The following is a 65,382-nucleotide window of genomic DNA, read 5'->3' on the forward strand; positions in this document are numbered from 1 at the left end:
CAAATATAGTAATTGTGCTCCATCAAAAGATGGATACAGGAGTGGAACCGCATAATTTCCAAAGTTTTGTCTTAATTATTTTTTTTCTGAGGAAATTATCGAAAACACTCTTTTCCATCTTCTTTGGCAAGCAGCCCAATGAAGTAATAGTGAAGGTTTTGAGAGCAATGGCAGCGGGGCTCACACCATGGCTGACCCAGCTCAGCTGTAAGAGGGGACAAAGTTGGGTGACAAGACAAGGGCCCTGAAACTTTCCCCGCTTCACCTCTGACAGGACTTCACATTTTCAGAGCACTCCGCCACACGGGCTGGGGAGCTCACCCCTCGCCTCCCTCTGCGCCTGGCAGGCACAAATCCAGCAGCCCCAGCTTCGAGACCCGTTTTGAGGACGGCGAGAGAACCGCCCCAGTCCCAGTCCCAGTCCCAGTCCCAGTCCCAGTCCCAGTCCCAGTCCCCCCTCTCCACCCGCCGCCATTTTGTCCCGGCCTCCCCGTCGCCACCAGGGGGCGCCGCGGCCCCTCGAAATGGCGGCGGGGGGGCGACGGTGGTGAGGGGGGCGCAGGGGGGCTCGGCGCGGGGCGCGGCGCTCATTGGCTGGGGCCGGGCGGGCCGGGCGCGCGGCGCCGCTTCTTAAAGGGCGACGCGGGGCGGCGGGCGCGCGGCGCGGTGCGGGGCGGGTGCTGCCGGCGGGGTGCGGGCGAGATGAGCGAGGTGGGTGAGCGGCCGGCGGGGGGGGGGGGGGGTCGGGTATGGGGTACGTCTGCCGGGGGGGCTGAAATCCACAGCTTCTGTTAAACCTTCTTCTAATGAACCTCCACAGGTGTCTGTGCGCCTTCAAGGCACGAATCAGTGCAATACTTCATGCTTTGAAGGAGCATGTGCACCGCTGGGTGATAACTTAACAAAAAACCCTATACTTTAAAGATGTATTTATGGCTTTGCACAGGGACAGGGTGTGTAATGAGTTGTGTGGGCTCGCGGAGGAAAAATGCCCTGCTTGTAGTTGATGCAAACTTTGTAAATATTGTCCTGGGGAGGGTTATAAGTAAGGGGAAAAAATGCAAACAGTGCCAAGCATGAAAGGATCGCTGTGTGCTTGTAAATAAATAAGCTGAGAAATATCTTTTTTTTTTTTTCAGTGGAAGCATTCTTGGGACAAACAAGTATTTTTTTCTTAAAAGTGTATTCAGGCAGGATGGCTAGTGACAGTCAGTGGATCAAATGCCTGGTGGAAGCAGCTAGCAGAATTCCAAATGCTCTAGTGCACCTTTTTGGGGGATCAGGAGAGAGATCTACAATTACACCTTATCCAGCACCTATTTCTAGGGGCTAGCTCCTGTCATAGAAGACCTGCTGCTGCTTTAACAAATGGATATTCCTTTCTTAGCAACCTGCAGAAAGCAAAAGCAATGCCAAGTAAGTTCAGGCTGTAGTTACTGTGCAGATGTTATACTTGGTGTATTTTTTAGGTAAGCGACTTGAAGAGTAAACCTGAGGCAGATGGAGAGCAGTGTAGCAGCATGGTCTCTGGCTAAGAGATTTGTGAGGAGCAGCTTACCTTTTGGTTTGCAGGTCAGGCTAAATGGAGAACACGGAGGAAATCCTCACCGTGTTTTTCTGCTGCTCCCAGAGATCAGACAGTCCAGGTGTAATGCAGCACGCTGTCTGTGACCTCTCCTTGCTCCTGCCTGCATTTGAATCAGCTGGATAGAGTTCATGCAGTAGGCTTTTAATGTAACTATACTTTTGCCACTCACATTGGCTACTGCTTTAAGATAGGATTTGGGGGGAAAGAAATTCTGAAGAGGAATGGTAGGGTGATGCTGCTGTGCTTACTGCAACTGTGCAAGGCACTGTTAGGTTATAGTCCTGTGCCCAGCTGTATTTGCTCAGTAATTACCCCTTGATAGTTTGAATTATATTGCTCGCTTTGTGTGCGGTAAGTCCCAATAAACATCAAGATCACTGTTAATACCAGCACAGGGGTTCTCTATTCATAATGTGTTTCCCAGTGCCTAACAGAACAGTATTCCCAGCACACCTCCAGAGCCAGAAATGATGTCTCTCTGGTGCAGCACTAAGCCCTATACAGATGACACTTAAGAGTGCAGTCAGTGTCTTCAGTCCTATCGTCACTGTCATTCAACAGATAACATTAGAGTGTTTATTGCCCACAGCTCCAGTGAAGAAAAGCTTCCTTGCTGTTACTTGCCTGCCAGCTGTTACTCAAAAGACCATTCTGTTTCCAACGGGCAGGGGAAAGCAACTGGACCTGTCCAAACCACTTCAGTATGAAAGACTGCTTAAATACAGAGGCAAAAAAAGATCAGCAGAAAGCAAGCTCCTTAGACATCTGTTTGCTGTATTTTGATGGGGGTTTTGGTGGATTTTGCTTGTAATGCTGTAACTGAAAAATATTTTGATTTTTCTCTGTCCTAATCTGCCAGAAAATCTGAGGACAGTGATTAAAAAAGGCTCCTCTAGAGCCATGGAAAGATTACTTGAAAGTGGTACTGAGATGGTGAGAAGGCTTTTGCTTATGTTAATAATTGTTAGGATTTGAGTGGAACTTAAAATGCGGTTGTAGAAGCCTCTGAAGGGAGCTTTCAGATCCCTTGGAAGTTACTTGCTGAGACTTTGCATGGATTCTTATTTTACTGCCTCCAGCTAAATTAACTTATTTCCTGTTTATGGACGGTGATTACCAGTCTCCTGATGGAGAAAGCTGAAGAGAAAGCAGCTGTTAATCTGACTATAGTACTTTATTTTTTAGCAGCTAACTCCTTTCAGAACAGATAAAGAATTTTCTTCTGCAGAAAAAAAAAAACATTCACTTCATCTGCAGTTTGTTTGAATGTTTAAGATGCTCTGACTGCTGGGCAAAGCTCTGGCACTGTAAATAGTTACAGGGAAGCTGAGGTATAAGGGCTTACCTAGTAGTATTGTGCAAGTGTCCAAACAAATTTAGTACTAGATGCATCTTGGTTTGAGCTGGAGATGGTTCACTTAGCTGCATGGGAGCTTCTCAAACTTCATTAAGTACTGAAATGCATTTTTAGGTGTTGAAGTAACTTGGAAAATCTGTCCTCAAATAACTGAGGAGCCTTTTCTCTAGGTCTGTAGGTGTTTTCCTTCATCTTTAATGAGCCTAGAGAGAACGGCAATGCTGTAAAATGTCAGCTACTGTCAGTGAGCATCTAGGAGACAGGTGCAGCACTTCCATTGAAGATCTCTGGTCACCTAGGATGAACTGGGGGAAGTGATCTTGGGTACTGGGTTCATAGAAGAATGCCAAATAACTATTCACAACCACCAGTGAGTCTCTATACTCAACAGTGGCATAAGCTTGATTCACCTCAATGAATCCTGTCATCTTGTCAGAGACTTAACTGATGCTCTGGGTATGATGCCTGGTCATGATGAGAGTGCCGCTCACAAGAAGCATTTTTACAACTTCACACAAACATTTTTACAACATTCATTGCCACACCTACCTCCTGTGTTGAATGACTCTGGCTTTTGGAGTCAGATCTGGACCTGGGAAGGAGCACATGCAAGTGGTAGGGTATTAACAGCCCTGGATGCTGTTCCCGTGGTTCAGGGATGAAGCACATGTGTAATGAGACTGGATGAATTTGTTTCCTCTTGTTAAAGTGTTGTTTCCTAACAATTGAAGAGTTAGTGGTATTTTTGGGGCAGGGGTGGAGTTCAGCTTCAATGTGTAATCTATGTGCCTAGCTTCAGGAGACCCATTCAGGAAAAATACCTAATCAACGCGTGCCCCAGGCTCCTGTGGCTTAGGGGAAGAACATGCCTTGGAAAAGCCTTACACAACCTGACTGACATGTTCTACTGATTACCAGGGTGCTGACGTGCCCGCCTAAGGCAGGGTTTGAGACAGCAACTCTGTGTGTCTGGGGAGCAGTCTAGCTAGCAGAGAGCAGCAAGAATATTCCATCTTGTCTTCTGCAGCAGGTGCCAAGCAATGGGGCACGTATAATTCACTGGGCACATGTAATTCATAAGTCACCAGAAGAGAGCTATGGGGGTCTCACTCTGTAGAGTGCTTAGGTCTCTTAGCTGGGGACTTGATCTGTGCGTAAATGCTTTTTTGTCACACTTTGAATACAGACAACCCCAGCCTGTGCATCTCCCTTGATGTGCGGCAAACTTCACGTTGTCTTACATTCCCTCTGGGCTCTTGAATTCTGCACCAACTGCTGTGTTGTGCCCACCTCCTAAAGGATCACAAAGGGGGTGTGTGTGGTTGTGTGACGTGCGATGGGGATGTGCAGGGTATTTCTGGCTCATCAGCTGTCAGTTCAGATCTCATGGGATGTGCCTAATGGCTCACATCTGCAGCCCGAAGCACTTAATTTGTGTGTTTTGGTGCTCAGATCACCTTCAGGTAGGTACCCAGACAGTCTAATCGGCAAAGATGGAGGCATCACTGGAAACGTGATGTGCCATTACACAGGGGTCAAAGACTTCTCAGAAATCTGAGCTTCACCCACCTTTGGGGTGGGAGGAGACACTTGCCACCAAGGCAGTCTCTGTGTCTGTCTTCAAAACTGGTGGTGTGGGCATGTCCCTAGCTTGGCAAAGCACCATAAGGTGTCTGCTTCCTTCCAGGTTGAGGGAGAACCTGGAGGATGTTTCCATCCCTCCAGACAAGTACTCTCGCCAAGAGGCTGTTACAGAAGGAGAGGAGTGTGGCCAAGAATGAAATGCTAGGCAGATGTGGAGGTTTCTGCCTGGAACTGTAGCTGGATCAGGTAGTTAAGTGGGAAAACTGTGTCGCCTTCATGGATTGCTCTCCTGAATGTGGCTTAATATATTCCTGAAACAGAGGAAAACTTGTGGGGTCTTGGGTTATGGGACCAGATCTGTTTAAACACTGAAGTGAGGATTTTAACACCAATCCTGGATAGCAGTAAATCAAAAAACTGGTGTTTGTAGGGGGACAAGATGCAATGTTAGTTCAAAGCAGCTATTTTCCTCTGAGGTGCTTGCAGTCCTGGGGGGTGTCTGAGCAAGCCAGACTTCTATTGTATGTGCGGGAAGATGACACCCTTCTGTATGCATTTTTTTTTTTTCAGATACTGTGGAGACCCCCAGCTGTTAAACTGCCAGCTTTGCTGAGGGTATAACCACAGCAGCTACACAGCTGCACAGCTCTGAAGTGCAGCAAGAGCACGGCAGGGTTGAGGAGGAAACTCTGCAGCTGTTGTAGGATGGGGGTGGGATAGGGAAGGCGCATGAACATCAGTTTTTAATTTTAGCTCAAATCTATTTATTAGCTGGGTGGTAAATTGCAGCTCGAAAGAGGAGGAAGAAGGGAGAACAATAAGTTTTTATCTGTCACTTTGCCCACTCCTTCCATCAGAGTGGATTCAGTGGGATAAGGCATTTTCTAAAATAGCACTTAGAAATGAGGTTGGAAGTTAATCTCCTTAATTTGGTGAAGCTGGCAGATGCACTCTTTAGAAAGAATCATGTTAGTATTCTTGCAATGTGTGTAATGCCAACAGATTAAAACAATGCTCTAATAAAGGACAGTTAGCTTTGGAAGTATATTTCAGATCATATTTCCTTGTAAGAGTAACTTAAAAACTGCTGCACTTGTACAATGGGAAAGCTCCATGAATGAACTTGTACAATGGGAAAGCTCCATCTTCAAGCTTCCAGCATGAAGATTAATAGAATATTGTTCCAGGCTGCAAAAGCATATTACTTTCTAGTCAGATGTCCCTAAATCTAATATATTGGCTAGCTTACAAGAATCATCTTCCAACAGTTTCTACGCTGGATCATGCTCATGACGACCCGTGTCATATGGTAGTAGGCCACCACTGTTCCTGCTGAAGTTAACTGCTATCAAAGCTTGCTGGATATTTCATTATTGACTTTAATAAAATATTTCATTTCCAGGCCAATGTTTGCTATTGTCTGCCTTGCTTTTTTTTTCTCTTAGAGATGACTTGGAAGATGTCTCAGTGTTTACAGGTTTTCTCTATAACTGCACTACAAAAGAACTTGTAATAGAGTGGCTAGACCTAGACACAGGGTATGTAAATCATGAGACACCCACTTCTTGGCTGAAGAGGACTGGGAGAAGGCTGTGTGCATCATAGGAAAGCTATGCCTTCCTTCATCCTGTCAGTTGCAACAGAGCCTTAAAATCACAGAGCCATGTAGCACTTAAAAGGATCCTACGCCTTGCAGAGGATAATGAAGACGAGTAACAGTCTCTTTTCTCTAAGAAAAGGTGTTCTGTGTTTTTCCTCAGTTGTTTGGACACTGGTTTAACAAAAATAGACATGCTAAATAAACAGAAAGCAGGTAAAATAACCAACATCCTTCTTCCCTTCTACTTTTAATAGTGACAATTATTCATTATTTCTGTTACAGAAACGGATGCAAGAGAGATCATAGTCTACTTGTCTCTTGTTAGAAAAATGAATGGCAGTCTTCATGGAGTAAGCTCAGAGCAAGCAACTACAGAAGAGCTGCAATTACAAAACTTGTTTTTAATGACAGGATTTGGGGGGCTCACAATTCATCCCCACTCCATGTCTCTAGCCTGGTCTCAGGGTGGTCTCCAGGTGGGGAAGCTGTACAAGTGTCACCTAGGCCAAGTTCAGCTGGTGCTTTCTCATCTGCTCTGTTCATACCCCATGGCATACAGCCTCACTTATGCGCCAACATGGAACTTGGAGGAAGAAGCACAACTTTAGTCAGAAGTGAAAATTGTCTGCTTACATGCCTTGAATGCTAGTTAGAGCTGAATTGTCTTTCCTCTTGAAAAGTACTGTTTTACAGACACTGAGCGTTCCTACGTTACCGCCTTAGTATGCAGTGCATGAAACGTGACCCTGAGCAGAGGTGTAGCTGATACTGTGAGTACAGCAACAGCAGGCAGAATGATGGTAGGGATCTTTTGTTAAAGCTGAAAGTAAAAAACAAAGGGTGAGGAAATGCTGTTAAAGGTGGTGTCCTTCTGACTTCAGAGATTCCCAGATTAGAGACAGCAAACTGGTGAGGAGGGTTGTACTAGGTCATCAGATGGGAGAGCTGCAGATTCTCTTGTGTGGGGAGAGTGCTAGCTATGGCAAAGCGTGTGCAAGCAATTGTATATTTAGTGTCACAAACAGGGTCTTGGTGTCCAAGTGCCTGGTGGAGAGGAGGTGCAAGCTGCTTTGTTACCAGCCTTATTTGCTGCCCTTTGGCTGGCAGGTTTGATTCTAGCTGCACTGTGGAGCTAGCTGCCCAATAGCGCCAGCAGGACCAGGAAAATGCAGTAACAGAACCAGATAAACAGGAAACAAATGTTCAGGCTATAATGGCCTAAACTCAAAGGCTGTGTGCTGCTGTGCACTTGAGCAGGGGAAGGTCATGTGTTGGATCACCACACAACACGGCTGTCCTAAAAATGGAGAAGAGCAAAGATCTGCAGGGATCCTGGCTAGTTGTATGCTGGTGTAGATGCATTCGTAGGGATTTTAGCTATCTTCTGTCATCACCAGAAAAGGTGCAGTTCAGAAATGCCCAAGTAGATGCTGACCAGACCTATCCGTGGAAACAGGACAACTCTCAGTGCAGTGTTGTGCTTAAGTTTGTTAATCTTGCCAACAGTTAGTAGACTCTTTCCAAGTGAATTGGTGAGACAGCTGAAATGCTCCTGTTAAATCAGTCTATCTAGCAGGAACTAGTAGGTTTGTATATGAGAAGCAGTATTTGATAGAAAGTGCTTTAGTTTTGTAGGGGATGGAAGAGTAGTTTGAGGGAAATTAGGGACCTGCACAGCTTCAAAACCCCTGGAGAGAGCACTGGAAAGCAGACAGTACCTGCTGCTCGTGCCTGGGGATGCTTTTCATCTGCATCTACCCCCTGAGACATCCAAAATAAGTTTTCCAAGACAGCAGATATCATGGCCGTTAATCTGCCTTGACGGTGCTTTGTTCTCTACAAATCTAACACTAGAGGGATTACCAAGCGCTGAGATTGTAGTTGGTGGCATTCTGACTACAGAAGATAAATTTCAAGGAAAAGAGTATCGAGGTCATGGTAACTCCCAAATTGGTGCAAGTGTATTATGGGTGTAAAGTAGATGACACAAAGCTGAATAGATCTGAAGGCATCTCTTGATTCCTTGAGGATTTTCGTGAGATTGGACCTTTTCCTAATAACCCGCAGGACATGAAGGAAGACCAGTGATTTGTGAGGATCTTTTTATAGTTATGGTAATACTTTCCCACAAAAAGTTTGCCATTAGTGGATTAGTGTTTCCAAGCCAGAGGTATTCAGCTGATTCATGTCTGACCAGACCTACTACCCACATCCTGCTTTACATGCACATCTCTACAAAGAAGTGGTGTGTGTTTCAGCAAAGCCCTCAGTAGGCTCTAGGGTGATGTTGTGCTGAAGAGAGGAAAGAGTGCCCTCTTCTACTAGAGGGTGGGAGAGCTGGGGTTTGGATGTGCAAGGTAAGCTTATCTTTAGAAGGGGCTCACCACTAAATCAGACAAGGTGAGAGTAGATGTCAGGAGGTAGCTGCAACGCTATCTTGTGAGGGAGAGAGGCTGGCCTGAGATAAGCCAAAATGTGTAACACCTACCTAAATATGAAAACGTGACAGTGCTCAAGTCCAAGTTTCGGGTGGAGCAGTAGGGGACAGGTACAGACACAGAAAAATAATTCTTATAAAGATCACAAGCATGCCTTTCATCTGATTTCTCATGCTTTTTATCCTCTAGTTCTAATGGTATAAGTAATGAGATTACTGCTGTCTCTACCTTCCCACTGCAGAAAATATGCTTCTCTTTTAAATCCCTATGATTAAACTATTTTTAGTTTAAGATACTGAATATTCTGCATACTGAATTTTTAAGCAGAATTTCAACACTAGTTGAAATACCCTGTACAATGTCTTTTATTGGAGCTTGAGATACTGTGTGATGTTCAGGAAAGAAATCTGAGCAACACTGAAAGCCAATTCCTTGAATTCCTAACATGTATTAGTGAAATGTGAGGTGAAGGGAGATAGAAGATGGAAACTGCTACAAATTAGGCTAGGCAGACAGCTTTCTGGAAATGGTGGAAAAATAAAACATGAAGCTTCATAGCTACTTCATACATATCACTACTCCACTCAGATCTGACAGATAACTCAGCAACAGAAAAGAGAGCAAGCACATTGTTGGCTTGGCACACTTTTGAAACACGTGCCAGCACACGTGTGCTGCAGTTTAAGCAGGTCAGCCAAATGCCTAAGGCAGGCCAACTTCATGCCGATTTTAATTGTCCAGTCAGACGTGGCTAGCTATCACTTCAGTTCATTTCCCAAGCTATGGGACAGCGCTGGCATCCAAGCCAAGCCAAAGGAAGCTCTCATGTAAGGTTGCAGGAATATTTGCAGTGATTTCTGAGTGCTGCCTTGTATTCCTGGCTTTGGCTAAAAGCTCGGTGTGCTTGGTGGACATTCTGGAGCTCAGCTTGTGACACAGACCTGCAAATGCAAAAAAATAGTTAGCTAAGGATCTAGCATTAATGGTGTGAATTGCAAAAAAAAAATATATATATATATATCTTGCAAATCTGAATCCTAACTATCTTTTGTGGTCCTGTCATGTAAGACTTAAATAAATAGATGTTTTTGTCAGACTGCAGCACGTCAGACAGCACAAAGCTGGATCTAAATGAGTGTTGTAATCTGCTTTCTGTGTGAAACTTCTCTAAGGAATGTATTTTCTATCTAGTCACAGGATGGGTCTGTTAGGATATTAACACAATGAATGCATGGCTTTATTTCCTGGAGGAGCACATTGAAGTCCTCTTTTTAATGTCTTTGCATGATGGGTTGTCATGTCTATGTGTTAGTAAGGTGAATATGTCTAGTTGGATAACATTGTTCTTCCACTTCATATGCAAGGCACAAAGTGCAGATGGGACCTTGGTACATAATGGGAGACTGATGATGGAGTGACAGATAACTATTTGGAGTGCAGAAAATGCAAATTTTCATTGAACTTGCATTGGAAGTCACGGTACTGTAGAGGGGGAGTGTTTGAAACAATGTGGCGGGGAAGCTTTTGGTGAATCTGTTTGGCCAGATTTGAAAAAGTGGATTTGAGCCAGCAATGTGCGCTTGCAGCCCAGAAAGCCAACTGTATCCTGGGCTGCATCAAAAGCAGCGTGGCCAGCAGGGCGAGGGAGGTGATTCTGCCCCTCTGCTCTGCTCTTCTGAGACCCCACCTGGAGCAGGTGGGTACATTTGGGGCCCCAGCACAAGAAGGACATGGACGTGTTGGAGCAAGTCCATAGGAGGGCCATGAGGATGCTCAGAGGGCTGGAGCACCTCTCCTATGAAGCCAGGCTGAGGGAGTTGGGGTTGTTCAGCCTGGAGAAGAGAAGGCTCCAGGGAGACCTTACAGCAGCCTTCCGGTACCTAAAGGGGGCCTACAGGAAAGCTGGGGAGGGACTCTTTGTCAGGGAGTGCAGTGATAAGACAAGGGGTAATGGCTTTAAAGTAGAAGAGGGTAGGTTTGCATTAGATATTAGGAAGAAATTCTTCACTCAGAGAGAGGGAGGTGAGGCACTGGACCAGGTTGCCCAGAGAAGCTGTGGATGCCCCATCCCTGGAGGTGTTCAAGGCCAGGCTGGATGGGGCTTTGGGCAGCCCGGTCTGGTGGGAGGTGTCCCTGCCCATGGCAGGGGGGTGGAACTAGACAATCCTTAAGGTCCCTTCCTGCCCAAATCATCCTGTGGTTCTGTGATTTCCCCTGGACTCATTCCAAGGCTAGGGCACTACAGGAACTGGAGAACATTTAGTCCTAGAGCAGATAAACTTGGTGAGTCTGTGCTAGCTCCAGGGAGCTTGGGAACTACCTACAGCTACACTGAAAATTGCTTTCTTAATTTCTCTGCTGCTATTAATAATGAAGCTGATAGTATCATCGATTTCACTGAGCAGATGCAGGGTCATGGGAACTTCTGATATGTGGAAATCCCGATTTTCCAGACAGCTCTTGGACAGAGCTAGTGATCTAGCTTTTTTTCTGCTTTCTGTGGATGAACATGTATGATTGCTGTCCCTGACGCTTGGCAATCAAAGTGACCTTGTGCATCACCCTGTTCATTCTCCTTCTTAGTGTGGTGGGTTTATTTCTAATCGCTTGGCTGCTGTTTAGACTCGCAGTGCCAAGGCAGCTTTGTTCTGAGCCGTATCACACTCGGAACAAAGCAGCTCCCCCAAAGTCTCAGCGGGCCGGTTTCAATATGGGTTTCAACAATGCGGGACAAATCCTCCATCGAGCGCGGCCCAATTTCAAGGCTGCTTCAGCTGCCAATTCAGGGTTCCCCGTGCAGGGATCCCCTGGTGGCACAGGGCCAAAGATAACAGGTCTGCATCATCTCTCTGCGCAGCTGGCCCCTGGGCCGGGTGCGCTGCCAAGGCTGCTGCGTGCTCTCCGTCCGTATCCAGTGATTCCCCTGCTGCTGGAACAGCCTGGCAAGGAGCTGCTGTCGTAGCTGCAAATGGCTCTGGGGATGCTTGTGGTAGCTGCCTGTGACCACGCAGGCTGCCCAGGGGGGTAAAGTGATGCATAAACGACCGTGCTGCTTCCTCTTGCTGGCGTCTTGAAAAATCAGAAGGCTTTGCCTTACGGCGGGGGCAGAAAGTTGCTTTGTATGGCAACTGGAAACTGCCGTAATTAATACCTTTTCAAAATCCAGCTGGCCAGTTCTAGCAGGCTGTAATAACATCTGTAATAAGACTGTAGTAACATCTGTTTACCTCTGAAATATATAGGGAAATGGAAAGAGAACAAATTTGGTTTGAACTGTACAGCTGGAAATAAAAAAGCCAACAGCAAAAAGACCAGAACTTCTGCAGACTGGGAAGATGCACACACAGACTGTTTTAATAATGTTAAAGTCGATATGATCAGATATGAAGCAATTTGTCAGCGCAGACTTTTGCCATTAATAACCAAGCTGTCCCTTGAAGACAGCCTCTAACTCAATTACAGCTGGGCTTGTATCTCAGTGAATTAAATTACCCTGAATTTCAGAAGGGTTTGGAAGAATGAAATATAAAGTAAATACTTGTAAAAAACAAAACAAAACAAAACAAAACACATCCATAATCAGTTATATCATGCCTGAGCAAGGAGCCTGACCCCTTAATTGGTTTAGGGCACTCTTCCTATCCAGGGATGCTAATATTAAAGAGTACCCAGGATCCCTTCTGAATCCAAACACTCGATCCCCAAGGTTCTGAATTGCTCCTAATCAAGTGCCACAGTCAGCTGCCATTATCTGTCTGCTCTGCCTGCACAGACGGCCGAGGCTTACAGCTGAGGCATGCTATTTGAACACGACTAGGCTGCCTCTGTCTGTGAGCTGTTTTGGTACTGCCTGGCTGCATGGACACAGCCCTTCAGGTACTTGTGTTGCTCTGTGTTTTGTTCCACTGCCAGGTGGAGATTTCTAGGAGGTAATGCAACATCACAGGGAGATGCAGATCCGTGTTGAGCTGACCAGTGATTAAATTTTGAGGGATCTATGCAGCAAACAAAATATTTCACATCAGGAACATTAAAATAATCTAAAATTAAAAAAAAATTAATGACTCCAAACCATTTTTTGATTAGAACACCATGGCTTCCAAATCCTTTTTATCAGTAATTTTTGATTCATCTACGGTCCAGCTCTTTAGGAAAAACCCAGCTCAGAATAAAAGTAACTGCCCAAATCCTTGTGGGATGTAAAGAGATGCTTTCCCAACAGTGCTGGAACAGATCTCCCAGAGAGGGTTTGGATTCTCTGCCCTTGGAGGCTTGCAGGACTTGGCTTGGCATAGAACTGCAGTGTTCCCCTTGGGGTGTTTGTGGGGCCAGGGACTAACGGAGGTACCTTCCAGCCCTGCTTATAAGACTGAAATTCTGCTGCCTTCCAGCTGTACTCCCTCATTTTTGAGCTAGGGCTATTACATCTTCGTTCCCTTGTGGCCAGCAGCCTAAGATTATAGTGGTTCCCACTGTGCTTTAAAGAAATAGAGAAAAAAAGGTTTCTCGAATGTTTCAAAGCAAGGTATGGTTTAGTACTCAGAAGGAAGCACTGACCTGCTCAGATTTTTGGTTCCCAGAGCCAAATTGTGGTGCTTTCTCCCCACGTTGCAGGCTGTTGCCTGTTCTGTTGGACTGAAACAGCTGTGGGTGGGAGATGTCAATTACATTACTGGAGTGATCGAAAGAGACAATTAAGCTCTATATTTATTTATTTATTTCAGCTGGACCATTTTGATGATTGTTTTCAGCACAGCTCTGCAGAAATCTTACTTTTCACTGCAATAATCGTAGTGCTGCTATTTTCTATATGACCTTGCAAACAATTGTGTCCATACAAATGAGGCCTTGGGGATGGAGAGGTGTGGCCGGATTGGGCCAGACGGGGAAGTGGGAGTTCTCAAGGCTGGTTTCCTGCTCCAAACAGCCCTTTCTAGGACTGCGGTACCAAATCTGATGCTACCAGTAGATAAGAAATAATAGGAGGAAAAAAAAATAAAAGAGACCACCTTGAAAACCTCAGTCATTTTTCATTTATACCACTCAGCTTAATCAATCTATTTTTATATAATTGAAATACTCCTCTTGGGTCACCTTGATGTTTCCTCGTTATCACTTTGCAGGGTAATTAGGATATGGGCTGTATCAGCCTTGTCCAAATGAGAGCTGAGGTAATTTTTTGGCGATTGGTGTTTGAAGGCTTATTCCACAGTTAATTTTATTCTGTTTACCCTTTGCTTAACAAAACCTAACATGAAGTTTAGAGATTTCGCAGTACTGCAGTGAGGTTCCAGCTCTTACTAAAGCAAGTAATGCTGCTGAAGTAAAGACAAGTACTTGTCCACATGTGAGTTACACCTGTAAATAAGCCTTGCAGGATCAAGCCCTATGTTTCCTGCAGAAAAGATGAGGGATTGCTTCTTATGGCTGGCATGGTAATTAACAGGATTTGGAAAATACATTCTTGCAGCTGCTTTCAAAATTAACTTCAAAGATTCCATTAATCCCTTCCTCCAAAAAAAAAAAAAAAAAAGAAAAGTGATTACAATGTGTTTGGAGAAATATCTGCTGAATAATGTTTTAATTCAAGATATGCTAATAACCTAAATATTAAGCAAGCTACCATTTTTGCTAATGATGTTGATTACGTTTGGCGTTGGTGTAAATACTCTGTTTAGAACATTATATTGAATTTGAATACAAAATCAGCAGGTTCTCACTGTGTTGATTTATAAATTGCAGCGCAGCGTTGGTGAAAGTGGGGCACAGGGAAAGTTCTCCTCTGTGCTATTAGGATCTATAAATACAGCACTGTAAGTGGGTTCCTGCATCCCAGGCAGTGATGCTCTGCCCGCCTTCTCTAGCTGCCTCCCTCTTTGCCCTGGAAGCGTGCTGGGTGCTCCTGCTCTGCTGTCCACGTACGCTTAGAAGTGCCTTTTCTGAGGGCTTTTCTCAAGCCAAAAAAACATCTCTCCGGCCCAAATTTTCGGTTCCCATTGCTTTTCTGTGCCTGGCTGTCAGTCCAGTGGTTCAAGAGGAGGGCCAGGACCTCCACCAGGATGCCTCCCTGTGCTGTCCCACGGGAGCTCTGGGTTCACCCCACATAGGCAGTGCTTAAACAACCTGCATGTCCTCCTTCCCAGGGAAATGCGGCACCCCGTGCCTCTCTAGTTATCCACAGCTGTGTTGTTAATTTCTGAGGAGTATCTTCTTTGCTAGGATGTCAGTGTGCATGTGTGTGCATGCTCGTGTGCCGTTAGTGACTACAGAAGTTATAGAAAATCATTACTGCTCAAATGCTAATTTTTAGCTGCTGCAGCTTGAATCACATCACTTCATCTCAGCCCACTTGTGGGGTTTTAATTTATAAAAAAAGTTATGGGAGATCCTTAATAAAATTAAGGACAATCAAGAGCTAGTAAAGTACAACACTGCTTGACCCATGAAGACAGCTACAGAAATAGTCAGGGTGCCAGGGATCATTTAATTTTGACAGCCGGTATTGAAAGATGGATTCTGGCACTCCTGCTCCGGCAATATTATACTGCCCTGGCAACACACGAGCCAGAAAGCAGCCTGTAGAGAATTCCCATTGTGTAAAGGGACACATGGAGAAAGTGCTAAGTGGGTTTCTACTCTTGCACAAAGAACTGAGATCCTAGGGTGAGAGCAGCCAGGAAAAAGTGGTAGTCTCCAGAAAGTCACTTCTACCAGAAACTGTTGGTCATAAAAAGGAGTGGACTGCTCTGTACTGAAGCCTGTGTTGATAAATGTTTTTCCTTTCTGTTAGGTGCACAAAAGATGATCTGTGATTTCTTGCAAAGATGTGTAAGAAGTCATCAGACTCACCCCTCATTCAGACAAAATATTGGCTGGATGTTCTGTACTTGGTGCTGTTACCTTAAACGTGGGCTTTGAAGGACGCTTTCATCTCATAAATATTCAGTACAAGGTCTGCAGTGGGGAAAAAAAAAGTGGGAGAAACTTGTTAGGGTCTCAAATAGACAAGTGAGGAGAGTTTACTTAACTTCTAGTGCAGTTTTCATAATGATATTCAAGCTTCTCTGGGATTCTTCAATTCTGCTTGTGTTTTTCGGTGATTAGCAGTTACGGATGTGAATGAACCTGTATTGCCACAGCAGTTTGTTTGGGATTTACCACCTGGCTATACCACAGACTAGTTTTGGAGACCTACAGTTGGAGAGAATGAGTGTGACAGTAGAGGTTGTGCATGGCTCTCCAGTAATACACCTCGTATTGCTCACCCAGTTGTTCAGCTTTATGCTTTTTTATATATAACACCTCCCCTCTCCTTAAAAAAAAAAAAAGCGTCGCTGCAATTTGGGCCCCATTATTAAGAGGCGAGGTATTCTCTGGGAACTTTGGTAAACAGAAATGTTTCTGTCACAACCATCTTTTTTCCTATTCTCAACTTTTTAACTTAAGCATAGTAGTATCCTTTGTCCTTATTAGCAATGATTTACTGAGATATGGTTAAGAGTGGAGACGAGTGATGTTTTTCACACCTAAATGTGCAAATGCTGAGTGCTATAGTTTCAAGCCAATATATGACCCTAAAAAGGTCGTTGAACACAACAAACCAGAAATGTCCAGTAAATAACAATGTAACCTAATTAGTTGTATGAATTCCAAATACTGCAGAGTGTATCTCTACATGTTCCAGGTCGTAGCTGCTTGATTCTTGCCCATACTTAAATTCCGGGTCTTCATCTAGTTTCTGACATACAGTAGTTCTTTGCAAGAGCTTGAAAGAACTTTGTTTTCCTTCGTTCCCGGATGAAGTCCACACCAATTGTAATAATTCAAGGTACTGTACAGGAAATATTGAGTTCTGAAAACAAGCAGGTATCAATTGCTGTTACCTCATTCTGCTGAAGACTAGGAAAATTACAAGCTGTACTTACATGGAAAACACGGGAAGTCCTTAAGCAGGTACTTAACATGACATTTTTATTTGCAGAAAGGTTACAAACTTTATAAATTTTCTATAGTGTGTTTTTCAATACTTTTTTCATTCTGATGCTAAAACAGATGAACTCATTGATTAAAGCAGAAGGCTATGAAAAAAGACACTGATTAAATAGTTAGGATACAATTTATACTTTTTACAGAGGATTCTGTACAGAGAACAGATGGTACTGATGGTAGTACAGATTAAATTCTTCCTTGCTGGCTGACCCCTGACAGACGTTTTTGTGCTGTATTGTACTAACATGTATTTCCTTCTGTCACACACCTAATGACTTTTCTGTTAGAGATGGACCTGGTAGCAAAATGAGGCTTAAAAGCTTAGGATATCCACAGATTTCACTGCTGTCCCTTTAGTCAATGAGAACAGAACATCCTAATAACATATTTCATATGTCAGTGAAATTAATTATTTTTATCCTGAGTCAAGGCTACACCGGCCATTTCTGATATTAACTTTACAAAACCTTTCCACTGTTTTTAGTCTTTTAATTTTACCCTTGCGTGCTCTTTTTACTTCGATGCAGAAATAAAATACGTCTAAAAATCTGCAGCCACCGCTTTGCTGGGATACAGCGTGCTATACCTTATCGTCTCTGCACTCAGATGAAAAAGTAGAATAATGTTATTACTGTAAAGCCCCATTTGTCAGGGCTTTCTGGCAGTTTCACCTCCCTGATCTTGGGCTTTCTGAAGCTCGTCAAAAAACAAACAGTCCTTCTCCCCCAGGAAACTTAGTAATCAACACCTGGATTCAATCCCTAATGCTGAGGTGCTATAGCCTAACTGAAAAGGTCAAGAAATTTCAAGACGAGAAGGGAATGTTATAAGATAAAAAGCAAAAATTAGGCTGGGGAGTACAGGATGGGTTAGAAGAATGAATTGAAAACCCTACTGCAGTAATTTAACTTTCTTATTGAAAAGTTCTCCTGGCCGAAAACTCAATGTTGACCTTAGTTTGTACACCTAGGGGACTAATTTGTGTAGTTGTTATACAACATTATCTAGCTGATGTGCATAGCAATGAGAATTTATCAGGAAAGTAACGCTGTTCTTCTCTTGCCGTGGCTTTTGGCATATGGTGGGAGCCCTTCTTCCTTCCTTTTCTGACAAATTGGGAGTGACTTTGATTCTGGAGACATTTTTAACGATGTGCCTTTGATGTTCTGCAAAACCGCTGAGTTAAAAATTAATATAGCCCCAAGCAGTCATAAACTATGTTTCCTCCTACGCAACACAGCAACAAAATTGTTTATCCCGTTTTAGTGGGTAATCATTATGTTTTTGCCCTCATGTTCATTTTGGCTCTAATGTTTCTTTTTTCATACCTAATGGACAGTTTCTTCAGTGTTCCTGTCCTAGTGCTTGCCTTAGAGGATCTAGAAAATTTTAGAAGCTTTGAATGAGGGAAGCTGGCTACAAGTTATAGAAAACAGAAGAATTAGACTGCTTTTAGCTTTTAAAATACGGTCTGCAACTTGGAGATTGACTGTTTAAAAACAAAACCAGAAATACAGAACAAAAACCAAAACAAAACAGAAATAAATATTGTTTTTCTTGTATTTCAGTGTTTTTAATTTGATCTCTTGGGTCTAAGGACAATATCGGTTATACCAGCTTTTGAAGGGTTTTCGTCCATTGCTTCTTGAAAATACCCCCAGCAACTCCTCCTGGTGTTCAGTCCTCCTGTGCTTTGGATGACATTAAAAAGCTAAGCCTTGTTTTGCAGCCTGTGGTGGCATCAGGAAAGATGATGAAAAGAGCAAGAGGCTCCAGGTGCTAATAATATCGGCATCTTGAAATTGTTTTTTAAAAACAGGTCTACTGAATGTACTGAAATAAAAGGCTAAAGGCTTTACAGGTGGATGACCATGCTGTATATGGCTTTTTCATAACAGTTGCAGTGTCTTGTTAACAGGAAACTGATTCTTGCTTTCAAATCTGTTGCACTCATTTGGAAAACAGTACAGTGCTTATAGATAGAAATAAATATGTACGTGGCAGAAAAGGAAAGGCTTTCAGAAGCTTGTTCAACAGACTTTCGGGCATCATTCTCCGAATGTCCAATGGCCTCCAAACAAAGGGCTGTAGTGTGCTTAGACTATTTCAAACTTACAAAACAATATTGACCTTATGCATAGAAAAAATCTTTATCGACTGAAGCTGAGATTTCATTTGTTTTCTTTATGAGAACTTTCCCCGCTCCCAGAGGGGAAATCCTGAGACACAAAATGCGTGCATCCGTATTCCAGCACTCCATAACAGCAGACCAACCCTGACAGGTATAGCCTAGGGAGGAAAGAGAAGCCTTCATAACAGCTAAGCAGCACAGCCTGAAACACTCAGGAGGACAGACAACCTGGAAAAAAGCATTTCAAAATAAATTAAAAAAAGCAATATAGTTACCATTTTTTAGATAGTAAAAATCAGTTATATTATTTTTTAGGAAGTCTTGGTAAATTCGCATGATGAAATCTGGGTTGAGATATGGATTGGAACTGAAATATTGGAATATTAATCAAACTTTAAATAAAAGCATAAATGTTAACATCTTTAGCAAAATTGTTTTCTGGGTGGATTTATTGACTTCTGGCTGTTCTTAATTTACACTTTTATAAAAATAAAATATTTATCCCTTTAGGATCCCATTCTTCGGCATTATTGGCCAAGTTTTCTCTGCTGTCTTAGGCTCTAGGGCTCCAGGAAGAAACAAAAATATATTTCCATTGCATGGGGAGACAGTAGCTGTGATGACGGACTCAGAGTTGTTTTCTGGAGGGATTCTGTCTCATTGCATAGAGTGTGAGATAAGAGGCAAAGGCAGTGGATCAGAGACACACACTGGAGTCTGCTGCAGAGAGGAAGATGAGAAACCCCACCATGGGCATGTAGATGCACGCTAGACCATATGTAGCTCTTTTCAAACCCCTCAGGAGGATAGCAAGAACTTCTTTCTCCTTCTGGCTTTCTTAATAAGAGCTAAGAGTGGACATGAAGGTTTTGTACTTATGCCCTGATTAGCTCCGTATACACAGAATACCCTGAAAATTCAGCCTCTGTGAGAGATGAAGGACAGAAACCAGATCAGTAGAGGAGGTTTTAACCAGCTATTCTAGAGTAAATACCGAAGGATAAGTATGCCTGTATGATTTTTCATAGCAGAACTAATATGACTGTCCATATTTTGACACAAACCGTTTGGTTTGCAGTGCAGCTGCAGTTGTTAACTTCCCTGATACATGAAGATGTGCTGCCTCTGAATGCAGCTGGATTTATTCCCTGTGAATTTAATATTCCTGTTTTTTCACATGGACAGCCCTAGAGGATGGATTCTGTAATCTGTTTCTGTAATACACCCAAGTATGAATAATTTTACATAAGAAATGCAAATTTTACCATACTAGTTTGCTAAAGTACCTTAATTCTACCTGCGAGATGCTGTCTCTGGGGGATGCAGCATAATTTCCATTGAGTAGCCATTCCTAAGCTAGTAAATTACAGAAGTGTAACCACACCAGTACAGTTTTGCCACTGCGAATGCCACTGTTTGGGGCCGCGCTGGTATTTGCCACATGTCACTTAGTAAAGAGACATCACAGTTTGCTTCATGGAAAGTCTTGGGGCTGTTCCTTAGACTTGGTGAACTTAAGTGGGAAGTTCCATCTCTGCTTGTGGACAAAAAGGGAAATGCAAGTCTTCTGACCAAGGTCCGATCAAAAGAAACATGGGAATGGAGGCACAGCAGAGACCTGAGGGAATGTCCTACTGCAGTTCATACCCTTGCATTTGACTACACAAACCCCATCGTTAACAGATGCTAATTGAGTACAATTCCATGCATGGTTATACAGCTGTGCCGAGGTGGTACCAAGGATTTCTGTTCTGGCTGGTAGTTTTTCAAAGCAGCATTACATGAGGGTGAGTGACTATCCAAAGTACTGAAGAAAAATCAGGCTGTAACTGCTAGTAATTCCAAGGGGAAAATACACTTCCAAGTTTGTTCTAACCACTTTTTTTTTCTTATTTTTTTTTCTCCTCTACCAGAGACAAGGAACTGGAGCTACAAATGGAAAAGACAAGACATCTGGTGAGAATGGTAAGGGTAGGCTATATTTCTTGATGGAGAGTATTGAGCCAAAATGAGTCAAAATCTGGTTTTACTATAATGACAGATGTCAGACAGCATCAGCCTTGTTTTTTCTGTTATCTTTTGCATGTGTTTGAAAAACTAGAAGGACTTACTGGGATCTTGTCCTTTGTATATTCAAGTCATGTATTTAAGAAGAGACTTGATTCTGAGCTCGTACTATGGTAAACCAAAGGACTCTGTATAAGAGAGTGCAGATGCAAATGAGGCTAGAACAAAACACTGTTTGGTATGTGAGAAAAGAACACAAGAGATTAGGTTCAATACTATGAGCAGTTGCTATGTGGATGGGGAAGGTGAGCAGAAGTAAACTAATTATGAGGACTTACATAGTTTTTGTGGTCTCATTCATCCCACCTAATTTTGGGCCCATAACTGAGCTACCAAGGTTAGAAGCCACTTCCACAGGATCATTTGAGAGTTGATAGAGAGAGGCAATGGATGGAGCTGCTCACAGGGAGGGAACATATGGCAAATAGGCTCCTAACTTCAGCATTCCATATAGTTGGGTGAATTCAGATGTGTGCTCTGCTGTTATAAGAGGTGATTTGTTGCTTTTTTTGACCTCTAACAAAGGGGCAGGTAGGGATCAATTTCTGCCCCATAAATGACACAATCAATTCTAATTGGATTTTATTTTTATTTTTTCTAAGAAAGAAGAAAATCAAACAATTTTCAGTGGAAACAATTGTTATTTAGTTGAGAACTAATCTTATTTCCTATAGGAGGCAGAAACACTTTACATACAAATGATCACTTGATTAAAATCCAATTACCATCAGAAACATTTTTCAAAGGAAAACATTTTGATCAGCTTTAATTATAGACTCAGCCGAATATGATGCAACATTAGTTTGTAGACATTCATGAACAGGATGAGGATTGAGCTATATAAATATTCTGTTTGCTTCTGTTTGATCATCTAGTTCTAATGAAGAGAAAATATGTTCTGGTAGTCTGTCTTCTCTAGTGAAAAGCAGGAAAAATGTAAGTCTCTTTTCTGAAGAGCCAAGGGTTTTCTGGGATGAGATTTCTGAGCAGTTGTTTTGAATATGCACTTTGGCCTTTGTGTTGGTCTGAACAGAACCTTTGGGCCCTCTGAGGCAACACATCCTAAAACATCAGCAGTCTTCTTTATGCTTAGTTTTCCTACTACAGAGAGGTGACTTTCCCATAAGGGTTGTTTGCATAATGCTACAGTAAGTGAAATCAGTCACCGATGTTCCCAATATGATAAAATACAAATTAAAGACTGGAAAAAAGAAATAAATATTTTGGCTTGTTATAGTGTCTTGAATTAGTGGGAACAAATGTACCCTGACAGCAGAGCCATTTGCATCCTGATGTTAACAGGAAAGGAAAGCAGCAAAATTATGCCAGCCATTTGGGCAGCATGGAAAGCATGTTTTTCTCTTACTGTTAGAGCACATTATGAACTGAGCTCATTTACTTTGAATTTCTTTACAAATAAAATCGTCCTGTTGTCACATTTAGCTAAGATTTACTGACCCTGCAGCCTTTTAGAGGCAAGTTCTTTTTTTTTTTTTCTTTTTCCTTAAGGGGAATTTTGACTGAGAATTGCTGCATTATTAATTCACAAGTATATGATTCTAGTTAGTTGTAGCATAGTTTTATGTATAGTATAGACAAGCAGATGCACACTGAATCTTGGACAAATAGATGTCTATCATTTTTTATAGTGAAGTTATAACCAAAAAAACCCTGTCACCTACTTAAAATAAAGGAGTAACAGGGGAAATGGAACAGAGTCCTCTGTTCTCCTAAATCCTTATGCTTGCATGAAAATGAAGCAGAATCAGAACTTTCAACCTGAGGTTGGATTATATATCAAAGAAGCAAAAAATGTACAGCTCTTTGTACTTCTTAGCTGCGTGTAGTTAGAACTCAAGCAAAAGTGATTTATTCCTTTGGAAATTGTGATGTGCTATAAACCTACTTGCACAACATAAATCCTCCATAACCTGTTTTTTGGTCAGAAGTCTGTGATATGTGCATGTCTTAAATTTCTATTGTGGTCATTATCATCAGGCACTTCTGATGGTCATTTCCCTATCAAAATGAAACTTTCCCTCTTGTTGAAAAGGGGGAGAGGGGAGGGAAGAAGAAGAAACCAAATGCCCTTTGATTTTAGTCTAAAATAAGGAGTCATGCTACGAAACTGTTTGCAAAGTTGAAGTGGTCTGGTGACTGTCCTTGCTTTTGATTACATGTTCAGGAAAAGCTGCTGAAAGCTAGCCCTAACAACAAATAACGATGCTCAGTTGTTTTTAGGGTTGTTGATTCACACAGTGGAGACACTGTTTGTGGAAAATTAATTTGGGGTCCATCTCTAGGCTGAGTCAAAACTGGAGAAAATAAAACCAATGACCACTACAATCAGTACCCTTCCTCTTTGAAGGTGCATATGGCATTGCTGTCACTGCAAAGCGTTTAGGGAAACTAAGTCTATGGAGACTTCTTTTATAGTAGTGGATGGTTTGGTAGACATCTATGAATGCATGTTCTTGTTTGACCTTTGTTAGGGAGCAACACTATATCCTTAGTCATATTCACTTCGTATGACCACAGCAGTGGCCTCTCTTAGTCTTGCTTCCAGCAGAGGTGTTTATCACACACAAAATGCAGGCACAGTCCCAACTTCTACTGAATTGACACTGCCTTGTTTCGGTATCCTTACTTGTTGACTTAGGGGAATGTGCAGTGGGAAAGACTGAGCTTCAGAAAAGCCAGTATCGTGCGGAGCAGTAATATGCCACAGTATATGTAAGAGTTTGTGATAACTGGAGAAGAAAATCTGTGCATGAACTGTGCTGGTTATGTTGATGAATGGAATGTACCTATACCATATAGGACCTTCATTCATCAGCAGTATTTTCCTTCAGCTGCCTTCCTGAATCCTCTTCCAGGCTGCAAGGTGGTAGCATCCCTCTTCTCTTGCAGAACACTGGGCATTAGCAGACTTCCATTGTATTTTGGATAGTATACACTAGTGTATCTTCCCGTTTTTATGCAGCAACAATCCAGTAGTTCTTGAAGATATATCTGGATTATAACTACTGAATAATCACTTGGGATGAAGCAATTTTCACTGACACTGAAGGTTAACAGCAAAACTCTCGATGACTTTTGTCTGTCCTGACCTTTTAAACAAGTTGTAGTTTGTCCTCTTACAGGTTTATGATCAAGACAAGATGATGATTCATTTCTTCCTAAGGAGGAACAACTATTGCATTACAGTGTGCTATCATGGTACATCCGTGGTTTGGAAAAGGCTAGTGAAGTCAGTGGAAAAGCTCCTGACAACTTCAATGGGCACTGTACAATGCTGAGTAGCTTTTCCATCCAATAAAGTATTATATTGCTCTAAGGAAAGTGTATATAATCTCATTCTGTTGTCAGAGTGGAAAGAACAAAAATATTATTAGGAGTAAATTATATAAACTAGCTTTCCTGGGCAAGAGCTAGTTGAAGGACTATTCTTACAAAAACACCACCCTAGTAGATCGTAATTAGCAGTAACAGTTTGCATATGGAAGCACCTATATGAAAACTTGTACATAGGAGCTATATAAGTATAGCTACCATAAACCTCACAGGGTCTTGAAGGACCTTAGTCTATCTGAAAGTTAAGTCATACTGTTGGTATGTGCCATTATGAACTTGGAATCTCTATTACATAATGCTGTTCTCTATGGTCAAAAATCCAAAGGGAACCAAGTAGCACTATCCCCGCATGCCCCTTCTGTTACAAATCTGGCTTATTCCAACAGAATCTGAATAGGATAAGATGATGTAATTTCTTTTTTGCTTACCTAGTTTGACTAATCTGGCCCATCATGTTTGCAAATGCATTTTAAACGAAAACAAGATGTTTCTACCTTCCTGTTCTTACTGCCTTGGCAATGTCACAATGTTTCTTTGTAAGTTAACATCTGTCACTTCTCATTTTGTTTTGCATTCTCCTTCATTTATCCTATGTAACTTGCAAGCTGGTATCATGCACTCTACTTTTAACAGTGTAGCACATCTAGCAGGGTAATGACTGCATCAGAACCAATTATTTTTGTCTTCAAGTTTAGAATCACCCCTTTTCCTATTAGTAGATTTCTTCTGAAACTACATAAGGCACATGGTTATTAGCTGATATTTGTGAATCATTTTCTCAGAATATTAGATCTATCATTCAGCAATATGAATATTTGCAATAAAAAATATGTTTTTTGACATGATGAATTCTAAAACTTTCTGGGTCTAAATGAAAATGAAAGGTTTTGCATTAAGTTGCATGTCAAGGTGGAGTAGGCCTATGCAGTAAAGACAAGATGGTCAGTTGTACCCAAAAATCTGAAGCCATTCTTTTCAGTTTCTACTCTGTTCTCAAGCATTTGTCCTGTGAGTACATGATCTTGGCTTTGGGTGATCAGAAAACTATAAATGAATAAACGCTCTGGATTTCTTCCTCTCCCTAGGGTATACCATGGGTTGGCTCTGTGTAGGAGTTTACTTTATGAACTCCGTTGTTTTTTTATCCTTCTCCTTTACATCTAAAATGGAGGCCTCTGAACTCACTTAAATCTGAATGCTTCTAGAAAACGTACAGTAACTGTAAAGAATTGTGTGTGTTGGGATAGAGATATCTCACTAGTAAGCTCTTCTGCTTGTGCATCTTGCAGGGCAGTCAACTGTGCATTCACCAACTTAATCTATTCAAGGAATTTGGGAAATTCTGCACTTTGTGCACAGTGCATGTAGACGAGTAAAGAAACTTGATAGGTCCAGCAGAGTAAATAATTATCTTCATAGTTATTTATGTGGAGTGCTTATATCAACAGAGCTTTAATTCCTGGCCAGAGCCCAGGATCATTATTGTAGTATGCTTTAATATAAATATTTGTTTAAGAACTCAAAATCAGTTTTCCACTAATATTCTCGGATGACCATTTAAAAATATACTGGTTTTGGGAACAGCCCTATGAATGAACTTGTGGAAAAAAGGAAGGGAACACATGAGGCTAATTTGTATAAATATTAAAATATGTTCATGGAACATGGTTTGCTATATCCAGCCAGGTCTAGAGGTCACATTCTTTAGTCACAGGGAAGGACAGTGACTGAGCTGTAGCATTGCAATGCCTTGTGTATTTTGTTTTTCCCACAGAATATGACTCGTGTGGCAAAAGACAAAATAGGTCTTGCAAGGAACTGCTCAATTTAAAACAACAAAAACAAACCCCCACCACTACCACCACCACTACCAACAAAACCTTTCCAGAGTGCTTTTCTCTCTCTTTGATACTTCACCCCCCATAGCACTAACCAGAAGTTACGAAGGGTATCACTGTATGGAACTAATACTAAATTTTCCTGGATATTATATTGAGTGTTGGGAGGAAATGGCCTTGTCCTCTTAACTCTCTTCTCTATGGTACTCCGCAAAATACTTTCGTCCTTTGAAAGCAGTGCTTCACAGAATATAATCTCCCTGCCAGCAATCCTGTCCCCCTCCCCTATTTCTTTCCATCTATGCCCTGAGCCAAATTTTGTCCTATCTTATAAAACCCACCTGGTTCCAGTGGGGATTTAGGAAGTGTGAGAGGAGAATTATTTGCTGTACCTCAGCCCCCATCTCTTAAAATAGGAAGTCTGTGTCTCAGCAACATTTCTCGATGTATATGCAACCATCAAATAATGTAACACCTTCACAGAGCCTAAATACAAAAGTGTATGAACCCTTTGCATAGTTACGTAAGTTGTATTTCATCATGTACAGATCGCTCAGGCTCAGATGAAGGTGTAAAAATCCTGTGTGAACTCAATGCCATGATCCATAGCTGAGGGCGTTTCAGATGAGTACTGGCAGAAAAAAGTTAAGTAGTTCTAGATGAATCCCATCTCAAAGGCATAGCTAAGCATGGCAGAAACACCGCAGGCAGCCTTATCCACTGAATTTCAGGCAATTTCCTGGGGATAGCCACACATAAAGTGTAGCCAGAATTAAACTAATTATGTCCCAGGTCCTCTCCTGGCCCGTGTCTCCTCCTTTGCCCAGACTCGTCTGTGTATCCAGGGGCCCAGTCATCTACTCAGGCAGCTGATGTATCTCAGCTAAAGACAGATTTAGCCTTTCATAATAAGGCTCTCAGATAGTTCACAGATCTTCCCTAGAGAAGATGCTGAAAGGAAAAGAGGGGAATTATACATGAACTTCATTTCCTCTCCTAGGTGAATTTCCATTTCTTGAGGCCAGGGATTAGTATAAGTTCTCTCCAGAGTAATGCTGTGTGCTTATTTTTCTGGAGCAGTGTTAACAAGGACGGTTCACAAAAAAATTTCATATCAGCAACTTCTGATGGTTTTCTAGCAACAAAAGCTTCAAAACAACAACTTTTTATGTGTTTTTGATAAACTAAACACCTTCCATACTGAAACTTCACCTACCCCCACGTCTGCACACACACGTTTGGCCATCTGGTCTCCTGGGGGGAATTGTCTGCTGGAATTCAAAGTAATGAATATACCTGACTGAAACTTAAATAATACTTGTGAGAGACTAGATACTATTCTCGTTCTTCTGTTGTCTGACATATCTGGTGTCACACCGTGTATTACTGCTGCACTTCAACCGGTAAGCAGGAGCTTTCATTTTTAAATGTTTCTTAAAGCATCTTAAAGCATCTTGTTAAAAGTCTCAGCAATTAACAGAGCCAGCTGTGCTGATGCAGTCTGGCCAACGTCCTGTCTTTGGACTTCCCTGGTAGTTTTCATTTTGTGTATCATTTATAACCACTCATGACTACCAAATAAGTCCATCTCCTGACACAAAGAATATGGCATTATGCACAAGCACGTCTGCGTGTATGTTGATACATAATGGTAGTTACGCAGCTTCTTTCTGCGATGTTATTTGTTTTTTAGAGATTTTTTTTCCTTATATTTTTATATTTTTTTTTCTGCTAGAAGAATTGCACTGAAGAGGAAAAGAATGGTTTCCTATCCAATGAAAGAGTACCAGGAAAGCAAATTAAATGCAGAAGTTCCCTAGGGAAGAAAAAAAAAAAGCAAACCAGCACAACCATATAAGAACTATTTCAGTTTTTTAAGCTCTTTTAAAAGACTGAAAAATATGAAATGATTTCAAAATAGATTTCTCCCTTTTTTCCCTTAGAGGCCCCTTCAGTCCCCAGCTAGCTGGCACCTTTGAGATGGAAAAACCCTCACGCTTAACACTCCTGCCGCAAGTGAATCTGTGTAGGTACTTATATGGTCCTCACCACCATAGTAACTGAGTGCCTTCCAAGTATTTAAAAATAGAGATAACAATAACAATTTCTGCCTCAGTCCATCTCTTTCTTTCCAGCTTGTTACAAGAATAGCTTGATTAATTTATGGGATCTTTGTTGTGCACACAGTGCCTACATACAAACCGGAACACTTGTGTGTGTGCCTGCTTACATGTGATGTTCTCAGACCGAGTACACTCAAAAATACAGCTGCATTTCTGAAATGTGAAGTATACACATGTACATAAGCATATACTTATGGTCACTAATACAGTCTGGTCCTTTGCACAGTGTTTACAGTGGGTAGAAATCAGTAGAGATGCAGCCATCCTGCAGCTCTAAGGTTGGAAGTAGCCCAAGGAAATAAACATGAATTATGCTCACTGGTGACTTAGTTTCAGTAGTTACTAGAGGATCTTTTTTCTATTGTGTTAGTTGTTTTGCACATACTCCAAGAAAGCTTATACAATGTCAAATAAGCCAAGTTGGGTGAGGACATGGAGGAACAGTGAAATTGTCTGAAAGAAGGGAGCCCTGACAGCACTGTGTAAGTCCCAGACCCAAGCCTCTTCAACATACTACAAGGGTCTTGGTATGTTCCTGTGTCCTCTGGTTTTGAAATATTTGCACTAACTGTGCCCTTGTCTTCTCGTACATTCAGGGTTTGGACTTTCTGACTTCCAGTTTCCTCCCTTAGCTGATGGCCACCACTTTCCTGTTTGGTAAAATTTTGTCTCGGTTCCTTTGTCATTGCCATGATGACAATGTGAGTTGGATCCTACAGCATTTAGGACCTCAGGCACACAGGGGGTGTCTAATTCTTGCATTTCGGTGGGCATTTGAGCACCTGAAAGGTGGTAGGAGCTCTAATCCTTTCTGAGAAGCTGGTGTGTAAAGATCAGGATAGGGTACTAAGGGGAAAAAAATCCCACAAAACAATGGTTGTAAATTAAGAAAAAATACTACAAAAGCTTTGGTGATGCTGGTGGTTTTTGCCTTTTAGATGACTCATAAATATGCTGGAGTTCCTGTCAAGTGTTAATGAGGAAAGGCAGAACTGAAATTATGCCTTTGACAAGTGCCATATTTCTTTTGGAAATCAGTCTGTAATTATCAGTGCTCTGTCTGACTATGCACCAGGGAGAACGAGACCTCTTTCCATGACTGGCACGTAGCTGACATGCACTGGCTTGCTTCCACAAATGAGTACTCATCTGAAACCGTGCTGTCATCAATACTCTTAAAAGAGGAACATTTAGTTCTGCTTTGCTGCTGATAGGAACCCAAATGAAGGACAGAGGTCAAGCTTGTTCCTAGATAACCCTAGGAAAACCAATAACGTTATCTCTGAAATGAATCTATCTGTACATCACCAAGGGTGGTTTGGTGTAGTATCAGTGTTAGAGTCAATGGCATATGAAGGCTGGCATATTTACACTGGAAGTCCATGGAGCTAGGCTGATGCAAGTTACAGATCTCTCTGTGTTCCCAGACTCTAACAAGAGGTGATTAAAAGGCCACAAGAGGTGGATGTAGCTCAGCAGCATGACTTTTTAATTAAGTGGAAGCAAAAAATGAAAGAGGAGCACAATCAATGCACAACAGAGATTACCAGAATTTACTGTTATGGAAACATCACTTTTCTTTTTGACTACAAATTATCTGCCTTACTTCCTATGATAGATTTTTGTTTTGTTATGTTGTTTTTCTTTTCCAGAAGACTTGGTTTTGCAAATGAAATGAAAATGCTTTTTCACTTATGAGTTCCTTGCATATGACTAGTTCAGTAAAGTATTAATAATTTTCTTCGGAAGGTTTTTAAGATTTTAATTTATAGCACACGGCTTTCTTAATACACTTAACTTGATGCTCCAAAATTAGCTTGCAATTTGGTATTATCAGGCTCCCTTATGCAAGCAGGCACTAGAATGCAGAGCAGCAGGAGTGTTACAGGCATGATTAAAGTTTGGTCCTTAGCTGAACTAGTTACCAGAACAAAGTAGTTAAGGCTACAAAAGTGAATTTGACACTACAGTGTGAACCAGTGCAACACTGCACCTCCAATCCTGGCACTCAGAGTGGATTTCAGGACGTTATATAAAATGCCTAGGAATGCAAGAGAATTTTTTCAGCCCATTATATCTAGGGTTCCTGTGCTGAATAAGAGCCATTAGAATCAATTAACAGTAAACTCTTTTCCTCTCTAGAAGTTAGGGGTTGAATTCCTCTTGCCTGGCTGTAAACATGTATGTATGAGAGACCTAAAGCTCCAGTTACTGACATCAGAGAGAAACAGATTCTTCTGTGACATTACACTATTTGAATGAGCTTCTCTGGAGAGCTGGGTGTTCAGAGATCCTAATCTCGTTTAGGTATAAAATGGTTTCTGACTTGCTCAGCCCTGTCAAGGCTGAAGAATCTGTGGATAATACTACAGAGCCTGTGTGTCTCTGGGATTAAGTGGATGCTAACCAGGGTTTTTCAGAACGTCAGTTTTGGACTTTCAGAACGTCAGTTTTGGACATGGGCTTTTAATTTCTCCTCAATCCTACCTCAAGCAATTCATCCTTATTTAGATCTTAGCTGACCTTAGCTTCTTCATGCAAGCTCTTCCAGACATTTTCTGTATGGAAATCTGGATGTGAAAACATACAAATATTTCCTGGCTTGAGATCTTTTATTAGCTAAGATACTGGATCTGAAAGCATTTGCTTTGGTCAAGCACTCTTGGTTCATTTTTCCCCAGTCTGCACAGCGTTAGGAATAGGAAGGACTGAGAAAAATACATATTTCCAAGGAGGAATTTTCAAGAAAAGAAAAAACTTAAATAGCACCAGATACGGAAAAGTCATTTCAAGAGTTGCAGTGGAAAATAGGGCAGGGTGCTCTGGCAGCTCCTGGGAGATAGTGCGGGTAGTCCAGGGACTGTAACTGAACTCTCAGCACTTCTGGGGTCTCGCAGTAACATTATTTAACAGCAGCTGATGAATGAGCACTCTAACTGCATTTTGAGTATATCATCTTTCATTCTAATTTATACCAAAGAAACCGGGAGACTGCTGGTTGACTCTAGGTAGGGAAAGCATTAATTATTTGTTAGGTATTAGTGAAACACTGGCACTCCACAGCGACCAATTTACCAGCTCCTCTAAAAGCTGCCAATAAAGAATGGACATGTACAAATGTATTCATTAGTGGAAACTAATTAAAATCCGGGCTAATAGCCAGAAAAACAATACATTATTGTAGGATTTTGGAATTCATTATGTGTCTGTACTAATCTAACAGTAACTATCCTGGCTCCACAGTTTCTAATCTTAGTTACAGATCTCATGCTGATAGCCAGACCAACAGCTAAGAAGAGTTAGCCTTTTGCATTGCTAATGACCTTTTTACTCCAAGTCATTTCTGCTTACATAGATATTTTAGAAGCTCTCCTTCCTGAGAATATATTGCAACAATTGTCTCTTTCAGACACAAAGTGTAGGACAGAGTCCCTTGTCTGAGCATCTTTAGTTTGATTGCACAGTGATGGTGCATTAACTTCTGATACACTTTGACTTTTATCTCTGTAGGTTACAGCTTAGGTTAGCCTTGATCAGCTCTTTACTTGTGTATTTTTAAGGGCTTGTCCTGTTCATTCTGCCTGCTTGATACACGTGCTGATTTCTTCAGCTATGTAAATGATTTTTACTAATAATTTTCTATTTCAGTGTTGATAGTATAATTTAATTCTCATTAAGATTGGCAGAACCTTCCATTATTATTTTTCTGACTTCATCAATTTAGAGATTTTAAATATATACTTCAGACGAAAAAGTGCTTAGATGTGAAGAGGATACTATTCCTTTCTCCCTCACCCCTCCATCCTTTCCTCCACACGCTGCAGCATGAGCCTTGTTTTAGTGACAGTCCATAAGCTGCTAATTGCATCGTGTCACTCCCATGGGAAGGGAGGCAGAGTGGAGAGGAAGGGGCACTCTCACAAATATTGCAATTACACCAGGGCCTCACCCCATTTCAGGGTGAGGGTGTAGGGCCAGGCAGTACCGACCCTGAATATTGCACCCAACGCTGCCCTGTCTGTACAGTATCACCACAGAGTGCATGAGACATGTCTCAGATTAAATTAAAAACATCAAAACTCAAAGCAAATGACAGAAGTTCTGAAACTGATACTTACCATTAAGTTCAGGTAAAGGGATGTTTACTTTAAGGCTTTGGGGCAGATGTCCCTTTAGCCACTGCAGAGAGATTCTGACTGTTTTTAAGACAGGAAGCAAAAATTAATTATGGAGAAATTTTTCAGTTGGATTCTCTGGTTTATGGCAGATGTGGTACAACTAAACAGAAGGGTAGGAGGGGAGAGATTAATATAGCTTGAAGATATGCTTACTCTTCTGGCCTTGGATTTCACCGAGTGAACACTCACGATGATGTAGAGTATCAGGTGTGGTACCTTTGAGAAAAGATGCTGATGTTGAAGCGCACATATAATAGCAGAGCTTCAGTTATGTCTGGGCTCCATCTTGGGGTATGAAGGGGATGCACGTACCCCCCATACTGGTTTACACAGCACAGATGAGAACCAGATATCCCCTTTCCCCCTCACCCCAGATAATGAGGGAAAGAAATCTAGACAGAGCCTGAGGCAGCTGGATTCAAGGCTGTTTGGCATCCTGAAGCTGCTACCTCCTGGTCTAGCAGCCAGCAGACTAATTATTAGCAGACAGTGCAGAGCACAGGTGTAGTATGATCTCATCTAATGATTTTGTTCATAAAGCAGACAGCAGGATTTTTCACTAGCAAAAATTTCTTGGTGACCTTTACAATGGATCTATTCGTAACTAAACCCTGAATATCTCTTGTGAGGTCTGCCTTTGGGTGGCAAAGATGTGTTGTGCTACTTAGCAGAAGTTGAAAAAAAACCACCACATTCCTGGCTTCTCTTATTCAAGAGGGTAGGAAGGCAGATGGAAGATGTGTGGTTTGGGACCTCTTTATCAGTGGGTGACAGATGCTGTCAGTGGAGGGCACAGACACAGGCTTTGCCAATCAGTCACGAGTCATTCTATCAATAAGCACCACTTTATCTAATCTCAGACAAACTTAAGCCCTTGGCTTAAGTTCCTTTCTCTATTGAATTCAGGAGAAAGAAAAAGCTCTGCTAGACTCCAGTGCAAAGAGCTCTGGAGATTAAGGATCCATAAACAGCACTGCCAGCACACACTGGCAGACAAGCCCAGTGGGACCAGGTGTGTGACTTGGAGCTCCTCTGCCCACATGCAGGAGGTCTGATGCACCTAGCCTGTAATGCCTATTGGACCTCTTTCAAGCCCTATGCTAGAGAAAAGCATCATAACTGTCTTTGAAGTATTTATGGTTTTCGAATAAGGGACCACATAAATAAAAAGCAAGAGACTGAGTCATAAGATGGAGTCCTCTGGGGTCTTTCAGCTAAAAGCCATCCCGTTACAGAAGAGCCTCAAAAAGAAACTAATTTTTAGCTATTCTCTCCATACCTGACATGCCACAGGCAGGCCTTGTGAGCAATGCAATCTAGAGGCTGTTCTCAGATGCAACAACATTACTATAGAATTTTGGTGTTTATTCATCCCTTTTAGATTATTGCTGCTAACGTTAGCATTTTCTTTATTACATGGTGGACTGGCTGAAGTCCAGAGTAAGTTCGAATTAGAAAACTTATTTTTTTTTCTTTTTGTCTTCTCACAGCAGAAAGTGCTGCACACAAAAATCAGTGAAGTCAGTTACATTAAGGGATACTAGTGTTTCTTTGTAGTTTCTCCTCTATACATGTTTGTGTGAACTTCTAATTCCCAATGCATTTGGTCCTAAGTTTCAGGTTTTAATGAACCTAAATGCAAGCACAACCAAAGCTGCCATTATTTTTGGAGTGGGCACGATGCGTTATCACTAAGAAGCGATTATTTTCCTCTCCAAAGTATAAATAGATCCAAATTTACTTGAAACTTGGTATGGAAAGATGGTGTAACTACCATAAATATGACTTCACACAACTCTTAGGAAATCACAGTAATTCCAAGCCTGTAAGTAGTTTTCTCCAGGATTAAATAGTACCATGCAGCATATTTAAGGGCATATCTCTTGACTGAACTTTCAGAATAGAAACTAGCATCTAATTAACCTGAGCTGAAATAGAGAGCAGCTGGGTCTGTTCTGCTGTGTGTTTGTGAGGTTTCTGGCCTAGAAGCAGGAGGCCGGGTACTGCTTCCACCATTGTTCATCACAACTTAACATTTCAGTGTAATTGCTGAGTTAGTGAGTGATCTGGCTAGAGCTGTCAGCCTCCTCTTCAAGTGTCAATTTACAACGACCTTTTGTTGTTGTAAATGATGCTGCCTGGATGTGACAAAACAGTTGTTATGCTTGACCAAGCATGCCAAAAAACAAAACAAAGAAAAACAACGTAGAAGTTCAGTTCAGTCAGTCCAAGAAAAGCAAAGGTGTTTTGTTTCCCCCTTGGCAGTGGCTTGCTTCAGAGGAAAGTCTGATCAATTTGGAAAAACAAAAATGTTCTACTAGTCAGAAGAGGTTGCATAGATTGAGGTAGGCAACAGAAAGCAGGATCAGATCCTCGGTTGGTGCAGATTGCCACAGATGTGCTGGCTTCAGTGATTCCTGCTGGTTTACACGAGGTCCTAGAGGCTTTCGCCATCCTGAAGCTTTTTACCAGTCGTTGTCTTGTGTAAGCAGATAGCTTTCTGCCAGTATGTCCCCTTATTCTCACGGGGAACATGAGTGTGCCCATGAGAGTGGGGTGAAGCCCCTGATGCAGTGGGACGTCCTGGTATGATTCCCAGCTACTGGTCCCTACTGCTAGGCAGACCATGCTGCTGTGATGGGTCAAGTTACTTATTCCTTACTTTATTCCCATCTCCATAAAAGCTGAAGTTTCCCTTTCATTTTTTATGCAAGCTGTTTCTTTTCTGGCATACTTTCTTACTGTCTCCCTGTGAGAGGGAGACTGTATTTCTGTCTCATTCCTCATTCTTTTCTCCTCGCCAGAGAATTTCTTGTCTACAGCACAGCTAGGTCAAGTGCTACTTCTTCCTCTAACTGCTTAATTTTCCCTCCCCTTATTTTGCCAGGCAAGCTTCCTGTTTGGGTCTGTGACGAGGAACATAGATTCATCAGAAGAGGGTAATTGACCAATGCTCTAATTTGGAGTCATGGTCGATCCTCACCTGAAGCCTGTTATTTCTCTTCACTCTCACAAAACATTTACTGTTTCCCAAACTAGATTTAAGCAGGGCCCAGGTGGGTAAACAGGAAAGAAATATCTGGAAGAAGAGCATCACATTTAAGGAAGAGGCAAAGCAGTCTTTAAAAGTGGAAGATCAGAAACAAGAACACTTTCAATTGTCCTCTCTTTTCTTCCTTGTCAGCTTGGGAAGGAAAGAAAGAAGGAGTAAACACTTGGTTTCCTGAGGAAAAGAGAAAAAAATATTTAATTTGTCTTCTTTACACTCAGGTCTGAAATTCAAGCAGTGTAGAAAGTAGAAAATGAGGTGGTTTTAGATAGAGCAATGGGGCAATGGGGACTAGTTCTGCGGTGTGCTATATACTGCATATACTGCATTCTGCATATGCCAACACTTGAGGTGTCAGTCAGTGACTTATGTCCTAGCCTAAATTTGTTATTGCACTGGCCCAGCTTGTGTTCTCTAATGCAGAGGAAAGGCATGAAATTTCTAGTCATTCTTCTAGATGTTGACATTGTAAGCTTATGGGCCTTGTAATCCTCAGAAACAGGGGAAGTAAAAATACATTCATACAGGTTAGAAAAACATGGGCTCGAGTGATGATCTGTGGTTCGTCAACTGTGTGTGTCAGCTAAGATGCTGGTTTTGATTGGTTTTATTGACAATCTGACATGTCTGTAAATCCAAGCAGAACTCAAAAAGTATTTGTCAAAGCTTATATTCATAAAAGGGAAAGTGATTTGTATACAAGTTTCAAATAAGCAGCAGAGTTAAGTGCTAGAGTAATCCTCAAACACAAAATGTATAAGGGAGAGCTTTGATTAACTTTTGCCTTCTGTGTAATCATTCTAAGTTGCAAACTATTTTCTATTTTTTTCTGAGGTTAAAACTTCACGGAATCATTGGCAATTCTCAAAAAAAAAAAAGCACAAGAATATTCACGTTCCGTTTTTGGCACATTTAAAGATTTTCCAGCTTTCTATAACTTTTATCTTTACTTCATTTAATTTACAACATTTTACTCACTTTATATACCCTTATTTTGTTTGTTATTTTCTGGACTGGTGGCAAGGTCTATTCATAGAACTGCTGAACTCTGCTGGTTAAAAGCTCCCTTTTCAGTTGTATATAGCCTTGCCAAAATTTTGCTAAAATTTGTCATGTTGATTGCTTGCCTCAAGCAGAATTATTTTGGAAGGGTTCAGCAAAGTCATTCCAGTTGTTTCCAGAAATGAGGCTTGAACAAAATGCTAGAATGTCTACCAATTAAAAACAATTTCTGGTGGCCTTTTTTTTGGATTGTTCTGAGCCCTTGTCGTTTTGAACAGAAACTTAAGATTTACCATCTGGGATGTGACTTTTCTATCTTCAAATGTTGCCAAGTTATAAATGCTTGGAAAGACAAGCCTTGCGTTTGATGAAGCAGTTAATTTTTTTTAATGAAAACTCAACATTACTGAGCCAAATACTACACATCAAGACAACTAAACCATTGCTGTCTTTGCAGGGCTTGAGAAAATTACATTTTAATTGCTGCTGCTTGCTTCTGTAAGCTAGACTTTGGCCAGGAACTGGAACTGTGAGCATGGTGTTCCCAAGACACCACGGTTGCTTAGGAGGAAATGTACCTTCTTCCTTGAATCCCGAGAAGACAGAAGATAGAGCAGGAAGGTCAAAGGATGTATTGATGATGGAGTTCAGTAAGTCTTGTCAGGAAATTACAGCCCCAGAATATTAGGGAGGGATTGGTACTTGTGAATGGAAACTTGGACTGGGAGGGAGGAATATGGAATGGGATGAGAGAATTGGAGGAGACCAACAGCCAGCTGGTGTGGGAAGGGGCCAGGATGGAGTTCTGAGGTTAGGGCATGCCCTAGTACAGTTGTGGGGACTAAGACTAACCAGATAAAGAAAATGCATTATTGAGATCTACTGGGAACCATAATGAGGATCTAGGCTGGGGAAGATACGGGGCTAGGCCTGAGTTATACAAGAGGTAGAACGAAAAGGGCCACCACATCTGAAGACATCAATAAGTGAGGAAGTCTCTGTCTCTGATGCCCATACCCTTCATCGTCTCATTGTTCCTTTCCTGTTAGCCACATGAAAACCAGTGGCAAAACATGCAACTCATCCCATTTGCTGCTGACTCAAGTAGAGGACAACAACCTACTGCTGCTGTCAGCTACTTCATTAAAACAAGAGGTCCGTGGGGTGGATCTAACAGTTCCAAGCAGTCATGCTGACAAGCCATGTGGGTGTCCATATGTTGCAGCAGAATATATATATATTTTCTTTAAATCTAGGAAACACATGCTCCTAAGACTATAAAGGTTGCAAAGTCAAGAATTTCAAACAGAATTTTCCGGAATTAAAGTCATCTATGCAAAATTAACTGAATTAATTGCACAGTAGTTTGTCGTTTACTAACTTTTTTGTGCTCAACTTTATAACCTTAATATTCTTTCAAGATAACACGACTTAAGCAGGAGGGAAACCTTAATTCCCTGGCCTCAGTTAGATTTTCACGTCAATTAGACTATCTGGCACTGGGTTTAATAACTGTCTAATTGCAATTGCAGCACTTGGTTAAATCAATGCCCACCCTTCCTGATAAAATTGTTTTTAAATAGCAGTTGTTAAAAGGCATCAGGTGAAAACTTAGTGAGGTGAAAAGAAACGTAGACAGAATGGGAAGCCTTCTTGTTGTCCAATCTCACCTCAGTAAACATTTTTTTTGGTGTGTTTTCTTTTTAATTTAAAACGTTTTGTATTAAAAAGCAAACTCCTCTATCACCTTCTGAGTTGCAGGGAGACTATGAATCCACAAGGATATAAAACATTTAGTATAAATTTATAGCAAAGAAGTTCTATTTGAACCTTGCTGAGGTTTATTGTGCTGGCACTTCCCAGTTCATTGCTTGGATGTTGGTTTTTTGCTGTTGATGTTGTCTGTTTTTTGTGTTTGTTTGTTTTAATTATGCTTGAGATATGGGATCATGCCTCCCTCCAATATGTAAATATTTTTATTAAAAAACAAATAAAAATCAAAGTCCCCCCCTCGAATGAATGAACATGTGCAGTGGCCACCTGCTGAAATCTGTGCACAGCTTAATGCCCCTTCCCTGTCTTGCTGCGGCTGCAGTTCCTTTCAGCACAAGGCAGAGATCTATATGCAGGGGGGACAAAAGCAGTCACAGACAGATCGCAGTTGTTGTCTCAGTCTCCTATTCCTCCACTTGAGGCCATGTATACATACTCTGTAAAGATGAATGGGGCTACGCTAAGGGTACTCTGGTAGGGTGGTCGTGCTTTAATCCTTTTAGCTGGGACTGCCAGGCAAAAGGAGGTGCTGCTGGATGAGGATGGGAAGGAGAAAAGGGAGGAGAGTCCCTCCTGGAGAAGGAGGCAGGGAATACTCCAGGTGACAGAAGTCTTTAGCTGCAGCTCTGAGGGCAGGGAAATGGCTTTGATTGTGGGCCAGTGTAGTACTTCATAGCCACTGCTTTATTGGCAGCTCAGGAATGCCCTGTGCTTTAGGCACGTACAACCTTTCCTTGTGTCCTCGGTGTACTGCGTTGGTTTGTTAAGTGGACCATCTGTCAGGAAAATGAGAACATTTTACCCTCCCTGCTCCACAGTCTACTGATATATATAAAATGATACAAATACGGGCTTACCTTCTCCTTTCACAGGGACTTTATTGGAAAACCATGCTTGCTTCTACCAACATAAAAAAAAAATAAAATGTTGGTATGATTACAATAAGCCCACTGCAACCTAGCCTTAACGATCTACACATTAGTTAGATGCTTGTCAGAACATATAGCTATGTTCTAATGCGAGAAAAAAACCCTCTACCCTTTGTCTGAAATAGCATCAAGCTCAAAAAAGGATGTTGCTGAGTCGGTGCCTGGGACCTCGAAGGTTTGGAATTTTACTTTTTTTATGGGATGGTCAAAGGAAAAAAAAAAAGTAGAAGCAGGGTTTGAAGTACTGTCTCGTGCCTTTGGTGCCCAACCTTGCTCATTAATCTCTGCTACTTTGAAAAAGCTTGGAAAATTACATTACCCTATACCATCAGTCCTCACTCAATAAATACAGACACTAAAGTCAGGAATGAGAAATCCCACAGAGCTTTGGTATTGACTTGTTAGAATTCCAGGCTTCAGCCTTGCCGTACAGGAACTGTCTATAAGTAATGAGCAAGCTGCTGAGGACAGTTTGCCCTTCTTGATTTGTTCCCCACTCTTTCAGAGAATCTGTTCATTGCCGTTTTTTACTCCCTTATGCCTAACAGTATTGTCCTATGTGCCAGTAAGGCCTTTTCTATTAGTCTATGAAAAGAAATCTGTGGAAGAACAGAGCTATGTTCTGTCTCAGAGATAACAGTCATGTTATTAGCCTTAGCATCAGTTTCTACAGTAGGAAACAAAAATAAAAACAAAACAAAAGAATGAAAAAGCCAACAATGATGTATGATATTTGTCTATTTCTTCCATTAAGGAGTGATGAAGGATTAATTCGTGTTATTTGACATTTAAAGAGCATAAATGTATCCTTCCCCTGTAAAATCCAAATTCTCAATTGAGTGCTCATCAGCTAGGATTTCAGTGCAGAAGCCGTGCCTCCTTGTCACCCACAGATGCTGCATGGGACTGAGGAGGAAAGGAGAGAGGATTTGTGTTGGGGAACTGCACAGGGAGGTGGTCCCTACGGTTTTGTGTGTTCTTGATGCAGATGACTTCATGTCAGTGATGGCCTGCCTTGGCTCAGATCAGCAATGAGAAGCGCTGCTAGCAATACCTTTAAGAAGGTACTTGTCTTCCTCAGCACATCTGACTCACCCATTTTATTTCTTCTCCTTTATGTGGTCTCATCCCTGCAATCAAGCGATGGCTGCCTTTGACACGTGCTAGGTGTTACAAAGTTCCTTGTGAGCATCTCCACTCTTCGGGAGAATGGCAGCAGCCATCACTTGGCTCATTAGCTAAATAGCAGAGCAGAGATTTGGTGTTTGCAGAAACTTGCAAATTCAATTATAGTTCTCACAGCAACTGTCATTTGTCTGCTTGTTCATATGAAGTATTCAATATTGCTTGTCATGGTGTTAACTGTAATCCCTTATTAGGGAAATATAAGGAGTCTTAATGATGTACACTTAAAAAAAAGGCTTTTGTGCATGAAATAGTCTCTCCCTAGCACACAGAAGCACATGCATGCAAAAAAAAAAAAATCCACTCTTCTTGAAATTAATGGAAATGATGGCAAGTGGTGCTGATACAGTTTTTTTTTTCTCTGTTCAACTATTTATCTGTAAAAAGAGGAATGTATGCAGACTGTTCAGTCAGCTCCTGAGGGATCATGAGAGGATCCAGATCAGTTGCATGACTGGCAGCTTCACTGGCAATCTCAGCAGAGGGAACAAATGCTTATTTTGACCCTCTGTTGAAGGTGAGCTGTTCTCTGCTCACTGTCAGTGAGATGGAAGCACACAGATGGAGCAGTATGAGAAGGCTTGCAGTACTTCTCTTTATTTTGTCTTCCTTCCTGAAGCGAATAAGGTTTCTTAGCTGCTACAGTTTCAGCATAGTACTGTTCATTAAGGTCTAAATAATTTATTTGATGAGAAGGAATTTCGTGTGAAATAGCAGGTAAGTTTGTCCATATGAATTTTGACAGTTGATGTACCTCTCAAAGTCAGGGAATGTGATCCGTTTGATTAAGTATCAATATCTACATTGGAGCTCATCACCATGAGCTCCCTTTACAGCTGATAGAGAACTAGATAACATAGGAAGAGGATTTGAGGGTGAGATCGATGCTATCCTAAAATGGATGCCTAAAGTAGGTCAGATGAATTGCACCCTCTGAGTGCCTGTTTTCTCCAGCGGGCAGTAGGTTTCTTTCTAAAGCAAGCTGCTGATGAGCTCTGATGTAAACAATTGCAAGTTAGGTTAGGCACATTCTGCTCAGGAATCGGAGAGAGCTTTTAATCTAGAATCCATTTTGTAAATGTTTGGCCTAATGAGTTTCTGCATGATGTGTAACAGGGCTTTCCAAATGGCTGCTGGGCAAGACAGCCTGCAGTACATTGACAACACCCTCCAGCATATAATTCTTTCTCATCCTCTTTCAGAGCCATATTGCCACAAGATCTCCATTTTTCTCCCCCTTATGTCTATTTCAGTGCTATCATATATTCTCCTGAGGTGCCCCTCTCTTCTTTAGAAAGTCAAGCAAACCAGCCTGCAGGGGAAATAAACATATAATGCAGCTTTCTGTGTTCAGTGGAGACATAGTAAACTCAAAGTAATGATTCTGTTCGGATAACAGCCCAAGCAAAAGAAAACAGTGGAAATTTCCTAGAACTCTCCTGCTACAGAATTGCTTTGCTTTATGGTGGAAAACTACATCTGGGTAGCAGCTTTCAGGAGCCAGAGGAATTTAAATTCTGTACCTTTAGTGAGAGAATTTCCTTACATGGCACATTGAGCAAAAGACTACTTCTGGCCGAACTGCATCAGTCCAGCACCGTACTGGTTGTGCTTGTGGATGCTGGAAGAGAAGTTACAAAGCCACCTGCTGCAGGAGTGTGTAAGGTCTACTGGTGGGTGACGGAAGTCAGCACAAGCCCAAGTCTCTTGATAAATTCACGTCTATCAGAGTATGCTGGTCTTTACTCAGACTGTGACCTTGGAGTTGCTCCAGACTAGAGTTTATATCCATCACATCTCTGGGGCTCTACTGATAGCATGTGTTTGGTTTTATGGAGGGATGACAAACTCTTTTGCTAAATACACTCCTAAAAGAATCTCTTAGAGCAAGACTGTTCAACTCTGTGAGCTGGATCAGGTACTCCACGACAATTTAGTTGTCTCCAAAGGACACCAAATACCTCCCGGGGCATTTTTAACTTTACGATATCCACTTGTACCTGCAAGACTTTGAGAATGGCCCAGGCACCCCCAAGCTGCCATGTAATGCAAGATGTTAAAAAACACTGTACATACTTGTATTAAAGCAGTGGCTTTTTCATGGTGAGGCTGTGTCAAAGTAATTATCCAACACAGAATAGTGCCTGTATTTGTGCAAATAAAAGTCACAATGTTTGGACATAATTCATTTCTTTTGCATTTAATCTCCGCAGTAAAGTAAATGCTTCTTACAGCTAATCTTATTTACAAGGCATTTCTAGATACCATGTGATAAGGCACAGAAGATACAAAGGTACTGAAATGACTCCTTCACTTAAGTGTATAATGTTGAATGGCAAAGCTCAGAGTTCCTACACCTTACACTGCCCATTGCTGAGTAAGCAGTTAAATACTTCATAATTAAAATACGACGATGAATTTTACAAGAGGAGAATCTCTTCTCACTGTGACTTTCCAAGCTCTCATGTAACAGTTTTTGTAAAAGTTACTGTGAAAACTTAAAATAGAGCTCTCATTAGTTGCTAACAGAGCTCTGCTGGTATACAATGATGCCTGGAAATTGCCCTCATTTTACACTTGGAAGATGAGCAGAGCAAAATCACTGTCTTCCTTTTCCTTCATTTTGTGCGTGAAGAGAAACACCTTCTGACTCCATAGCGTGGTTCTTTTGATTGACTCCCCTCCTTCTTCTGATTGACAGGTTTTCTTCTGTAACCTATGCCATCTTCCCCAGCTTGTCTTACTTTGGCAGTGCATGAATTTGAGCCCCTTTTTTGCTGCTTCTGTGTGGCGTATTGTGAACACTGCCATTTCTGTGAGCTTATTCCCTAGCTAAACTGCAAAGAGAGAAGGATTAAAAAAAAAGAAAAAACATTCCTGGAAAGTGCTGCCGTTACGCAATGCAAGGGAGGCAGTGTCACGTTTGAGGATGAACACCCCTCTTTTGCATTTTCCTTGCAAGGGCTCTCAGTTACTGTCGGTCTTCATGCAATTAATAGCATGTGCCAACTCATTTTGAATCGGTTCCCAAGTGGTCTAGAGCTACAAAGCCTTTTGAAGTGCTGGAGGCAACATCTCTATTAGAAAATAAAATGGGCTAGAGCCTTTTCACTGATGCCAAGTGGGGCAGCACGGCTCGTATCAACAGGGCTAGACCTGTGGCCCTGGGTAGTGTGCTGGGGTAGCCACGGCCTGGGTGGCAGCCTTGAGGAGGTTCTCCAGCCTTTGTTTTAAAACATTTGCAGCTGAGGACGCTTTTGGGGAAGGGGTGGTGGAGGGGGGAAGAATTTATCATTCTGCAATTGTAAGCGCCTACCACATTAGGGCTCCTATCTAGGACTTGGAGTGCCTGAATGCTACCATAATAGGGAAGTTGCTGATCATATATTAATCAAGCGGTTGACTAGCGAGGCAAGAGGGCGGTTTGCTTCACACGCTGCTGAAATGCAGCTCTTTCCACAGCAAAGCTGTTTAAAGACACAGTGTTGACTGACATGGGAGAATTGGAAATTGCACAGGACATTAAAACCACATCACAACGATTCACTTTTAAAACCTGACTGGGACGGGACACTGGGAATCACATTCAAGCAGAAACTCCTGTAAATTTGGGATGAATTTGTGAGGAGGATCGTGGCACTTTTTCCTTAAGGATGGGACTCGGGGCATCCCTGCTGGTGGGGCATCATTCTGCAGTGAGACAGGGTCATGGCTGTGCCATCACTTGGTCCCCAGCACCACTTCATTTTAGCTCCCAGAGATTCCCATTGGATTTGGCAGTCAGTCTAGCACTCCTCAGATGCAGATTTAGCTATTAGAGAGAGCTAATGAGATTATGCAGCTAAAATGGACATTTTAATTTGCACTGTTCCTAGCCAAACTTCCACAAAGTTTCATTTCCCCATGAGGATGTGAATTATGGCTTATATTTTCATAGCCAGAATACCTTCTAGATCCCCATTAACACTTACATACCTATCTGTGCATCAGTTATGCATTTGTAAGCCATTTTCAAAGTCTGTAAATGCTACGTAAATTATTTTGGAGATGAGGAATGATTGCTTAATATTAACATTTAAAGAAAAACAGTATTTGCTTCCATATTAACTGTTGAGCAAAATCAATTTATCTGTAGTTTGCTACGAATTACTTGAAAATACAATTTTTGTAAATTGGATTTTATTACCGTTCCTTTCTGTTTCGTTATATTTTACCCCAATATGCGTAATTTTGCTCTACTTCATTTATCTTATGTCAGAAATAATATTTCTGCTCTGCCACATTATTAGAGCTAGGAAAGAAGGATTAATCAGACACTTCAGAAGCCTCATGCTGAAATAACATTTTAAATTTATAGAAGAACAACCACTATTTTATACAGCAAAACTAATTTTTCAAACTTGAGATAACAACAATGTATTACAATAGTAAAGGTCAATTTGAAGAAGAAAGGATTATGATTTTCTAATGAAGTCATCTTCTTGATACCAAATTGTAATTTACAGTGTAATAGAAGGATGTTAATTCTTCTCTAGCTTGCTTTGAGTGACATTAAGGGGCTGGTCGGTGTGGTTCAGATAAAAATAGCTGTTACATTTAATTTGATCACTAATGATAACCTTTATTTTTCTTCATAGTGTGCTTTTGAAGTCGCAGGAGCTTGCTGAGCTCCAAGGTTTGCTCTTTGGTTGCAGAGATGATTGCTGTGTGGACACTGCACTTCTCCAGTACCTACCATCTTCAAATAACTGACTGTGAAAAATGAACACCTTTGTATAAACTCGTAACCTCCCTCACTGTTGAGTGCCTGTTTACTGATACAGAACAGAAAGCCTTTGACTTTGGAAGGTGGCCCTTGAATATCTGAGTTCATTACGAAGTGAAGAAACAGGAATGAATGTAGTGATGCCTTCCGTGTCACAAAATGCATACCTCACCCTGAGGCATTTTTAATGAGTAAGAAGGAAAATTAAGATGTTATTCCTACGCTAATTTATGTCCTTAAGAAATGTTGTAGCTGAACATGTGAGTTGGATTATCTATATGAGGCAGTCGGTGATACATGGTTGTGCAGACACGGATAGGAAGGGGAAGAAGGCAGAGTTGCATAGTGTCATGGTCACTGCTCAGAGGACTTGTCAATCAAGGGATTGTGCTTCTTGTGGCTGAGGAGGCGATGGGGCCACAGAGCTCATGTGGAAGCAGTTGCACAGAGGCCTGGTACTGTGTTGGCATTATTGCTAGCATGTTGGTAAAGCAATTAATCACAAGAAACATTGACTTTAAACTGCTCCATCAGTCTAGGAAAGTTAGACCAAAATTTCGTAGCTTTGTGTCATGACATCAGCAGCATGCATGTGAAATTTGTAATCACCAAGTGGTTTGTACCTAGGTATTAGCTCAGGAGGCAAGCAGAGCTGACTGAAAGACCAATAACATCCTGATCGTGGTTCAGTAAGGTAGTTCTAGGTGAATTGAATAATACCAGCAATATCATGGAGGTCTGTCCCTCAACTTGAATAGGTACTGTGCTAATAAACTTTCATCAGCCCACCGTGCTGTAACAGGCTCTTTGCATAAGCAAACCCCTTTGAATCATCCCATCATTGGAGGGTTGCTGAGGCAAAGACCTCACAGCAGCCTGCCTCAACAGTTGCAAGCTGTTTACACTAGGCTAGCAAGGACGTAGGACTGGTACAATGCTGAAGGATCTGGGAGATGTTTGTTCCTGTTATCACAGAGAGCAACAAGCTGTAGCGGCTGAGCTGATGATCTCAGAGAGGCCTCGATTTGACATTTTATTCAACAAAAGGAGAGGTTAAGATATAAATCAATAAAAGGAGGCAATAGCAGATTAAGGCTCTCTTCCGCATGCCAGTACTACCTTCCTTTCTTCTCCTGGGCTTGGGCAACATCCACTCCCCCAGTGTTCCCATCTGTTCAGATGCTCTGTGAAGTGAGAGCCTGCCTGGGAGCAGCCGGGTGACCAAAGCAAAGGCTCAGAGCCAACTGCTGTGTAATTTGGCCCTGGCAACTGACTGGAGAGGTTTTGTTGTTGAGAAGTAGGCTGTCTCCTTAAATCAGCCATAAGGTCAGTTTTGGTGTTATTTTTCCTCATCTTGCAGAGAAGGAAAAGACTAGGTTGAGTCCCCTAGCTCTCCCTCCCTTTTGTCCCTCTAAGAGAAGACAAGACCCCGTCTTTCTCTTCTTCACCTCTCAATTGAATATGGAGGGGAGAGAATGACCACGTCAGCTCTTGGCTTTCAAACTGGCAGTTACATGGACTAAAATGTGGCTGTCCATACACCTAAGCACCCGTGTTTTCTGTAGCTGGCTGGTTGCTTTGTGCAGTCATGTTGGAAAAAAAAAAGACTCTTCCCATCACATAAAAATAATGCTCCACATGAATGTCAATATCCATGAGATTCCTGCCCATTTTGGTCCTCTTTAATTAGGGACTGTTCTGCCTCATTGGGCAGCCTGGTGTAATAGCTTGGGATCAGGGTGGCATAAAGACTGTCACAGCTTGAATAATCTTTTGAAGAGTGGGAGGTAATGATCCTGCCTAAGGCAAAATACTGCTTCCAGCGTGTTACGGGGCACTGTGATTCTATCCCACATTTCACTTAGTCTTTTTCCAAATGCTGCAGTTTACCCGCTGAAAAATGAAGTGTTTTTATGAGTACATTCCATCTCCAGCATAGTCCCGTAATTCCTATTGGATGTGGGCCGGGTGAGCAGGGGCGGAGGATAGCACTTAAGATGTGAAATGCCACTTAGAGACTCCAGCCCATGCAATTTTTCATGCTGAATATTTTTCCAGGCAGTGACAAACAATCTTTATTTCATCTGGAGGATGGGGAAATTCTGAGTATAAAAAGTGAGTCCTCTTTTCCCCCAAATCCAGCCAACCAGCTTTCATCCATCAATGAACACTTCTAGGAAACATTAATCTCTTACCCCTTTATTCAAAGGTCACAAAAAACTTCTTCAGGCTTTTGGCCTGTAAGGAATAAGCCATGTTTTCTTTTTCCAGTGTTGTCATAGTTTGTTTTTCTTTATAGTAAAAAAGTGAAAGAAATAGCTGAAGGCATACTTGTGAATAATTACACTTGCACCACGTCTCCAGAGTTTGCTGTGTAGATTTGAACGTGTAAGATTTGATCGTTTTCCTTGTTATAGGCAGTTTGATTATCCATCCAATGTTTGCAATGGATTATGAGGCACTGTGGCAGATTACAGAGAGAGCTTTCTAATGTTTCATCTAGAAATGGAGTTAAAATAGATCTTTTTCAATTGCAACACTGTGAAATGAGCTTTCAGGGTATTAGATTTGGAAAACAGCTAATTAGATTCAGTTTCAGGCTCTCCTGCTGGGACGACTATTGCATATACAGAAGTAAAATTTGGACTGTGCAAGTTGTCTCAGTCTGTAGTCCTACAAAGTAGTATGCTGGGGCACGGGTGCTCATTACGATGGTGGGGCTCGTCAAGAAGTTCATGTTGCACTCCTTGGAGTTCATTCCACCAGAGCTCAGATTTGCCTGACATGGCACATGGCCAGAGTTATCCTACAATAAATACATGATTTTGAAAAACTCAGCAGATGATAGACTTTTCTTATGGCACCCTGTGACGAGGGCTGGGACTGTTCTTTTCACCTCCACTGTTGGTGGTGATCAGAACCCATATGGGACACTTTGTATAAAGGACTCCCTGTTTCTTACAAACTAGTCTCTACCAGTTTGTCATGTCCCGTTCATAAGAAAAGTGGAAGTCACTATCTAAAAGAGGGAATTTGGACCAAGTCTGAAGAAATCTTCCATGGAAAGCCTTGAAATAGCTAAGTGTGGTGAGAAAGGTTAGGATTTTTTTTTTTAATTATGCTAATGGAACCAAATCCCCTTAGTAAGTGGAAGGTGCAGGCTAGTGCTTATCAACCCTTTTTAATTTCTGAACCCCTCAAAATCATGACTACCTTGTGAATTGAAGACTACTGAATACAATCTTGTTCATCCTACTTTCCTCATGTGGGCCTGTGAAAGAAGACCAGAGATCCTTTGATATCCAAGTGGAATTTGCATCGAAGTAGAAAATTATCGTTTTCCTAATTTTATGTTTTCCACCCAAATGGAAAAATCTACACCTAAATTAGTCTAGAAAGTGTGGTTATCAACAAAAGTGTGTATGTGTGACAGGGAGGGGAGAGAATTCAGATCTACCTTTATGGCTTTGTAAAGGTAGCATAGATAAAGGTGGCTTGTTATCAAACAATTGTTGGCCCAAACTGGTACAAATGAAAAAAAACAACAACAACAACAACAAACAAGTCCAGCTGTAAACTCTGTGCAAGAGCTTGCCTATACTCTGGCCTGCTGGGGGTGAAAATTGTCTGGATTTGCAGATCAGTTCCAAGCTAATGATCCCTTGTGAAAGAAGAGCTAGGAGTGAGAGATGGTATATGAAAGAGGGACATTTGTATGGGCTTGCGTTCAATTCTCTGCATAAATTCCATGATTTGAACGTTCAAACTTAGCAGCCTGTATGTTTGAAATTTATAAGCGCTACTGATGGGTAAAGTTAGTGTGGCATAAGTGCAAGTATAGTAAAAAGTGTACAAAAATGCTTCGTCACTCTTACTGGTGAAGTGAGGTCATCTCTAATCTGTTCAAGTCCCATGTACAGGCAGGGTTTTCGTTGTAATTAAGTGGGTCAATTCTTAACTCCTGCTTTTATCTCTGACCATCCAGTAAAGCAGAAGCAGTGGAGTTAGTGGGGTGTGATATATTTTGAATCATTAGGCTACTTTTAGTAAAGCAACTCAAGCTAAAAGCTAAAATCTTTTTCCCGTAGCATAGACAAAGTCAAAGAAGGTACACCGCTTCATTCTCTCCCCAGATTGACAATCCATCTGTTAAAGTGTCTGTGTTTTGACAGTCATCAATAGAAACTATTTCGGGGAGAATTGCAAGACAATCCACTCCCACCAGTTATGGAATACCCCATCTAGCTATTTTCATTTTAACACGGGACTTAAAACTCTTTAAACAAATATGTCTGTGTATTTCTCTATAAATTCACTTATATTCTCTATATATTCAAATGTGGATATACACATATATGCCTATAGAAAGATAAGGATGGACATAGGGAGAAAGAAAACAGGTATGTCATATTCATTATGTCTAGATGATATACATGTTGTATTATAATGTACATTATGCATATATGTGTGATCATTTTATATATATATATATTTTTCCATACCATCTGTAAGCAAGCAATGAAAATCTTAATTAGCCATATAAATGTCTCGATCAGTGTTGATTTTTTAATCTATAAGTCTAAATCATGGTTGAAAACAAAGGGTCCTAACATTCCTATTTATTAATTGGAAGAACAGAGATACAGAAAGAATTTGTAAGGATTTGGGGTTTTGATTTCAACAAGAATGAGCCCCAAAATAAAAGGAAGTAAAATAGATCTTCAGGTATGATGAATTATTGTAGCACAGTTAATTTTGATGCAATAATGATGGTTCTGATCAGGCAAAGATTATCTCATTAAAAATTAAATTATATAGAAATTAAAAGATTAAATTCTAGAGAAAAATAATAATAAATGCCCTTTTTTGAGTCTGTAAGATCTTAAGGTAAGATTGCTGAGTCACTACTGCAACATACTGCCAAGACCAGGCTGTTATAGGACAAGAGTTGTACAAGCCAGATTTCAAGTGATACGAAACCAGTTGTGTCTACTCATCCATCCATCCAGCTTTCCCTATTGACGTTTCGAAGTGACAGAAATTTATATACTGAAAAACTTAAATTGATGCATAAACTCCACTTTTGTTTTCCACTGTTGAGACTGACTACTGTGTCTAGTGAGCTAGGGCTTAACCTAAAGATCAAAATGTTACAGCAGAAATGAAAATCATGAAGCAAAGAGATAAGTCTCATCAATTTCAAAGCTGATTAAATGATTTTTTCATTGCTAGTATATATTTTTTTGATAAAATATATCAAGAATATTTCTCTGTAAGTGATACTCTTCAGTATAAGACTAAGTTAATAGGCCCCTATTAATGGCAGAGAGATATTGACGTATGGAAAAATAAAACAGTTTTTATTATCTTATTGCTGATATCACGATGTGGCTACTGTTAGAGCTGATCATGCTATTGATATTTTTTACTCAAAAATTTCAAATGAAAAGTCTATATTTGCATGTTCTGACTGCAGATTTTTAGTTTTTCACAGAAGGATTTTTAAGTACTTTTTTTGATTTGTTTCCATATAAAATGTTGTGATTACTTATCTTAGTTCCCTTCAACCCACAAATACCAAATCAAAATAACCCCCCAAAATACCAACTAAATGTTACTATGTCATTGTGAAAATACTGCTTCCTTTTAAAATGTAATTTAAAAAATAATCTTGGTTTCTGTAGTTGCATACACAGCAATGTGGAGGAGATGGTATCTGGAAACAGGAAAATTTCCACAAAGCATGTTGCTGTGTTATCGGTATCAGTTTAGGCACTGGTACAGACGTTTCTGTTTCTTTAAGAAGCCACTTTAAGTTTCAGTTTATATCATGCCTTTAATATGAGAGTTCATTTTCCTCCTTGGTTGTGTCAACAGCTTGCAAGCACAAAGAATTCATTTCTGAATAAGGTGATAATTTTATTTCTGTACTTAAGTTGGTTGTGTTGCGTGAACACTTACACAAACCATAGAGATTCCTGGATTTAATTGCTATGGAAGTTTGTTTTAATATTAGTATGATTCCTTTTCTTCCATAAAGTCTTAGTTTTGATAACTACACTTTCCTTTATACCTTGTAATCAAAGTTATGATAAGCTCTCAAGCTATTCTTCCTCTCCAGACTGTCTCTTTCTTGTTCTGTTTTCACCTTTCTTCTTAAATATTCTTTTAGATAAAACAACATACTGAGCAAACATATCTTTTACATTAACATAGCTGCGTTTATTTGGTTATAGAAGGAGGAGCAAGGAATACTGCAAGACGCATGCTAACATCATGCAGTGTTACTAGTGGAAAATGTTACCTGTTTTCTAGTGAGAGGGAGAAAAAGAGTAGGGAATAAGTTTCATTTTAATTATACACTTGAAAGTGTTTCTCTTGATTTACATTAACAGTGCTTGGGGGTGGGCATCCCTGAGGTATTAATGTCAAGAATAAAAAAGAAAAATGGTTTAAAATAAGTGAATTGCCACACCTATTTAAAGTGGAGCTGTCTGCAGACTCTTAGCATGACATTCACTGCAGGTCTGGCATACAACAATTATATAAATGAATTCAACAAACAACTTCATAGAGAAGAGAGAAACGCAGTGGTACGATGGGGTTGGTGGAGTGAATATGTGTTCTTGCCTTGCTAGTCCAGGTAGATTAGGGTTATCTCTGCAATGAGGGCAGGAGTTTTCCCACAGCTGCACTTTTAACACATAGGTGGATGAAACAAAATTCAGCAAAGTCAGCTGGGCTGTCCATTTGGAGATTGAATGCAATTGAACAAAAAGCTGAGGACTGGGAATAAAAGAAGGCAAGGAGCCAAGGATCAAGGCTAAAAGGCAATAACAGAGCCTGGAGAGAAGTGAAGGGGAGCAGCACAGTGGCAGAAAGAGAGATTGAACATAAATGATTTAGAGGGGAAGAGCGTTACGTGCTGAAAGGGATGAGGCAGGAAACAAGTGAAAAGGATGGAAATTAGCCTTAGGAAGTAATCTCTCTTCCTCTAACACTGGAGATGGAATAGGAATAGGGTCTTTATTGGTAATGTAAAATATTTTAATGTGCTTTTGTTCTGAAGTAAAGATGGGGAAGTGAGTAACTTCTGCCTGCTAGAGGCACAGAAGGGTCCCTCAGCCCCCCACTGTTAATTAGCCAGGCAGAGAAGGACTTCCTCAGATGTCAGGGTGATGCTCGGTAACTTCTGAGCAGAGCACTGCTTGGATGTCACTCCTCAGTGCCTAACTATAAACAGGCAGTCAGAGATGCTGCTGTTTGGGGGAGAGAGGAGGATTTGATAAGCTATGTTTGCCGAAACTGGTCCCAGGGTTTTTCTGAATATACTCCCCATCATCATGTCTATGTTTGTGAAGGAGAGAGGGACAGGGTTTTTCACACGTGCTGTCCAGTGATTATCTCTGTTTGAAAAATATATTGATGTTTTGTTTTGCTTTCCTTGGGCAGATGGACAGAAGAAGGTTCAAGAAGAATTTGACATAGACATGGACGCACCAGAGACAGAGCGGGCGGCCGTGGCGATACAGTCCCAGTTCAGGAAATTCCAGAAGAAAAAAGCGGGGTCCCAGTCCTAGTAGCTACCTCACAGCTTAAATCAAAGTAATCCTGAAATGATTTATCAAGAAAATCAGAAATAACACAAAGATGCATGTACAGAAATGATCAATATTTAAAACCCCATTGGCAGATAACAAACCATGAGCTTGTGTGTGATTTCATCCCAGGTGTTTCACACCCATTATACTCTGTAACTCACCATTTTACTTGATGTTGTAATAAAAAGTTAGGGTGAAGTAATTAAAGTGTCTGCCTTCATCTGTCTTTTCACATTAATCCAGCAAGCACGGCGTTACAGATGAACCCGGCCCAGATGCCTATTTTCTTCTTCACTTAAAGCTTGGAGACATAACAGCACCGTATGTTACAAGGCTTTTGCTGAGGGACGAAAGCACGTGCCTCAGCTGTGCTTACCTCATTTGGAGAATTCCTGCTGCCAGCCAAATGTGACACTAAAATTACTTTTCTGTAATGAGCTTAAAGTAAAAAGTTGCAGACAGAAGCTAGCACGAAGAGAAGAGGTGTAGGAAGCCATAAGCTTTTATTTTTGTCTTGCAATTATGTCAATAAAGTGGCTTAAGTGAGAAAATTGTCATTTTCCTCCCTCTTTGGATGATGATGTTCAAATTGCCCAGCTTGGATGCGCATTGACTTATGGAGAAGAAAAATAAGCAAAATACAAAAAGCAAAATCCAATTCCAGAAAGCTTTGGAAGGCTTTTTTTTTTTTTTTACACTATTAGTAAAAATACAAACTGCTCCTCTAAACTGTTTTTGATGCAGCTGTTTACCCTCTACATACTCAGTAATTATTTCTATGCCATCTCTGTCTTTTCATATTATTTTCAGTATTTGATGAGTAAATCATAAGACTCCCTGTCTCTATCTATGCTACTTGTAATTTAAAGTGATTTTGTATGAGCCCCTTACTCTATCACTATGTTAGCCCAGTTTCTGATTAATAGAAAACAGCCACAACAATTTCAATTTTCTCCCTGCTGCAAAAGAGCAACAGACCAATTCCAGACTGAACCTATGTAAGGATCTTGCCTGGCTTCAGACGTGATCAGGAATTAGCTGCCTATATAGTGCACAGGGAAGGTTCAGAAAAGATTTTAAAAGTAGCTTTTACTCAGAAAAGGGAGCTATTTAGATGGAGCAACTTGGGCATGCACTGCACAGATACATCGAAAATCCCATCCTCGGCTTCATCAGCAGGTTTAGGGGTTCCAATAGGCATCTTCATCCCTGGGGAAATCAGAGACAGACATGTTTTCTAAAGGACTGGAGTTTATAGCAGTTCTTCAAGATAGCAGCATGAGCCTCACCTCTAGGCTGGTGGAGGCAGGCATACTGGCTGAGCAGTGGCAGCCTGCCTACCCTTAACTGAACAGCCTGAAGTTGAGATTGCTTCAAGTGTGAGAGGTTAAGGTATAATTCCCAGCTGTCTAGAGGCATTCATTTCCTCCTCTCCCACCTCCCACAGGCATATTCTGATCACCAGGACAGATCGTCAGGCCTCTCATATAAATTGGAAGCTACCAGTAAGGGGTGGGCATAGAGGGAAAGGAAATATCTCATGCTGGTGGCGATCACTTTCTATGAGAATCCCCCATAGCAGCGATACTGACAAGGTGTAGAGCTGTGAGTGAAAGCCAGACTGCAAGATTGCGGAGGGAAGGCCCTTAGATTTACACAGGTTAAGGCACTTATGGTGCTGGGCAACAATTTAGTGAGAAGTCAAAATGTGATGGTCAGTGTTAGGAACTCTGGTACCATGCTGGGTAGGGGGTCCCCTCAGAAATACTGGGCAGAGGAAGCCTGATGGATCCCGTGAGCAATGCAGAAGGAATACGCAGAGAGAGCATGTGAGGTATTTAATACACACAGCAAAATGGGGCAGGAATGGACAGGACTTTTAAGATCTTTGTTCAGGGATAAGACCCTAAGTGCTGCCCAGACCCTGCCTTAGGCACCTCTGTCAGACCCTGGCCATATGCCTGACTCACTGCACAACACCTGTGAAGTCAGCATTCTCCAAGCTGCAACTGAGTGCTGCCACTCCAGGAGCATATTTTAGCATCGCTGTTGCTCTGCATTTATGAATTTCACAAATAAATCTCTAACAACACTGCTGCTGTGCTCTAAGTGTAGTTTCTGGAGGCTACAGATTCTCCACTTACCTTTCACAGAGACTGCTCACCATCTAATAATCACCTCAGTGTAATAATTTAAAAATTGTAATGGGTTTGGATTGTGTTGGTGCCATTTTGTTTAAAAGAACATATGTCTGTAATAAAGGACTACATTTGCGTTCTGCATTATGTCATGTGAAATAGCATGAGCTCTGTAATGGCTACTTAATTGAATAAAAAGTATGGGTAAGCACTAAGCTTTTATATTTGATCTGACATTCTTTGGACTTAAATTTCCTACACAACAGGAATAATCATATGGCTGGGACACAACGAAAACAATTACATTATTGAAGCACAGCAACAAGGGCTGTTAGTAAATGAATTATGGCTCTTTCAGCAGCAGGGCTATTCTTTAATGTGAAGTTCAGAGCACATCGTACAAATACAGTCTTAATATACAGTGAAACATAATGAGGAAATAGTGAACTGGCATGATATTCATATTAATTGTGGCTGCCCTTGCCAGACAATTCCCTTTTTATAAAATGTTTGCATCACAGATTCAGCTCATCTTTCCAAAAGAGGAGAGCTTTCTTGCTCCCAAGTCTTGCTTTTCATCCTTTGTGCATACTGAAGGTGGCAGTTTTTAATTTCCTTTCTTGTCACTAAATCATACTTTTCAAAGACCACTCTGGGTGTTACTGAGGTGAGGAAAGGAGTTTGATTCAACCAGGAGCTCCACTAAGATGGGAAAAAGAGGACATTTACACATTCCAGGCATTAATTTGGGTCTTTAACTACCAAACACTCAACAAGCTCTCTGTTTAACTGGCACTACATAGATGGCAGTAACCAAGTCATGAAAAGCAAGATTTAAATTAGGTGGATGTCTGCACTGAAATCCCATGAGTTTCTCTAGGTAACATGAAGGATTATTCAGAGCAGTATGTGTTACAGAAAACAGGGTTATCACTCCCACCACGTACACCTACATCCTCCCCAGACACATCTGCTTCTGCTCCAAATTACCTATCAGATTGTCCCGAAAGAGAATAACCTATGGTTGAATGATCAGAACAATTGCCTGAGCATTAGAAATCCTTTGTTCACATTGTTGCCTGGACCATGAAAATAGCCTGTAGAGCTAAACAGCAAAGGAGACTATTAGAAGGAAAGAAACACTATCAGAAAGAACAAGAATGCCCAAATGAGGGGAAAGAAAAAAAAAAAAAAGGCAAAAGTTGTGATTTCTAACAAATTAAATGCAGAAAGGCAAGCCTGCGGCTTGCTGAACGTAGAGTTATAAATGAAACTTTCTTCAAGCCCTCCTCAAACTGGTAGCCTACTGAAGGACTGTGGGGATGCAGGCAAGCTGAGGTCTTGCAGAAAATAGAAATTAATCTTGCATTAACGCTCACAGCAGAGGTTCCCACAACAGGGGTCTTTTTTATAATGCATCAACCTGAGGAATTCATTGTCAAACTGAAAAGTCAGTAGGAGAGAGTTTGGAGTAAACTGACAAAATGAATAATAACAGATTGCTGGGACTGGGTGGGATCCATCCACATCTTCTACAGGAACTCAGATACACAGAAGCTGTCTTGTTTAACCCTTCACACTGATCTCAATTCTAGGGGAATAAGCAGTGGCAAATAGCAGATTTTAAGAAGAGTTCTAGGAGGATTTGTGGATTTATAAAGACTGTCTTTATTAGGTGGTTCTACAGAAGCTATGGTGTGCCATCGTATAACCATAATAGAGCAACACTGGCCTGAGAGCAGCTGTAATTCACAAATCTTTTGGTGGTTGCTGATGGAGTAACAGAGAGGTGGCTGATGACAACCCAGGTGCATCTGGATTTTCAAAAAGTTTAGAAAAGGTCTCTTAAAGAAATTAGGGAGTCTTGAAATAAATGATAAGGTCCTCTTGCAGTGAAATAACTGGTTAAGGAACAGGCGGCAAAAGGGTTTGATGGTATGCCCAGCTCTCACAGGAGTGGGGTTTTGCCACTGGAACTCCAACAGCATGGGTTGTGCAATATCCTTACAAATCCCCTGAAAAAAAGGGATGAAAAGCAAGGTGACAAATTGTGTTATCAATCCTTTCTACATGAAAAATCCCATTCCTCACTTACTAGTTTTACAGAAGGCTTGCTGAGAGGACCCATGAGGAAAGAAAGATCACGTCAGACCATTAGCCCAGGCTGTCCCTGTCCACCCCAGGGCTCTCCCACCTGCCCAGGACCCAAGATCACGCAAGGCCCCAGGGCCGTCTGCCTCTGCCCAAGTGAGGTTGCAGCAGGGTTGGGGCTCCAGCTCCCCACAGCCCTGCCCTGCCCTGCCCGGCCATGGGCCTTCGATCCACCAGAAGGTCGCAGGACCTATATAAATAAGTGGCCTTCGCCTCCCCTTCCTTGCTGCTGCGCCCTCAGTCACCCAAGCTGCATGCAGTGTGGATCAAAGCAAGCCTTGGCCAGCCTCTGTGTCTGCATTGCGGGGCAGAGACACTCCAGGAAGAGGGCAACCCATCTGAGTTGTGGGTGCTACGTCTTGTGCCCCAGTGATTGCAAAGATCATCCCAGGCAGGTCCAGGGAGTGTGTGGTGAGTTCCCTGATGGGTTCCCTGTAGGCCTGCTTATTGGAGTGGATGTCAGCACAGCTGAGTAATCTGCTTCAGCCAAGGAGCAATACTTCAGCTCGTACAACAGCCTGCTTAAAATTGTTCCAAAGACCAATGGCCACGTGCAGCCGTGCAAATATGTCAGAGAAACCATTTACAGGAGTATGAAATGAAGAGGGAAGAGAGGCAGGGAATTGTTGGAGAAAAAGAGGAGTGCATTTGGGAAAGGATTGAAAAGAGAGCTCTGCTGAAACTCCCTGACTTATCTGAAGGTGATTTTTATTCAGCTCAGGTAATTTTTTTTTTGGTTCTTGGATTGTTTCATTTGAGTTTGCAAGCTGCTCTCTGCCAGCTTCTCCCCAGTGTGCCACACACTCTGTCGCAGCCATGCCATTGGGCTTAGCACTGACTGCAGACCTGCAGTGGCAACGCAACAGTCTGGGAACCCTCAAAATCAAGAATCTGGGGGGGTTCACTGAATAGATGTTGTTTCCATGTCCATGTTACACATCCCCTGCTCCCAAAACACAGCACCAGAAGAGTGTGCAGTTTCTCGTAATGAGCCCTTGCATTTGGGTCGTTTCAGGACTACAAAGAACCAAGGGTTCTTCGAAGCAAAGCTGGCTGCTGCCAGAAGGTATGTATGTACTCCAGTGAATCTTGCCTGTCACGTAGTGTTTCCCAAACACTGGTCCCATTGGATCCAGAGGAAAAATGCAGCAGAGTGGAGGCATTCCCAAGCAAGAATGGAAGCCATCCCTACAGCTGTGGTCCCTGCTCATCCACCTCAGAAGACCAGCTGGAGTGTGTCACAGTTTCTCGGTCACAAAAAACAAAGTTTGAGGAATATGTGTGGAGGAGGGAGGAAGTGGTACTCAACCAGGCTGTATAATGGTCCACTTCTGGGACATGGCTGTGGTGCACATCTAACCCTAGGTGGTGGTGTTCTCATTTAGACAGAACCGGAGGCCTCTGCATCTGAGAGGTATCTTAGGTGCCTTCTGCTACCCTCAGTTATTACCTGCCAGCTCCCATTTTAGACCTGGCAGCTGACTGTGGAAATTTCCAAAAGAAAGTCACGGCGGTTCAGCTGAATCACCTCTGAAGGCCGCGTGGGCTAGGTTGCTTAATATGTCCGTAAAACCCACAAGCTAGCAGATGCCTTGCAGTATGGAGAAGCTTGCTAAGGTGTGTCCTGAAAGTCAGTGGTTTGTTGTGAGGCTAAAAGAGATGCTCAGACTCCAGTGTCATCTCAGTGCCATAACAGTATGGCAAAGCAGTCATGGCTTTATATCCATTATTGACCATTTACTACTGACCAGTTTCGACCTGATCTGAAATCTTTTTAAATGTGAAAATCATTATTTTCTTGCAATACTAAGAGAGATGACAAACTGCAGGCTTAACCTGAATAAATTATTGTTTTTTTTTCAATATCAGCTTTAAGGTACACACTATACACATAAGCAAAGCATGATGGGGAAAAAAAGGAGTGTGTTCTTGCTATGGTTACATTAATATTTAGATGTCTATCCCCTCTAAATACTCAAATACCCATCTGAAATCGACAGAATTGACTTGTGCTGGTTTATATGATCAAAGCAATCTTCACAGTGAAAATATTTAGGAAATTACCCTAAAAAGAGTACCCATGCCACTTCTAGTCCATTATGGTCTAGTCATGAATGGGTTATTTAGCCCAACTCCTAAATTGTGACAGCGCTTTTTATTTTTTTCTTTTTTAATTATCCCTGAACTCTCCCTGACAGATGGTCTCCTGCCTTTTAGTATCTCTAGAGATGGTGAGTCTAAAACCTTCCTTGGCAGCTTGTTCCATGGCTGAACTTTCCTAAAAGCTATAAAGTTTGTTTGTATTTAACCTAAACCTTCCCTCCTGCCATTTCATTTGTTCCAGACCACCTATACTGAGTTTCCCTAACCTTATCTTGTAGGTCTTCTTTTCCAAATACTGAGTTTCCCTAACCTTATCTTGCGGGTCTTCTTTTCCAAACCTTTTCATCATTTTTGTTATTCTCCTTTGAACTGCCAATTTATCTGTGTGTCTGAAATGAAATGTAGCCATCCAAATTAAACTTAACTAGTGTCAAGCACAGTAGAATAATCATCTTGACTATTTTACAAGTGACAATCCCCTTACCACAAATTTACATCTTTTGGCATTTTCCATGACAACATTATTTTGTTGGCTTATAGTCTAAACATAATTTCCCAGGAATCTGGAGCCTCTCTGAGCTCTCTGTCTAGTCAGGATTTTTCCTTTCTTTATACAAATATATTTTTTAAAAGAGACTATACTGATTGTAAAACACCTTTCTTAATTTTATAGTCCCACTGCACCTCTGCAATACTGAGATGATACAGAAATCCATGTAAATGTCTTTATCTTCAATTCTTTGGCCTGCAAAATGGTCTGGAATTGTAACTGGTTCAGACTTTTTTATGCTTTCCCCTCCCCCATTATTAAATCATTACAATCAAGTGCAGGCTTCAGTGATCTCCAAATCAACCTTTATTTTTTGGAAGCTCAGGAAAGGTTTTAATGAATTCCTATTTTATTCTCACAAGCTAGTTTTTCTTTACTTATGATGTCTAATTATTTGACAAGAAAAGTCTGAATAAGCATATCTAAATATAGCCCTTGAAATAAGCCTGAGAACTCTTGCCCCTTCTCAGTGTGTTGTGATTTAATGCTCTTTCACAAAGGCCAGCTGATACTATTACTCACATTCAGTAGTAGTTTCCACCATAAATATTCCCACTGAAGTCTTCAGGACTAACGTGACACAGAGAGAGGGTGCTTGAGGGGATGACACATTGGCTTCATCAAGAGCACAAAGTATAGTGACTTTCTGAACTCACTTTGCAGCTTTTGGCAAAATGATGAAACTGTATATTGTTGTGGTGGTTTTTTTTTTTTCTCTTTTTTTCTTTTCAACCATTGCCATTTTTACTTGGGAGCCACGTCCACATTTAAAGTAATGAAAAATGTAAAAAAAAAAAAAACAAAAAAACCTTCACAGTATAGTGGCAATAATGAAACATCATGATAATAATAATAATTACAGCACAGGACAGACCAGCAGAACACTGTGGCATTTCTCCCAAATGCATTAAAATGGCTCAAACCATGCACACGAGCCACGATGAAATATTTATGTGTGTGGCATGGCTGTACCTTTAATCCTCCTCCTGGTGTGGCCAAGCTCAGTTGTCTTGATGGCATAAAACTGTTTGCTTTTGTCACCAAGGACCTTGGTGGTCCTCAAGAGCACTTGCTGGCAACAAGCCAGACATGGGAAATGTGCTTGGTCCTCACTTAAATGCCATATGGAGGTACATGGGTCACCTTTGTAGGAATATGGCATTGGGTTTTGTTTTATTTTGTAAAATCAGATAATTCATCCCAAAAATTTCATCACAAAAATTTTTGTCCCAAAAATTCATCACAAAACTCATCCCAGTCCTGCACAGCCTTGACGCAGCGCTAGCTTGGAGGGTAATTTGGTAGCTGATGGGAGCACACATCTGTCTCCCTGGCTAGAATTAGGCTAACCCAAACAGGCAAACCTCATTGACAAAACACCAGGCAGCTCAAAAATAAGCACCACCACTAGACCTTTTGGTTGGGCAGCCACAAGGCTGTGGAGTCAACACATTTCCTTTAAGTCCAGAGTGGACCCAACAGCAATCACTGCTTCTTGGGCTACGGCATCTGGGGAAGAGGCAGAAGTGGACACTCTGGTGGGAGACACCAGCAAAGCATGGTGAGCAAAGGGCTTTGCTATATTGGAAAGTGAGCTCCTGTGGGAAAGGTGGAAGGGGCATATATAACGACAGTGCATTAAGGAGGAGGTGGAAGGTGTAGGTAGAGAATTACAACAGAAAAGGTGGGTGGAGGGGGAATAATGGCAGGGGAAGGAGGTGGTTGCCTGACAAAGAGCTGGAGTATTTAATTCCCCACTCACTCTTTTTCTCATATGATGAATTACTTAGATATTTCCCATTCAGTTATGTAAAACTAAACAATGCAGTGTTGTCTTTAGGGGATACCTGGGCAACGTCGCAAGTGCTGAGGCATTGCAATGTGTTCAAGTTATGCAAGACAATTGGCAGGCTTTAGGGATCACAGCTGTGCTGTGCGAATTTTGTCTTAGAGTTAAAAATAAAAATCTCAGTGTTTGATCAGACATCTTGCAGTTTGCCCTCTAAACTTTCCTCTGACATATGGTACCTACAGTCTCTGGAGAATCTGTGAAACATCTCTTGGATCTGGGATTTAAAAAGTGAATTGGAAGGCATTGTATTTAGAGAAATTAAAATCATTGTTTAAGAGGGAAAGGCATTTTTTTTTCCCACTAGAATTTTTCTGCTGTCAGTATTCCCCTGACCATAGAGGCTTTTTCTTTATAATGGATAAGTTAAGGTAATCAATTGTTTTTATCTAGTAAATGAAAAGGGATAAAATACAATTTGGAAGTAGGTAAACAGAGAAGTCATTTTCCACTCTGCATTAGCTCACATCTCAATGGACATTAGACCTGTGTTTATTGAAAGATGGGTTATTGCCTGGGACACTGGGATTTTAATAGAATAGACAACAAAGTCCAGTTTATTGACATCTACTGCATAGCAAAAAGATCTCTTGGTATTACAGAGGTACCTACATTTGCTCCATTCTTACAATTGTACATGAGTTAGCACCCCTCTTCTGAATCGAAAGTCCCTTATCCCAATTCTGTGCTGTGCTTTGCAATTGAGATCCTGCAAGCTTTGTATTCAATAAGACTAATTTAAATGAGTAATTTTCAATAGTATTTATAGTTTATAGCTGCCAAAGCTTCAAGGTTAGGGCTGGCAACAAAGAAAAATGAAAGAGAATAAAAGAGTAATGGAAATCCTGAAAGCATCCACTGAGAAGGCAAATTCTCTTTTTGCCTGCACAGAAGCTGATTTTGATGAAACAAACACAAAATGCTGAACATCCCTTTTTTCATCTGCACAGCATTCCTTCAGTGCCAACGCACAGTCAGAGCTCTAGCTCAAACATGTAGCATAAATGTGCAGCTGGTACACAGGAAAACAGGAGAACAGCCCTGTGTGCACCAGCATGACTTACACTTAGACTATGTCTGCCCTTGAGTTTTAGTTGCATCGTGTGTCACCACGCTGCACAAGCAGCCCAGTGGCATGGAGCAGGGGGCTGGGCTGCACAAGGGGACTGCAGCACAAGGGAGTACGTGCAGGCACATAAAGGTGAGGCATAACCTTGGAGCTGGATCTGCTTCCATGCAGCTGGTACTGAGAGTTATCACCTCAAAATTCATCACTCCATGTACTGAATGTCCCCTAAAACTCAGAGTACCCACAGCCCCTTCTTGCCCTCATGCTAGCAGGCATGGGTGGGCAGCCCATGTGCAGATGTGTCCCACCAGCCAGGGTTCCTCAGCCTCCCTAGGGTGGCAGCTTTGGTGAGGTGTATCGTGTTCCTGAATGATAACAAAACAGGTCACAAAGTGTGCGTGTGTGGGGAACAGATTGCTTCATTCAAATGCATATTCATCAGAAAACCTTGAAGACATAACACAATGCCCTTTGCAATTCCTGTCACTGCCGAGCAGCAGCCTGCTTGCCAGTTCTGGAGAGTCTTTCTGACTCTCTGCCTTGGAAATAGCTGACAATGCACAGGTGACAGATTTAATGCTTGCAAAATGCCACTGAAAAATGTTTTTTACCTCAAAATACAAAACCACATGGCCAACGGAGATGCATTTACACAGAAACATGATTTCTCAGCTATTGCGAAACTTTCAGGGAGTGCCTGAACTATTGTGGCATGAACAGTCACGCATTTGTGTTGCTTTTTCTCTATACTAGCAACCAGATTTCATTCCCTCTAGATTTTCCTGCTGCTTCTTGCTAAAACACTCTCAGATGAATAGCTTTTCTGTTGATACACTACTGATAACGCTTGATTGGGTTGCTGGAGTCAACATTATTATTTTTAGAAAATAGGCCAAGGACTCTGATGCAAATCAATGTTAGAAGTTTACTTTTGTTTACATGCTTTAGGCTACGCTATTCCCTCTTACGAATCCATTTTCATGTGGTGTCAGCAGTGGTATTCATTAGGTGAGACGATTAGTCTAGGTCAGTTAGCTCCCTTCTCTTGCCTCTTCTCAGACAGAAAATAACCTGTTGATTTCTACCTGCTGTTTTCTTTTAGTAGTTAAGAATACTTGCATCAGTGACACTATCAAGCTAAATATTATTCTGAAGGTTATTGTCCAGTTTGATAATATGTGAAAAAGCAGGGGTTTTTGTCTGTTTTCTTCTTACAGCATCAGTCAAATTAAAACAAAAGCAAGACTTGCCAAACTTATGTAAAGCTAGATAGCAATTCAGACTGTTTTTTTTTTCTTTTTTTTTTTTTTTTTCCCTCTTTGTGTGTGTGTGTGTCTCATTATATTTACTGTAGTCTCAGGATTAAATTCACAAAAGCAAGTACCACTTGAAGGCATTGGCACTTATGCACTTTAATCTCCTGTGTGCTTTTGAAAATCTTTCACAGACTGGGTAAATGTGCTATATTCAGCTGCAACAATTTCATGTTGGATGAGGATTCTGCCAACCAGGGTGAACGGCACCTCTCTTCGTAGTGCCTTTCAGTGTTATTAGCAAGCTCTCACCTAGAACAAAATCAATCTGACTTAATTTGTGCCAGCTTCCAGTAGTTAGCCATCCATTTATAAACATAGCTGCAGTGCCATCTGATTGTTTTCTTGATACATCTGTTGCATTGAAAATGAAAACAGACAATTTTTCTCTTGTTATGTATCTGTTTCTGCTAGCAGTTGTGTAAGATTTACCTGCAAGGAGACGTCTGAGAAAGAACTAGTATTGTAGAACAGGTATTTTCCTCACTACTCTTTGAATTAATCTCAGGTCTGCTCCTTGCCATGAAAGCTCCCAGCTTGTGAGGCCAGGCAGAGCTCGATCAAAGCATTTGTAGCACAGGTCAGTGGATCCTATCTAGGACAAGATGCCCAGCTCCAGAAATCATCCAGTCACAGACAGAACCCTGATTCTGCAGTTTGTGCAGATTCAAAGAAATCTTGAAAATGTGCACTGAACACAACCAGAGCAGTACTGCTTGTAGTTCCTGGCAGGTGCAAATAGCATTGCTGAGGTACAGCTACTAAGCACATCATTCTGGGATTGCAAAGTGCAAGATGGATGCGAGGCAAGTGCATTCATCGGGGAAGAGTACAACAGCCTGGTAATCCTCATGCCTGTAAATGTGCTCCTCTGATCTCCTTGCTGCTGTCTCTGCTGTGTTAGAAATGGCTCTGACAGTACTGATGAGTAAAGAGCTCTAAGCCTGCTGTGGTAAGCCATGCATTGGCCATCGCCTTCCATGTAGATACCCCCCAATTCATTCTGTCCATTATTTATTTATTTATTTATTTTAAATTTTCATTGCCTATCTGGAAATTAGCCTGCTTCAGATTCCTCTTTTTTGATATTTCACATAATATGGTAGTAATGGAATGGGACTTCCAAAAATAATATATATATATATTAGCAGGCTCTCTCTCTCTATATATATGTAGATATATATACACACACATATCTACATATATATATATATTGCAAGGAAGCTTTCAAGAAAATCAGATAGGCCTGTGTGTGTGTGGTCAGGGGGTGAGATGGTCCCTCACAACCAGTCCTTTTTTCCCGTGGAGGAGAGGGCTCTTATGTGCTGCTGCTGTTGTACTGTGACAGCTGAAACACAGGGTGCCAAAAGGCGCCCTGTGCTACCACCTCCCTTGATTGACTGCATCCATCCCCAAGGCTGAGCTTGGCTGAGGAACGTGTACTTCTGGGCTTCTGCAGTTGAATGGGACACATCTGTTTGGTCCAGCCGAGCTTCAATGTGGCAGTCTGGGGGGATACAACTTTTTCCTGGCACTGAAATTCCTGTTCCTGGGGGGCAAACCAAGCTGACCCATTGCCTATTGAGGTCCTGACACACGTTTCTGTGGCTGTGGTAATCTGTCTTCCAACACAGCCTTGAAAGTATCCAGCCTCTTTC

The 65,382-nt window shown here is 41.5% G+C and overlaps 1 protein-coding gene across 1 annotated transcript; it reads left to right on the plus strand.

Moving 5' to 3' along the window:
- The first annotated feature begins 631 nt into the window (after positions 1-631).
- On the plus strand, positions 632-52,758 carry PCP4 (Purkinje cell protein 4). The gene is made up of 3 exons (XM_035545885.2): positions 632-711; positions 20,601-20,652; positions 52,403-52,758. The coding sequence occupies exons 1-3, from the start codon at positions 703-705 to the stop codon at positions 52,528-52,530; spliced, it is 189 nt and encodes a 62-aa protein (XP_035401778.1). The 5' UTR covers positions 632-702; the 3' UTR covers positions 52,531-52,758.
- Positions 52,759-65,382: the final 12,624 nt, after the last annotated feature.

Source organism: Cygnus atratus, chromosome 1 (assembly GCF_013377495.2).
Source record: "Cygnus atratus isolate AKBS03 ecotype Queensland, Australia chromosome 1, CAtr_DNAZoo_HiC_assembly, whole genome shotgun sequence".
NCBI lineage: Eukaryota > Metazoa > Chordata > Aves > Anseriformes > Anatidae > Cygnus > Cygnus atratus.

What these genes read in the sequence shown, in the direction of transcription:
- PCP4 (XM_035545885.2), top strand. An exon ending in CAAGACATCTGGTGAGAATG is followed by an intron (nt 20,653 to 52,402) that starts GTAAGGGTAGGC and finishes TTCCTTGGGCAG; the next exon opens with ATGGACAGAAGAAGGTTCAA.